We start from the raw sequence: 54,599 nt of genomic DNA, 5'->3' as shown, positions 1-54,599 counted from the left end.
CCTCAGAGCAAACTTAGCCACTTTGCAAGAATAGGTTTTTTGGAGCTCTTGGACAAATTCCTTGAAGGACAGTTTGTTCCTATTGTTGGTAAGTCGTATCTTAATTGCAACATACCTCGAGTGGTGTGAGCTTAAAAGCATATGAGTCGCTTGCTCATCCTCCATTGGTATACCAATTGATCAGCTCTAAGTGGTTGAATAACCTAGTCATCTTGAGCACATGAGCTTGAAGTGGCATCCCGGACCCAAGTCTTGCACTATAGACTCTAGCCCATACTTCTTTTGTCTCTTTGGTGAGACACCCATCTTGTGGTGGCTTGATCTTCATGTTAGAGAGTGACCTAGTTACCTTCTCCACAAGGTCGTCATAGTTGCCCCTGACACTCTTTGTGACCCTCAGATTGACCACATCTTCTAGACCCTTCAGGAGTACATCCGGAAGGCAGTTGGAGATTTTCTTCTTCCATTGTTCCGGAATGGAGTTTTCCATGAGTCGCGAGACTCTCTTGCAATCATAACTCCACTCCTCATGAGCTTCATCGCTCATAACCCCTTTTGAGTAAAAACTCAGGATGGGTGTATCCAAGATATGCTCTAGGTAGCAATTACGGAGGGTCATACGGAGTTCTTCCTCCCATTCCGTGAAGTTTACCAAATTCAAGCTAAATGGTAACTTCTCGGGAAGTTCTAGGCACATTAGATTGTTGTCGATAGTTGGAGAAATGATTCTACAATTTGAAAGAATTTGAAATGAAAAACAATTAATAATACTTAAATAAGATGAAATCATGCATTTTAATTAAACCTTATTTAAATGTCTTATTCGCACGTAAAATTGTCCCATTTTGGTGAGAATAAGTTGGTTCCAGGATCCAAAGAAACAAAGAGTAGTTAAGCATGCTTTGGCTTGTCTTAACACTCAATCTCGTAAGGTAAGCAAAACTTTGCTAATGGCTCCAAGCCACTCTTGGTTGGATAAATCGTCGCATCTAATGCTCTCTCAACAACTTATCCACTTTGCCACGACATGTTAGGACTCCATCACTCATATCGTTGAGTATAACCAAAACCAACTTGCATACCTGGTATGCCTTATGTATCCTAGGGAGTAATAGTGATGCCTCGCTTTGGCGTAGCCTATCACTACTCTCAATAGGTCAATAAGTGTTGTTTTGGAATGGCAATTTCACTCAGGGGCTGTTTGGTTGGGGTTAATCATCAAAGGGAATGGGAATCAACTGCCCTCATTCCCTTTCTTGTTGTTTGTTAGACCATTTTTCCCATTCCCTTTACCCTCTTCGTTCCCCCAAATCCCTCTAAATTCATTCCCCACCCTCCCTATGTATTTCCATTCCCATTCCCTACCCACCTTCACACCACCACATCACCACCTTTACACCTACCAACACCACCGGTAAACCAGCCCATCTCCATACCAGACCACCGCTACCCCTCCCTCGACCACCGTCGCCCCTCCCCTGACCCTCGCCGCCCTCCCCTCCCCCACAAAACATCCCACAGCAAATGAAAAACCCTAGAATCCCCTCCTTATCCCCACAAAACGGCCGCCCAGCCTTCCCACCACCCTCGAAACCCTAGGAGCTAGGGTTTCGAGGGTTGTGGGAGGGCTAGGTGACGGTTTTAGGGGAGAGGGAGATCGGGGCTAGGGTTTTGCGGGGCTAGGGGTGGTTTTTTCGGGGGAGGGGAGGTCGAGGCAGGCAACCCTAGCGGTGGCAAGGAGCGGGGAAGGCGCGGCGAAGGGCGGGGAGTTGTGGAGGAGGTGCGGCGAGTGGTGGAGTGGCTGGAAATGGTGGGAAGTGAAGCAATGTGGTTGTGGTGTGGTGGTTGGGCTGGTGGCCTTCCATTCATTCCATTTCTTTATTATTTAAAACAAACACCACCCCAAAATTGAGGGATTTTCATTCCATTCCTTGTCTTTCCCTTTGTTCATTCCATTCCGAATCCCCCGTGCAAACCAAACGACCCCTCTATATTTTAGGGACCTAGGGTTTCTATGTTGGTTGATTTAAGTGAACTTAATTAATCATCACAACATTCGAAATCCTAAACATGCATCTAACATATAATTCATATATAAATACTCATAAATATATATATATATAAAACATTAGTAAAGATGCATTTGGCAACTAGCATGACCCCTTGAGTCTTCAAGTCTTCAAGAGACGACTTTTGCAACTTCATGGATTCGTCTTCCAAGAACCTTTGTCTTCAAGACATGACCATTATTATGAAAGTACGAGTATCTACTATTAGGACTAATCTAAATATTAAGGTACAAAAATACTCAACGGTTCGCAGACCGTATTTAGATTTACAAAAATACATCAAGGATCACAGTACGTATTTTTTATCCTAATAGGACTCCACTAGTTGCCATTTCATAATACATGTGAGAGAATATAGATTCCATTCATCCATTCACTATTTGTGAATGGCCCATGCATTTTACAACGATAAAACAAGTAACAATGCATAAAACGCGTAAACTAGTAACTAATTTAGGTCGTTAATCCAATTAGCATGCTTAATTAAAACTAGTCAAAGTTGTTTAATTGATTACGTAATTTAGCGCAATTAATAATTAAAGCTCCCACTAAATTCCGCATCCATCTTTGTTAACCCTTATGAGGTTTTGATGATGATGTTAAGAATTGAGTAAACTTCCTTTTAATAAGGATTTTCTAGTGTTGTGATGTTTGCAGGTTCAGTAGGCGTTGAGGGCTGAAGTAGGAACTGGGACAAAGGAACTTTAGAAGATCCATGATAACAAGTAAAAGACAGAAGAAGAGTTCCAGCAATGGAACTTCCCGAAGTTTCTCAACAAGAACTTCAAAACGGGTTGTAACGACCTGGTTCCGGTGTAATGCTGGGGCAAGCCTCAATAACCAAGGATCAGTGCAAAGATCAAGATATCAACTGAAAAAGATGGACTTCATAACTTGTAGTTGTATAAAAGATAAGTTTGTTTTATAGGTTGATGTAAACCCATTAATGGTTGTTGCGCATGGAACTTATTAGAAATCAGATAAAGCTTGGCAAACAAACTAATTTGTAAAAGATAATTATAAGTTTTATGAAAAAGTATTTATTTGATTTTATCCTTTAAAATCTGGTTTAACTCGGTTTTATCTTTTTCATAAAATTCTATCTTTTAACAAAAACAAATTTGATAAAATTTGGTTTTCATAAAAAACGAAATTAAATCTGTTTAGTTTCAGTTTTAAAAAAGATAAGTTTAGATTTCTATTTAACTTATCTTGTTTGTGAAAAACCTAGTTTATGAGCTAAGAAACTTCTATAAATATAGAAGTAATTCAGCTTATTAAAATGAGAGTTTTAAGCGTGAAAACCACTTAGTGCTTAAGAGTAAGTTTGCCAAAGGTTTAAGCTTTATCATTTTGATTTCGGGTTTCATGTGTAGCTTTCCATTTATGTGTTAGAGTGTGTCTTTGCGTTGTAATTGGTTTTGGGGTGAGATTGTGAATTCTCTTAAATTCACGTTTGAGTGTATGAGTTTGAATTCTCTAAAATTCGAGTGGTAGTCAGTCACCCCGAGTGTGTCTTGGGTTGCACAGTGGGAAAAAGGAACCTGAGTGTGTCTTAGGTCGAGAAAGGAACCTGAGTGTGTCTTGGGTCGAAAAAGGTGCCTGAGTTTGTCTTAGGTCTGATAGGATAGGTTCTTATCAATTAGCAAGTGTCTTAGGAGGAACTTGCGAAGCAAAGGTCTGTGTAATAGGTTGTACTAGGAGAGTTAACTATTATAGTGGAATTTGTTTATAAGTCCCAATAGGGCCGAGGTTTTACTTCCAGTTAGGCACTGGATGGTTTCCTCGTAAAACTTATTGTGTGCTTTAAGTTTCTTTATGTTTTTATTGTTTATTACCGCATAAGTTCCGCGATTCGAACCTACTACCATTCACCCCCCCTCTCGTAGTAGTTCATCTAAAATAACAATTGGTATCAGAGCAGGTTCTCACGAAATTACAAGCAACCTTGTAGAGTAAAGTTCCTGAAGAGATGAATGCTCACGAGAAACTTGAAGAAGGGTATTCTACCCAAAGACCACCGATGTTCAATGGCAAGTTTTATTCATACTGGAAGAATAGAATGGAGATATTCATCAAAGCTGAAAATTACCAAGTATGGAGAGTCATTGAAAGTGGTGCTTTCGAGGTAACAAAAACCAATGCAAACAAAGAGGTAATCCCTAAACCACTAGCTGAATTTGATAAAGAAGATTACGAAAAATATGAGTTAAATGCTCAAGTAGTGAAAATCTTGCATTGTGGACTAGGACCTCATGAGCACAATAGAATCATAGGTTGTAAGTCCGCAAAACAGATTTGGGATTTACTGCAAGTAACACATGAAGGAACGAATGAAGTTAAACGTTCCAAAATTGACTTACTAATGTCAAAATATGAAAGATTTGAAATGCTACACAAAGAATCCATTCAGGATATGTTCACTAGATTTACTAACATTGTCAATGAGTTAGAATCTTTAGGCAGGTCCATACCCATTGATAAACAGGTAAGGAAAGTCCTTAGTAGTCTTCCTCAAGATGAGAGGTGGAGATCCAAGGTCACTTCTCTGCAGGAATCCAAGGACTTCACCAAGTTCAACCTTGAATAGCTCAATGGTTCCCTGCTCATTCATGAACTCCATCTTGGAGCAAACTCTGAAAGTTCTAAGAACAAGAGCCTTGCTCTAAAGGCTTATGAATCAAGAGACTCTAAAAATGACGATATGGAAACTGCCATGCTTGTACGGAGGTTCAGGAGAATGTTAGGAAAAAGAGGAGAAAAGAACAGACGAGGACAGCCAAGTTCCAAAGAGTTCAAATGCTACAGATGCGGTTCCAAAGAACATCTTCTCAGAGACTGCCCTAATCCTAAGGAGGACGAGAAAGCCAACTACAAAGGCAAGGAACAGAACAAGTATTACAAATCATCATTCTCCAAGGAAGATGTAAGAAAAGCCATGATGGCTGCATGGGGAAACTCTGATTCAGAAGATGAAGGAGAAGGAGAGTCCGTAGAAGAAACAACCAACTTGTGTTTAATGGCTAAAGCTGATGATGAAGCTCGTTTGAAGGAAGTTGAATCTGAGGTATGGTATGACTATCGACAACTCAAACATTTAAATAAAGAAAATCTTATGGATATTATTCTGGAACTTCAAGAGGATTGTAAAGAACTAAATAGGTCGAAGTTCCAAACTGATCAAGCTTTAAAAATCCACAAAGAACATAGTGAATGGGTTGATAATATGAAATCTGATGTTCAAACTAGATTCTTTGATTTATATGATAAAAATGTCCTTCTAAAAGAACAAGTTGAAAAACTAAAGCATGACAATATACTGTTAAATGTAGAGCTGGCCCTGTTTCGGGGGTTTTTGTCCCTTGGGAGAGTTACAACACTGAGACTGGATTCAACAAAGGACGCCTACACCTGCAAAGCAAACGGACCGCCGGATGGTCGGTGGTCTGCCTTTGAAGATTAAGTTAGTAAGCGTTCGGTAATAAAACGTGCGGAAGTAAAGTTTATCTGCTCGGATTCCAAGCTCAGGTAAAGTGCTGTGTGTTCCTCGAAAACGACAGCTCTGTGGTAAATGACGTGTTTTCTCATATTGCGTGTATATTCTCTCTTTTGTCATAAATGGAAGAATGTCCCTATTTATAGGGTCCTTTTGGAAAGTGTGCCCCTCCTAGGATCTGGTGACCTAGGAATTAGGTCACGCCGCTTTTTAAGGGCCCCTTGGGATTTGGGCCTTGAAAGCCGCCAATCCCAGGGGGAAATATCTGCTCGACACGTGTCACCATCTAGATGGTCCAACTAAGTGCCCCTTCCAGTGACACGTGTCATGCTCTAATTAGGCCACTTGGCAGGGTATAAAATACCCAAATCATTTGCCCCTCACAGGGGTCACGTGTATTACACGTGGCACCTGTGGCAGGTGTCAGTATCCGAGTGGTCGGATTCAAAAAGTTACTGTTGGAGGGAAAACTTTTAGGGTTTTACCCCCCTATAAATAGTAAGGTTTGACCCCCCTTTAGGTTCACACCTTTGCGAATCTTTGGAGAATCTTGGACTTTTTGACTTAAAGAATCTCAAAATTCCCTAAGTGTTTTAACTTTTCAAGCATCCGACACTCGGCCAACTGTCTGACCGTTCTTCAGCCAACCAAGCGTCTTTCACCCTTCTTCTAAAGGTAACGCCTATTTTTTCTTCATTTTCTCTCTTTTTTTTTGAAAAAATGGTTTCCCAATCGCATGCGGCACGGCATAGGATAGTGATCAGCCGGTCATCGGGGACGGCTGAATCTAGAACTAGCAGTGTCGAATGCTTAGCCAAAGACCCTGCTTTGCGAACTTCTCCGAATCCGACCGTTTCCGTGTCTGTGCAGGACACTATGGCCAGAACCAAAAGAACAACAAGACAATATAGCTCCGATGGAACTTTCTACCATTCGGATGGGTCGACTGTATATTCAGACGGCTCAATAAGAGTACCTCGAAGTGAGGTGTCGGAGCATCCTAACAGCCCTTCTTATCTTCCTCCAACCCCCCCTATTACCATTCGCCCACATCTAGTGGGACTCCCAGTGATGGAATCCTGGAGGAGGCGGATGAACAATATCAACCCGGGCCTTCTGGACAGGCGTCGGAAGAGAGTCCGGGGGAGGACCCCGCTGGCACCAGTCGGCGGTCCCCTAGTTCTGATGACGAGTCGGCCTCGTCATCTTCTTCAGAGAACGCCTCCATAACTTCGGAGGAGGCAAGAACGAAAATAGATTCTGCCAGGGAGTCCCTGGCAGTGGATAAGGGGGAAATCTGGGCCGAGCCGAGCGCTTCCAGGCGCTTGGAGAGAGCCCCCTACTATCATCATGTTCTGCACAGCAGGCGGAACTCCATGGAATCCGGCCTTGCCAATTTTAGGCGCAAGGTCGTTCTGGGCTATGGCTATACTTTGTCGGTCCCTAACAAGGACGACAACATTACCTGGCCGAGCCTGGCCAGCTATGAGGACAGAGCATTCGGCTGCTATGAAGCGGCCTTCCAAGCTGGCCTCCACTTCCCTCTCCATCCGGCCATGGAGAGGATCTTGGATGGATACCAACTGGGTATCTGGCAACTTGTACCCAACTCCTGGATTAATATTCTAGGGTACGTTGCCGCCTGTGAGATGCTGCAGGTGGAGGCGAGCTTTGAAGCGTTCGCCCACATGCACTATCTGAGCAGGGCGCCTGCTAGGGGCGGTGAGGGCTGGTACACCTTGACCACTTGCAAGGGGTACATGATGGCTGTTGGCAAAGAGAACAAGTGGAAAGACTGGAGGACTAAGTTTTACATAGTCAAGTCTGCCGACAGCCGCCTGAACCAAAAGTATAACAGGTGGAATAAGAATCCACCTCTCCTAGCAGGCAGGAGTGCATTGCCGCCTCTTCCTAGGCGGGCAAAGGAGGAGATCATGGACAAAGGGTTGTTTACCGTGTCCGTGAGGATGAATGATGAGGGGGACAAGGAGGTCACCCCTCAATGCTATCTCCCTATGTACAAATGGTTTGAGGAGGGAACGTTCTTAGCCGCCTGTGGGCTAAGCTTTGAAATGCCGAGAGGTAGTCGGCCGTCTGTTTAATATGCAATTTCATTTTGCTTTCCAATACTTGTTTGATGGTGCTAACACTTGTTCATTTTTGCAGAAAAGGCAATGGAGAAGCTCTCGGCCTCAAGGAAACCGGCTGTATCTGCTGCTCGACACAGATCAAATGTCCTAAACAGGGCAGAGGCAACCACCCACATCAAGGTGGATGAGCAGAAAACTGGCGGCACCCCCAAGGTGAGAACTTGTTATACTTGCCATTTCTGACTAATGCTAAATTTGACCGAATGATTTCTGACTTGTTTTTATCTTGTGTTGATGTAGGGTGCCCCTACCAAATCTCCCTCAAAACCATCCGACCCTAAAATCCAAAAGACAAGGGCGGGTGATGTGAGCGCTGATGAGTGTCATTTATGGCACTCATAGGGTAGTCTTTTAGGGTTATTTCTTTCCCCTTTTCATGCTTTCTTCTTTTATTTTTGGTCCTTTTTCCTTTAGTTTCTCTTTTTCCTCTTTTATTTATGATTCTCGTGTTTTTATCGTGTTTTCCTTTATTTGGCTCTTTTTCCCTTTTATTTCCTTTCTTTGTTTACTTGTGTAGGTATTGTGAGAATCACTTTGGCAAAGGATTCAATTTGGGACCTTAATGATCAAGCAAGGAAGAAGCATTTGGCTAGAGAGGGCTTAGAGAGGCCTTGGAGAGGCCTCGGAGAGGTTTCCAAGGCAAATCCAGCAGGCCGCGGGCGCGGGTCATCTTGCCGCAGGCGCGGGCCTATGTTACTCTAAATTGCCAAAACTTGGCAGGAACTTGCCGCGGTTGCCCCGCGGGCGCGGGTAAAATGAAGAGGCCGCTCCATTCAGAGAGACCGCGGCCCCCTGATCAGGCTTTGGGAGCAGGGGATTAGCCGCGGGCGCGGGTTTCACTGCCGCGGGCGAGGGTCTCTGTTGCCGCGGGCGCGGGGTCTGCCCTGATAGCCCGCGGAGGGTTCCGTACCCATTTCTCCGCGGGCGCGGGTCTATCGAGAGAGGGCGCGGGAGCTGCCGATTTCTTCTTTACTTATAAATAGAATTGTATTTCCTTTTTTGAAACCAACTTTTTGATAATTTTCATTAGCTTAGTTTTAGAGAGAGAATCTAGAGAGAAGTTAGAGAGAAGTTCTTGGTTTTGGATTTGTAACTCAACATTTGATCAATCAAGTTTGGATTTCTTCATTTTCAATCATCAATATTAGTGAGAATCTCTTCCTTCTTTCATCTTTTACTTACTTGCTATTTGATTTTTGTTTGTTGCTTGTTCTTCTTTGGATTGGAATTAGATATTGTTGATTATTTTGATTTCCCTTAGATTTTGATATAGAAATGAAGATTAAAGCAATATCTAGTTGTTTGTTCTTAAATTTCACCATGATTAGTGAGTAGATTAGTTGCTAGGGAAAGGGGGAAGCATGTTTGATTAATCAAATTGCTAGTTGATGCTCTTTGATTGATTGATTTGTTGCAATTAAATTGGTTGACATAGTTTTGCATGTGATTGATTAGACTAGGAGTGATCAACCTATAAGATTAATCTAGATTGCATTGCAACTCTTAATGACATGAACAATTGCATTGAAAGTTGCTCTAATTGATTGGGTTTGCTTGTGATTCTTCTTGATTTGCCTTTCATAGTGACACCTAGATTGGCCTATAGGAGATAGCATTTGAACTCTCTTGATTGCTACTATTGTTTGTCCATTGCAATACTTGAATTAATTGATTGAGCTTTAAACTAGCATTATCATTGAACTTGCATGTGGAACCCATATCCCTAGTGTTTAGACCTTTGTTTTACTTGATTAGACTTGCTTTATTTTACCATAGTGCCAACCATAATATCAACTCCATCTTCGAGGTAGCTTGACTTAGACTCTGGTTTTCATCATTGCATTCCCTAGGGATCAACCCTTAACTTGCCCTATATTCATATAAGGTTGGTTAGGTGTTTACAAATTTTGTTTGACTTGGGGGAAGGGTACATAACGACATACATTTTCCTGTTGTCAAAATGGCGCCGTTGTCGGGGAGTGCTATTGGTGCTTAGCTTTTGTTGTTGAGTCTACTTCATTTTAATTGAAAAAAAAATACAAAAAGATTTTGTTTCTTTAGGCTACACTTGTAGCCGTGCTACTAATATTTTCTTTGAAGTTTTGCATGCATATAGCTCGTGATCGATCCATTGTGCCTTTTGACCCGGAAATTGAGAGGACTCTCTCAAGAAGAAGAATAGCTAATCGATTCTCCTTGGGGTATAGTTCTTCAAGTGAAGAAGAGATTGAAGAAGATCAAGGCATGGGAGAAAATCCGAGAGTGGCCTTGAAGGAGCTAGGAATACCCGGTGCTTATAGGTTTGAGAGTGGCATAGCTTCGCCTACAACACCGGCAAATGATTTCGAGATTCGGCCGGCCATGATCACCTTAATTGAGAGGAGGCAATATAGTGGGGCTAAGAATGAGAGCCCGTTGAACCATCTTAAAGAATTTGAAAAATATTGCAACACCATCAAAGTCAACGGAGTTTCTCAAGAGTTCATACGCCTCAAGTTGTTCCCCTTCTCTCTCATAGGAAGATCCTTAGAGTGGCTAGATAAAGAGGTGAAGCCCAATTCCTTGAGAACATGGGATGATGTTACAAAGGCCTTCTTGTCCCGTTTTTACCCTCAAAAGAAGATGACGGAGGCAAGAGCCTTGATTCAAGGGTTCAAGCAAAGGCCAAATGAAATCCTTTACGAAGCATGGGAGAGATACAAAGAGTATCAAAGGGAGTGCCCTCACCACAGAATCCCAACATACCAAGTGGTCCAAATCTTCTATGGCGGTTTAAGTCCCCAAGGCAAGTCATGCCTTGATGGGGGGGCCGAGGGTCCTATCATGAACAAGACCGAAGAAGAAGTGGTGGACATCATTGAGGACGTGGTGACGTACTATAGAGATTGGCAAGATGGGGAGAGGGACTCTTCAAGCAAGCAATCTTCATTGTACTCGGTAGACCATCTAAATGCGATCAACAACCTTTCCTCCCAAATGACAAACTTGGGAAAGGAGATGTCCGCAATCAAAGCCAAGTTGGAGAGCACTTCTACTTCATCCCAAGCTTCGAATCTTCCCTCCCAATTTAAGGGGAGAGGTACTCCTTCTAACTCTCAACCCCCTCCCTCTTCACATAATATGCCTATGGGTTGTTTGTTTTGTGATGCATGTGGATCGTATGATCATGACTCTAGTAATTGTCCTAATGAATGTGTTGATGAGTTTGATAACAATGAGAGTGAGCATGTGAATTATGTGTCAAATAATAATGCTCAAAGGTTTGATAATCAAAGAGGTCAATGGAATAGGAATTACCAAAACCAAGGCAATTTTGACAACTATAATCAAGGTGGTGGTTATAGAAACCAAGGGAACCAAGGTTTTCATGGTAGCTATAATAATCAAGGTTATAGTGGCCAAAATCAAAGCCAAAATTATGGAAATCAAAACCAAGGTTATGGAACTCACAACCAAGGTAGTGGTAACCATAATCAAGGTGGTGGTAACCATAATCAAGGTTATGGACAAAATCAAAATAGGGGTACTTAGAACAATCAAGGGAAGGGCAATTTTCAAAATAATGCTCAAAGAGGTCCCCCACCCGGATTTGTTCCAAGGACTCAAGGAGAAAATTCCTATTCCCAACCTTCTTCACCTAGGACCAATTTGGAAGAAATAATTGAGAATCAAACCAAGTTGTTGAACACATACATGGCCGTTAGTGATAAGAAGTTCAATGAAATGATGACCCACAATAAAATTCTTGAAAATCAAATTTCTCAACTTGCTAATGCTTTGAAAGATCATGCAATCCCTTCTTCTTTACCTTCCCAAGGTCTTGATCCCAAGAAACACGTGAATGCTATTGTTACTAGGAGTGGTAAGGTTCTTGAGGAGAGATTGCCTAGGAAGGGTGAGGATAAGAAGATTCCTAAGGAAGCCTTGGTTGAGAATGAGGGGGATAGGGCATCATTGGATGAGGTTGTGGTTGAGACACCTAGAGAGGTGAGAGTAGAGAAAGAAATTGTGAAACCCAAGCTCCCTTACCCACAAAAATTCATGAGACACAAATTGGATGAACAATTTGGGAGATTCATTGATATGCTAAAACAACTTCATCTTTCTCTACCTTTTACCGATGTGATCAACCAAATGCCAAATTATGCCAAATTCCTCAAGGACATTTTGAGTGGGAAAAGGACTTGTGAGGTTGTGGAAACTATCAATTTGACCGAAAATTGTAGTGCTATCATCATGAACAAAATGCCACCCAAATTGAAAGACCCCGGAAACTTCTCCATCCCTTGTGCTATTAACAAGATGCAAATTGATAATGCCTTATGTGACTTGGGAGCTAGTGTTAGCATAATGACATATTCGGTTTATCAAAGGCTTGAACTAGGGGAACTCTTACCTTCTAACACTACCTTGCAATTAGCCGATAGGTCAATCAAGTTTCCAAAAGGTAAGGTAGAAGATGTTCCATTGAGGGTTGGGAAGTTTGTGTTCCCGGTGGATTTTATTGTGCTTGAAATGGATGAAGATGCTACCATTCCAATCATTTTAGGTAGACCCTTTCTTGCTACCTCGGGTGCTATGATTGATGTGAGGAGTGCAAAGATTTCCCTTAAGGTAGGAGATGAGGTCATTGAATTTGATTTGAATGAAAGCATGAAATATCCATCTTCTTCTCTAGAAAATTGCATGATGATTGATTCACTTGATCATGTTGTGTCTTCCATGCATGAGCACTTGCTCACCTCTAACGATGCTCTTGAGAATGTTTTGTTGAACAAGGACAAAGTAGGTACACCATGCAAGGAAGTGGCATTCTATGAAGAATTGCTTAATGGAAGCATGGAAGAAGTGGATGAGCAAATGTGCTTGAAAATCTCAAGCCAAGAGGCTTTGCAAGCGGCCACATCAAAGGAAGGTAATGGTGTGCCTATGGTAGAGCTCAAACCTCTACCATCACACCTTAGTATGAGTTCTTGGGCCCTCATTCCACTTATCCCGTGATAGTTAGTGCATCCTTGAGCGTGAGCCAAGCTCAAGCGTTATGTGGTGTTTTCAGAAAGCACCTTGCTTTGGGGTACACAATTGATGATCTTAAAGGTATAAGCCCCGCCTTGTGCCAACACCATATAACACTTGAGGAAGGCGCCCTTCCTTCTATCGAACGACAAAGAAAACTACATCCCCAAATGGGAGAGGTAGTTAAGAAGGAGATCACCAAGATATTGAATGCGGGAATCATATTCCCCATCTCTAGCTCAAGGTGGGTCTCCCCCGTGCATTTCGTTCCAAAGAAGGGGGGCATGACCGTGGTTGAGAATGAGAAGGGTGAGCTCATTCCAACTAGGACGGTCACGGGTTGGCGGATGTGTATAGACTATAGACGTCTAAACACATCCACCAAGAAGGATCACTTCCCTCTTCCATTTATTGATCAAATGCTTGAAAGACTAACAAGGCACAAGTTCTATTGTTTCCTCGATGGATATTCGGGATTCTTCCAAATCCCCATTCACCCCGATGATCAAGAGAAAACTACCTTCACATGTCCTTATGGGACCTTTGCCTATCAAAGAATGCCCTTTGGGTTATGCAATGCACCCGCTACATTCCAAAGGTGCATGATGAGTATCTTTGGGGATATGTTGGAGGAGGAAAAGGAGGTCTTCATGGATGACTTTTCGGTGGGGGGTGTCTCATTTGAGGAGTGCCTTGCGAATCTTGAGAAGTGTTTGGAAAGATGTGTTAAGGTCAATCTTGTTTTGAATTGGGAGAAATGCCACTTCATGGTGGAAGAAGGTATAGTGCTTGGGCACAAGATTTCAAATAGAGGCATTGAGGTGGATAAGGCGAAAATAGAAGTTATTGAGAAACTTCCACCTCCGGTGAATGTCAAGGGTGTGAGATCGTTCCTTGGTCATGCGGGTTTCTATAGAAGATTCATCAAGGATTTTTCACTTATTGCTAAACCCCTAAATGACCTTCTTCAAAAGGATGTTGAGTTCATTTTTGATGACAAATGCTTGAAGGCATTTGATAAATTGAAGAAGGCCCTTATCTCCACTCCTATTGTTCAAGCCCCAAGGTGGGATCTTCCTTTTGAATTGATGTGTGATGCAAGTGATTAGGCTATTGGAGGTTTTTTGGGACAACGTGTAGAAAAGAAGCTTCATGTGATCTATTATATTTCCAAGACACTCAATGGGGCTCAAAAGAACTACACAACAACGGAAAAAGAATTTTTAGCAATTGTGCACTCTTTTGAGAAATTCCGTTGTTACTTGTTGGGTTCCAAGACCATAGTCTTCACGGATCACGCGGCCCTCAAATATCTCTTTGCCAAGAAAGAGTCCAAGCCTAGGTTGATTCGATGGGTGCTTGAATTGCAAACTTTTGAGATTGAGATTAGGGATAAGAAGGGTGCGGAGAATGTTGTGGCGGACCATCTTTCTCGCCTTGAGGGTGATCACATTCATGATGATGGTTCACCAATTGAGGATAGAATGCTTGATGACTTCTTATATGCCATAGAGGTTAAGGAACTCCCGTGGTATGCCGACTTGGTGAATTTCTTGCATGTGGGGAGTTTCCACCCTCTTTCTCAAAGAACCAAAAGAAGAAAATCAAAAGGGAGGCAAGACATTACTTGTGGGATGATCCCATCCTATACAAACGAGGGGTTGATGGCTTACTTAGGCGTTGTGTCCCAAATGAAGAGGTGCCTAGTGTTTTAAGGATGTGCCACTCGGACCCTAGTGGTGGGCATATGGGTGTTTCCAAGACCGCTACCAAGGTTCTTCAATGTGGTTTGTGGTGGCCGCATCTCTTCAAGGACTCATGGGGCTTTGTGAAGTCATGTGACCGATGTCAAAGGGTTGGGAATATCTCCAAGAGGAATGAGATGCCTCAACAGCCCATTCTTGAGTTAGAGGTGTTCGATGTTTGGGGGATTGACTTCATGGGACCGTTCCCATCTTCATATGGTAATCAATTTATACTTTTGGCTGTGGACTATGTTTCTAAATGGGTTGAGGCCATTGCCTCCCCTACTAATGACCACAAAGTAGTGTTGAAGTTGTTCAACAAAATCATCTTCCCCAGGTTTGGCGTGCCTAAGGCTGTGATAAGCGATAACGGATCTCATTTTGTTCACAATGCTTTCCAAAAGATGTTGAGGAAACATGGAGTGCATCAACGGTTCGGCCTTCCATATTATCCTCAATCGAGTGGCCAAGTCGAGGTCTCCAATCGTCAAATAAAGCTCATTCTTGAGAAGACGGTTGCAAGGAATAGAAAGGATTGGTCGAACAAGTTAGATGATGCTCTTTGGGCTTATAGAACGACTTTTAAGACGCCTATTGGTACCACTCCATATCGCCTTGTCTATGGCAAATCGTGCCATCTCCCGGTAGAGCTTGAACATCGTGCCTTATGGGCTATCAAGAAGATAAATTTTGACTTAGCTAGTGCGGGGGAGAAGAGGTGGTTGGATCTTCATGAGCTAGAGGAACTTCGACTTGATGCTTACGATTGTGCTATCACCTACAAGGCTCGCTCCAAAGAGGTTCATGACAAGTTGATTGAGAAAAAGGAGTTCTGTGTAGGTGACAAAGTCCTCCTCTACAATTCAAGGATGAAGTTGTTTCCCGGAAAGCTCATGTCAAGATGGAGTGGACCATTCTTGGTGAAAGATGTTTTTGATAATGGTGTCGTGGAGGTTTCTCCTTTGAACTCCTCATCTTCATTCAAAGTTAATGGTCATCGGCTCAAGAAGTAATACGAGGGAGTGTTTGTTGGACTTGTTCACAAAATGATTCTTTTCAAGCCACCTTGAGATGGTGGTGCACGTCGAGCTAACGACGTTAACCAAAAGCGCTTACGGGAGGCAACCCGGATTCTCATCTCATTTCTTTTTCCTTTCTTTTCTTTTATTTTTCCTTGTTTGGTTTTTGATTTTATTTTTGAGTTAGTTTTGTGTTTGTCTTGTAGGTCGGGCATTATCATCGCTTGTTAGAAATCAAAAAGGGGTTTGAAGAAAAGTTAAGAGTGCTGGAGAGGGCTCCCCGAGGGCAAGGAGAGACCTCGGGGGCAATTTCTCCTCTTGAAGCACATTTGGAACCCCCCTTTCCAGGGACTTCCCGCGGTTGCCTGCTATCTCTCCGCGGGCGCGGGAGGTTCTGGAGAGGGCGCCCCCTGTTAGAGAGGGCGCGGGCCTCAATTCGACCAAATTTAAAGCCCCATTCCAGGAAGTCCCCGCGGTTGCCCCGCGGTCTCTCCGCGGGCGCGGAAGGTTTTGGAGCGGGCGCGGCCTAAATTCAAGCAAATTTGGAACCCCCTTTCCAGGGACTTCCTGCGGTTGCCCCGCGGTCTCTCCGCGGGCGCGGGAGGTTTTGGAGAGGGCGCGGCAAATCAGGAGAGACCGCGGCCCCCATCAGGTACTAAAATTATGAAATTCCAGGAAGTCCCCGCGGTTGCCCCGCGGTCACGCCGCGGGCGCGGGAGATTTGCCGCGGGCGCGGCATTTTCGGGAGAGGGTGCAGCGAACTGGGTTTTAACCCGGGGCACGCCCCTCTTCTCCCTCTCTCCTCTCTTATTTTCTCCTCTTCTCCTTATTTTTCCCCTTTCTCTCTCTACCTCCTCTCAAATCCTAACCCCTAAACATCAATTTCCCAAAAATTTCTTCACCTTTTGCCTAAATTTTTCACAATTTCTTCCATAATCCTCCATTTTCAACACTCCTCCTATTCTTTCTCGTGCTCCTTCGGGAAAATTCGGGTCTTTGAAGTGCTTTGAGTTTCATTTGAGTCTCCAATCTTGGTATACTTCTAACCTTTGTAATATTTTTGTCAATTTCAATTGATTTCTTTACATTGGTTTGTTTACCTTGAATTTGAGCATGATTTTTGTGTTTTATGGTTGATTTATGGAAAATTGGTATATTGGGTGATTGTTACTTTTCCTTGTTGATTCATGATTATATTGTTGAATGATTGTTGATATTGTTGTTTGTTGTTAGATTTTGGTTGTTGTGTTGATTGGAACAGGTACCTTGTAGTTTGTGGTGGTTTGGTTGGATTTGTAAGGAGGTTTGTGAGTAATTTTTGGAGGAAGTTGATTTGTTTGAGGGAGTTTGTTGTGTTCTTGTGACTTGTGTGACTTTTGTTAAAATGGATTTGATAAGAAGAGTCAAAAGTAGCAAAAAGCGCTCAAACCAATCTCCCGGCCAATCTTCTCAAGGCCAATCCTCAAACCCTCAACCCCAACCGCATTCCTCAACTCAAGATGATGCTCCTCTTCCTCCTTTACCTCCTCTCAAATTTTGGAACCGGTCTAAACAAACCCCCATCTATAACAAAATGAAAGACCGGAAGTTTAGACCCTCCCGGCATTACTTTCGTGAGGATATGGCAAAGTTAGGAATTGAAAATGACCTTGACATCCTCCTAGATAACCTTAGCTTGGGTGAGTTTCTAAAATCGGCCCCTAGAACCTATTTGGAGCCTTCCATTGAATTTTTCTCCACATTTGAGTTCAATAAGGTGGGGGAAACCGATTTTATTATTTCCTTCCAACTCTTCAATGTCAAACACACCATGAACCTAGCCGAGTTCAATTTAGCCCTTGGTTTCAACCCCAATGGTGATATCTTCGAGCCCCTTATCTCCCTTGTCCAATCTGAGTATAATGAGGTTTCTTGGTGGAGAACCATAGCCAACAAAAGGGAGTTTGATTCGAAAAAGTCTCTTGCTAGTGAGATTATCCATCCGGCCCTTAGGATCCTTCATAGAATTCTTGGGTATTCGGTTTTTAATAAGCAAGATTTGGGGAAGTTGTCTAGGGAGGAGATTATGGTGTTATGGATGGCTACCAAGCCGGAGTTAGGGTCAAGGATTAATTTTGGCTATATCTTCATGAATTGTTGCAAGGATATAATGCATTGGGTCAAAACGGGGGAAATTCATTGTGGGGGCATGGTGACATGTCTTGTGTCGTATTTTAAGCAAGAGGGGTTCTTGAAGTCTTGCACTCCGGTTGGGAGGAGTGAAGACGTGTGGATTAGTTTGAAGCAAGTTAACACTTTACGTTTCATAACTAGCACTAGGAGAACCGGCACCTACTCTTGGCTAGTGAGAAATACCCACCATTGCCTTATCCCTAACCCGGCCGCCACCTCCATCCTTCGTGAGGCTAGGAACATTTGGATGGTCCCTAGGGACAATGGGAGGATTGAGGATGAGATGGAGGAGGGTGATGAGATTGATGGGGATGATGAGAATGATGAGGAAGAGGAGGAAGGAGGAGGAGATGAATATGATGAAGAGCAGCAACATCCGCCACTACAACAATAACATGAGCATTTTCATGATGATGCTCAAGGAAGAAGAAGAGAAAGAAGACGACAACAACAACAACAACAACAACAAGGTTTCCAAGGGGATGCTTATCTCCGAGAGATGGAGGCCATGAGAGACCAAATGGAGCGCATGCAATTGAGCATGCAAGGTATGTACTCGGACCACCAAACTTTGTCTTATCAAACTAGCGCATTGTATGACGCTAGTGTGCGTAGGGGGGAGGTCACACCTCCGGTCAACTACCCTTATGTGCCGCCCCAACAAGGGCCGGTACCTTTATGGGGTGGTGACAACCTCCCTACGTACCCATATTGGCCCGGGGTGGAGGACCCCGATGTTCCAAGGCGCGATTTCCCACCTTATGATTATAGGGTCTCGGGGGGGGGGGGGGGGGAGTGATTATCGGGGTGATCCCGCATATTACTATGTTCACCCCCATCACCCCGAGCCCCTTGTTCAGCCTTAGCCTTATGACCAATTAACCCGATCCCAACTTGACCTATTCCAGGGTCACTATGGTTTTCCTCCCGGTTACACCGAAGGTTGGGATACGGGTGATGATGGTGCCGGCCCTAGTGGCCAATAGTCCCTTTATGCATGTTTGTTCCCCTTTTTGTTCTCCCCTTTCCCTATTTTGCATGATTATCGGCATCGCGGTCGATGCCTTCTTTTTGTGAGGGGGGAGGGTCAAAAAGGATGTTTTATGTTGGTTTGGGGAAGCACCTGGAGCTCGGTGGGAAGTCTTTGATAAGGCTTTTGGTGGATTTTTGCTAATGGTCTCGTTGGTCTGTTGCTTGTTGTTTTGGTTCATTTCTTGATGTTTTTGGGAGTTTCTTGAGAAGAAAAAAAAAACAAATAAATAGAAATTTTGATGATGATGGTTTCTCTAGGTCTTTGTATATAATTTGTATCTAAGTGTTTTATTGGTTGCTTTTGTTTGGAAGTTACTAACATTTCATTTTGTATATATAGCCTTTTTCTTTAACTCACCTTGCTCGTAGCCTATGCTTTGGATTGCGGAACCTTTTGGAGATGCACATTCCTACTCCTTGGGTACTTTAATTTAGAGCAGGTGCTTGGTGAGGCCTTTCTTATTTTACCTTTTTATTTTCATTTCTTCATTTTCTTGGTTGCTTAGATTAAGATTAGATTTAGGAGAAGTTGAACGGTTCGAGGATGTATGATTTTAACACCTAGTGCGTTTGGGGTCTTTGGCGATGTGGCCATTAGACCGCTTGTATGTCGATTGGGATAAAAGTGTTATGATTGCATCTTTGCTCTTTTCCTCTGTCCTTGTCTAAGTTTTCCATTCTTTTCTTTTCTTTTGTTTCCTTTTCTTTTAATCTTGTTTGTGTGCATAATTTTTTTTGAGGCTTTATTTTCACTCTTTCTCTTTTTGAAAATTGGACTTGTATGCACTGGACTTTTGCTTTTGAATAATGGTCTTCTTAGGTAATAATGGTATGCACAATTTGAGATTATGTTTGGTTGATTCTAGGATAAAGCATGCTAAGATAGTTGTCTAGAACTAGGGGGATCATGAAACCGGATTCTACTCGTTTGTGGCATGTTGGTAGTTGCTCCCTATCTTTGATTTGACACCCTTAGTGAGTCTTTGCTACAACCATGTGAGATTTATATTTGTTCAAGCTTTCATCATACTATTGCATGAGCGGCATGGATCCTTGATTTTCGCAAACCTAATCTAGAATCTTAGCGTATGATTCCTAAGACCTTGACCGAACTACCTAGGGAGGACAAAGGCAAATTTTTCGGGGAGGTATTTTTCTCTTTCTAGGATAGTCCCTTTTTGGTTTGGGATACATTTGCCTACTTGTTACCCCTTTGAACCCTTTTCCCTCTTTTCAAGCCGCATAATTAGATATCTTGAGCCTTTTGTTTCGTTCTCCTTCTTTTTGGTTTTTGTGAAGCAAGGGTCAATGTTTGGTGATTGTGGTCTATGAAGTTGGGGTTTGGTTCGAATTGGTACACATAATTGAGTTGTTTATATTTGGTAAATAATGGCAAATGCTTATGTAAAACCCGTCCTTAGTAAAAAATAAAAAAAAGGGCAAGGACTAATGCTTTTAAGGAGTTCAAGGAAATTCAAACAATTTTATTAATGAGAAAATTCAAAAAAAATAAAAAAATAAAAAAAAAAAATAAAAAAAAAATTGAAGTGTCTTTCTCCTCTCTATGCATTGAGGACAATGTTTCTTTTAGCTTGGGGGGAAAGCGCTTGCGCTTTTTGTTCTAATGTTTGTAGATTGTTGCTTTGAATAAGCTTGGGGGTGTTAATACGTTTTTGTTTGGTGATTACTTAAGTTTGGTGTTGAGATTTGGCCGGTCTTTGCTTCACAATTTAGGATAACCACCAAATTTTAAATTTTAAGCCTACCTTAACCCTTCTTGCCTTACGTTACAACCTTGGGGAAGACATTTGGACCTAGGAGTTGAGTCTTTCATCGGTGGAGGGAATCATAGGTTGTAGGCTAAGGAAAGGGGATGCGAAATCAAGATGTCGAGTAGCCAAAAAATTTGATCCTTTTCCGGTTCCTTCGCGGAATCTATGAGATGCTCACTAAGGGGAGACATGAGATTAGTAGGGGAACGCGGTAAGACCGTTTGGGATGAAAGTGGAATGTGATAACTAGTTCCTATGCTTAGCATGTTTATGTTTCAATCAACCTTAGGTATCTTATAACGTGCATACCATAATTCTCTTTAGAAAGGTTGTTATTCATTTGAATTATAGTCTCTTTGTAAAGTCCATTTCGTAAAGATTTTGTTTCCTTTTTCCTCTTTATTTTCCTTCTCTGGTTTGCCTCTTGGGGGTTTGGTGGAGAGTTATGGGTAAACTCTTAGGATACCCTTACGAGAGCATCACTCGTCCTCTAGAGCGATCTAGGGGTTTAAATGGCTTGTTGTAGCTAAAAACAACCGTGATTCATACGACAGTGAGTCTTAGTGTAAATTCTCGCCCCTCTTTTTCTTTTTGCTTCGAATAAGCCCTCCTTATTCCTTTTTAGCCTTTATTTTGCTCGGGACGAGCAAAAGTCTAGCTTGGGGGAATTTGATGAGTGTCATTTATGGCACTCATAGGGTAGTCTTTTAGGGTTATTTCTTTCCCCTTTTCATGCTTTCTTCTTTTATTTTTGGTCCTTTTTCCTTTAGTTTCTCTTTTTCCTCTTTTCTTTATGATTCTCGTGTTTTTATCGTGTTTTCCTTTATTTGGCTCTTTTTCCCTTTTATTTCCTTTCTTTGTTTACTTGTGTAGGTATTGTGAGAATCACTTTGGCAAAGGATTCAATTTGGGACCTTAATGATCAAGCAAGGAAGAAGCATTTGGCTAAAGAGGGCTTAGAGAGGCCTTGGAGAGGCCTCGGAGAGGTTTCCAAGGCAAATCCAGCAGGCCGCGGGCGCGGGTCATCTTGCCGCGGGCGCGGGCCTATGTTACTCAAAATTGCCAAAACTTGGCAGGAACTTGCCGCGGTTGCCCCGCGGGCTCTCCGCGGGCGCGGGTAAAATGGAGAGGTCGCTCCATTCAGAGAGACCGCGGCCCCCTGATCAGGCTTTGGGAGTAGGGGATTAGCCGCGGGCGCGGGTTTCACTGCCGCGGGCGAGGGTCTCTGTTGCCGCGGGCGCGGGGTCTGCCCAGATAGCCCGCGGAGGGTTCCGTACCCATTTCTCCGCGGGCGCGGGTCTATCGAGAAAGGGCGCGGGAGCTGCCGATTTCTTCTTTACTTATAAATAGAATTGTATTTCCTTTTTTGGAACCAACTTTTTGATAATTTTCATTAGCTTAGTTTTAGAGAGAGAATCTAGAGAGAAGTTAGAGAGAAGTTCTTGGTTTTGGATTTGTAACTCAACATTTGATCAATCAAGTTTGTATTTCTTCATTTTCAATCATCAATATTAGTGAGAATCTTTTCCTTCTTTCATCTTTTACTTACTTGCTATTTGATTTTTGCTTGTTGCTTGTTCTTCTTTGGATTGGAATTAGATATTGTTGATTATTTTGATTTCCCTTAGATTTTGATATAGAAATGAAGATTAAAGCAATATCTAGTTGTTTGTTCTTAAATTTCACCATGATTAGTGAGTAGATTAGTTGCTAGGGAAAGGGGGAAGCATTTTTTATTAATGAAATTGCTAGTTGATGCTCTTTGATTGATTGATTTGTTGCAATTAAATTGGTTGACATAGTTTTGCATGTGATTGATTAGACTAGGAGTGATCAACCTATAAGATTAATCTAGATTGCATTGCAACTCTTAATGACATGAACAGTTGAATTGAAAGTTGCTCTAATTGATTGGGTTTGCTTGTGATTCTTCTTGATTTGCCTTTCATAGTGACACCTAGATTGGCCTATGGGAGATAGCATTTGAACTCTCTTGATTGCTACTATTGTTTTTCCATTGCAATACTTGAATTAATTGATTGAGCTTTAAACTAGCATTATCATTGAACTTGCATGTGGAACCCATATCCCTAGTGTTTAGACCTTTGTTTTACTTGATTAGACTTGCTTTATTTTACCATAGTGCCAACCATAATATCAACTCCATCTTCGAGGTAGCTTGACTTAGACTCTGGTTTTCATCATTGCATTCCCTTGGGATCGACCCTTAACTTGCCCTATATTCATATAAGGTTGGTTAGGTGTTTACAAATTTTGTTTGACTTGGGGAAAGGGTACATAACGACATACATTTTCCTGTTGTCAAGCGCATCCGGCAAGGGCGACCGGAAGCATATTGCTCAGAAGCCCAAGAGAGGCCTAGACGCCTCTTTTCTCGAAACTGATAGGGGGATCAGCAAACCGGATGTCCAGAGGACATCGAAGGGTGGCTTCAAGAAACCCACCACTGCTGTCGGCTCAGTAGGAGAGAGGAGGAGTCTGGGGAAAGAGGAGGAACCACAGGACGACGGTAAAAACCATTCGCCTTTTTTTGTTCTTCCATTTAGATGTATTTGCGTTATTTTTCTAACTCTCTTTCCTTCTTAGTCCCTGTGCAGAGGCCGACTGTAATCCAGATGGCCAAGTCCATGTTGAGGGCGGTTGATCCCGACGACAAAGCGTCTGTCAGAGGGGTCGACACTCTGGACTTGGATGGCATCTTGGGGAACCTCTGCGAGGTATGAGTCTTAACTTAAGCAATTCTTCTCTTTTTTTTTTTTTTTTTTTTTTTTTTTTTTTTTTTTTGCTCAAGTCTTTATCCGCCTGGTTTTAACCATTCGGCTCTTTTTGCAGGCCATGCTGCGCGTCCAAGGGCTCAGGCAACCCCTCAAGGACAAGTCCAAAGAGGTAACATCAGCTAAAGCTCGGGCCGAGTCCGCCTTGGATCGAGCTCAATTTGATATTGCTCAAAATGAGCTTCTGACGTTTGATATGATGTATTCGCAGGCGGAAGCCAATATCCAGGTGAAGAAGGATCTGGACTCGGCTCGCCTGCACATCACTTCCCTTCAGAAAGAAATCACAAGTCTTAAGGAGAAGCTCGAGCCTCTTCAGGATGCCAAGGAAGAGGCCGAGAGAGCCAAGCAGAGGGTGGGCCGCCTGGAGCAGCGCCTCACTAACCAGGAGCATCAGCTGAAGACCAAGTTTGAGTCCGTAGCTGAACAAGAGAGAGAAGCTCTTGTTAAGCAAATGATGAGCGACTATGATGCCATCATGCGGGACACTTGGGCGGCTGTGCAGCCAGACTCGGACTATCAGACTTGAAAATCCAAGTTTGATGAAGCCAACAAAGCATTCGACGCTCGCCTTCTTGATGAGGCTGAGAATGAAGCTAGGGCTGCTGCTGAGGCCGAGGAAAGCTCTAGGTCCGACTCTTCTAGGGAGTCGTCCTCTGGTGGAGAGGAGGAAGATCAGGTGGAGGAACAAGAGAAAAATGATGAAGAGCAGCAGAAGGGCAACAGGCCGGCTGCCAATGAAGAGACTCTCCCCTGATCACTTAAGCTTTTTATTTTTTCTGCGGCCGAATGGCCATGTAGTTGCTTTTCCGGCCTGCGTGCCGAGTATTGATGTTTCTTTACCGACCGAGGGGTCGGGTACTTTGACAATTTCTCTGGCTTTGCCAGAAAACAATCTTAACCAGTTGTCTGATGGCGATTGGTCTTTTTAATTTTAAATCATTCGGCCATTTGGTTGAAGTTATTCATATTGTTGTCCTTTGCATTTTTGAATTTTTCATTGCATGTTTTTGGCCAAGTATTATAACCTGTATACCATGCGAATGTTCTTTCCCCTGGACGGATGTCGAGTGGTTTCGGTTTATTGGATTGATTGACTTAGAAATTATTGATACTTAGAAGAGTATTCATGGTTTCTAAGTCAATCAATCACTATGGTGATTGCCCCAAACCACTCGGCAGACGTCTATCCAGAATTGGCAACTTAAAGTTTTCATTCGGCCATTGGCTCAAACAAAACTCAAATTTCCAACTTAGCAAATTTTGCTAGGGGAAAACTTCCGCCTGTTTTTCCCCGTGAGCTAAAAAGAGGCGCATCCGGCCATAGGCCTCTTTGAGATAAGATAAGTTTATAACTTAGCAAATGGTCTTTAAAAAGAATTGTCCGCCTGTCTTGCCCCAAAAGCAAAGAACAGGCGTCATCCGGTCAAAAGCCTCATTAGGTGCTTAAGTAGTTAACTTGTATATTAACAAGAATGTTCCGCCTGCTTTGCCCCTGGGCAAAAACAGGAGCATCTAGCTTAATGCCTATTTAGCCTCTACTTATGAAACAGTGACCATTTTCGAGCTGCGCTAGAACAGTTAGAAAATTCAGGCCTTTTAGATTTCACTTTCGATTAAAACAAATGACTGCGAATGCTGCCTTAGCATTCGGTAGGGCCGCTTGTTATATTTGTAGAGCAATGTGCCACCCAAATGGGAGATGCTTCTCCTCGACGAATTCGCCCGAATGGACGTCGCCGGTTATCTGACTCATGTTGGAGCAGACGGTCATACTCATGTTGGAGCAGACTGTGACCATTTGGTCTCTTTGGTTTATTAATATCCGGCCATGGGCCTCATCATTATTTTATCTGGCCTTAGGCCTCTTAAATGGTTGAGTAAATATTTGTTAAGTGTCGATATTAACTTAATGAATTTCGTAGGAGCGACTGTTCTAAAGCAATCGGCTCCTTCAGAAGGATTGGGGCGTCTGCTGTTGGGACAGACGCTTTCCAAACGCATTGGCCGTCTGTACTTTGTACAGGCGACACTAAGAAACTTAAATAAAAAGACAAGTTAGGAAATGAAGGCATATTCTCATTAACAAAACTTGAGATAACAAAATTGAAGTCTTTACATTCGTACTTAGAAGTAGTACTTTTTCAAGTTGTCTACATTCCAAGTTCTAGGCAGCTACCTGCCGTCTGGGTCTTCCAGGCGGTAGGTGCCGTCTCTTACTTCCTCATAGATTCGGTAGGGGCCTTCCCAATTTGGGGTTAGCTTTCCCTGTTCATTCGCCCTACCGACTGCCTCCATTTTCCGTAGCACAAAGTCCCCCACTTTGAGAGGACGCTTATGTACTCTCTTGTTGTAAGCTCGAGTCATTCTCAGACGGTATATCTCATGATGCAAGGCAGCATTGCCCCTGCGCTCCGGAAGTGAGTCCAATGCTAGGCGCATGGCCTCCCAGTTCGCCTCTTCATCATACATCATGATTCGAAGAGTCGGCTCATAGTGCTCAATGGGCAGAACAGCTTCTGCTCCATACACCATGAGAAACGGGGTTTCTCCAGTTGCCCCTTTAGCAGTCGTTCTGATGGACCAGAGGACGTGTGGTAATTCATCCGCCCAGAGACCACCAGCCCGTTCAATTTTCTTTTTAATCCCGTCTGAGATTAACTTGTTGAAGGCTTCGACCTGGCCGTTTGCTTGAGGCCGGCCGACTGATGCAAAGAAGCTTGAGACCCCTTGCTCTCCTAACCAAGTCTTGAGTTGAGGCGTCTCAAATTGAGGACCATTGTCAAAAACCATAGACATGGGCACCCCAAAGCGAGTGATAATGTTCCTCCAAATGAAGGAAATGACATCTTTTGTCTTGATGTTTTTGACTGCCTCCGCCTTTACCCACTTGGTAAAGTAATCCACAGCCACCAGTATATAACGCTTGCCGCCTGGTGCAGCTGTATATGGCCCCAGAATGTCCATGCCCCATTTGGCAAAAGGTATTGGGTTATGGATGGCCGTCAGGTATGTGGCCGGACGATGGATGAGCTTGCCAAATTTTTGGCACTTGTCACATTTTTTTACCATTTCCATTGCATCCGTGATACGACTGTCGCGTGTCTACCAAATATAAACCTAACTAAAACCTCCTAAAATGTAGTAGGGTAAGCTAGGGTCGATCCCACAGAGAATTGGATTATCAAATTATTACTTGTGTAAGTTAGAAACCCCTGTTTTGAAGAAACAATGATATGATCTAATAAATAAACTACTAACTAGATAACAAATAAAGCACGGAGAAGTAAACTAATAAAAATTAAAATACGATAAAATCAAAAATAATGAAATAGGGAATCGGGAGATGTATTATAGCATTGGAGTATCAATTATTGCTCATCGAATTATACGAATTACATTTATATCTTAATGTTAACCAAGGAACACAAACAAGCATTCAAAACTTCCCTTAATTGCATATATACCAAACGAGCTCTCGGAATATTGTCTAACTAACTAATAATCTAGAACAAGCTCTCTAGACTCGATTAATTAGCCGCATTAATAACAAGGAAGTAGTTAACTTAAGCCACGAGTCTCACAAGCTCGGACTTGTGCAACTCAAAGGGTTGATAATCTTAGGTGTGAGACAAGTTTTAGTCACCAATCACACACCTAATCACTACTAATGGTATTAGCTAGAACAATTACGGATCACAAGCTAAAATTCTAGTCGTCAAACTAACAAATTATACTAAAGATGGCCGGTCTCAAACATAATCAACTAGTTCGTTATTCAAGCGGATTATCAAACCAATTAAGAATATAAACATAATACCCAAGGACTACAACATATCAATTCTCACAATCCAATAATCCAATGCATAATTGATCTCCCTACCCCTCTAATAATTTAGCCTAACATAACAAATATTGAGGTTATCATACTAGAACATATAGAATTCATAGTCAAACTAGTTAACAAAGCAAAATAGAAATAGATACTAGAAATTATATTAAGCAATCAAAGTATAATTCCTAGGAGTAACTGACGCATTCAAGAACAAATTAAGGAAGCACTAACTTTATTATTTCCATTTTCTAAATAAAACTTCTACTGCTAATCCAAAGTAAAAACAAGTAGCTGACAATTGAATGTAAACAAAATATATAAAATACCAAAAGCTTCCAGTAGATGATCGGAGTAACCATGCACAGAACCAAGCCACCTCTGTTCACTCGTCTACCACCTCTGTTCACTGTTGGATGTCGCAACTCTCCGCCGAAATTCAGATTATATTCCCTCAATTTTGCTCCCCAAAATTACGGATCTGATAACACTCAAAAACTTCCCTAACCGAAAGATAAGGAACTAGCCTTTGATTCAACTCCGTTGCTCCGAGTATTTCGCTCCAATAATTATCCAATTTCATCTTTATCATCTTGTTTGACGATTTGTTCTCCGTGAAAGTCGGTGAAAAACTCTATGCTTTAGAGCAAGGAGAAATGTTCTTGAGCTGCCTCTTTTCTTCACTCAGCTAAGTAGGAAGATATTTTCATTCAAGGCCCAAATGTAAAAGCCTACACAATAAAACAATATTGGGCTTGAAATATTTGAGAGTCAACTGGCTTGTAAATTTTGCTTCTCTTAATCAAAGTGGCGTAGAATGCAATTTGATGCCGATATTTTCTTTCCTGCAAACAAATAAATAAAATAGTAGTAACTCATGTATAGGATAGAAAATTACTTATTATACTCTTAAATTATCAAATGCCAATATAAAATCAAGAGTTTAATATATAAAAATAATATACTTTTACGGTCCTATCAATCCGACTCCAGAGTTGGCCAGAAGTAAAGCCGCCTGGCCTTGGCAGTGAGGGATCTGCCGCCTATATGGGAGGCGCAGAATCCCGAATGCAACTCTTCGAGGACTTCCTTACCCTTCTCAGGGGTTACACACTTCAACAGGGGTTTCAGAAAACCAGCCCTGAAGAGTTCTCCTTGTTGCAACTCGAAGTTAGCCACTCGTTTTTTCAGAACAACCGCCTCCTGTGGTGAGTTAGGGAGCGTGCCGTCTGCAAGATAGGCCCGGATGCTGTCCATCCAGGTTGAGCTTTGGTCAAGAATTCCAATGGGGTCTTCCTCAGATATACTTCTTCTTTCCATGACCTCCCAGAAAACTGACCGAGGCGTTTCACAGGAGGCGGATGATGCCAGCTTGGATAGAGCATCCGCCTGATTGTTTGAAGACCTGGGCACTTGACTTAGATTGAACTCTTCAAGTGTCCTAACTTCATTCTTGACCGCCTGCAAGTATTTAATCATGGCCGGATGAGTTGCCTCGTACCTCCCATTGACTTGGAGTACGACCAGTTGTGAATCCAAGCAGGCGTCAATTTTCTTTGCCCCTGCTGCCTTACAGTACCGAATGCCAGAAAGCAGGGCTTCATACTCGGCCTCATTGTTAAAGACCTGGAACTTGAACCGTAGTGCATACTCGTATTTGTCTCCTTCAGGAGACTGACAGATAACTCCTGCACCACTGCCGTTCGCAGTGGAGCTCCCATCCACATACACTTTCCAAACCTGACTAGTATCATCCGGAGCAACCGGCCTTGTCATTTCCACAATAAAGTCGGCGAATGTTTGCCCCTTTATTGCTTTCCTTGGTTCGTAAGTTATTTCCAATCCTTGCATTTCAATCGCCTATTTGAGCATTCGTCCAGAAGACTCCAAGGTTGTGAGTGGCCGTTTGATCGGTTGGTCAGTGTAGACTTCTACCGCATGCGCCAAGAAGTAGGGTTTAAGCTTCTTGATGGCCATGTAAAGGGCAAGGCCGAATTTCTCAACCATGGGGTACCGAAGCTCCGCATTTCTCAGAACATGGCTAATGAAATACACCGGGAGCTGGATGCCGTCTCTTTCAGCTAAGAGAACGGTACTGAGGGCATGATCAGAGACGGCTAAGTACATGAAGAGCTTCTCTTTGGGCAAAGGGCTGACAAGCCTCGGCAAAGAATGCAGATGAGTTTTCAGCTTTTGAAAGGCCGCCTCTGCATCATCCCCCCATTCAAAGTTTGTCTTCTTTTTGATTGCCTGGAAAAAATAGAGGCACTTGTCGCCTGACCGACTGAGGAATCTCCCCAAGGCCGCCAGACAACCTGTTAGTTTTTGCACTTCCTTTACAGTACGGGGCGACTGCATGTCGATTACCGCCTGTATTTTCTCAGGGTTGGCCTCTATTCCCCTTTGGTCAATCAAAAATCCGAGAAATATCCCAGACTCAACACCAAAGACACATTTTTTTGGGTTTAGCATGACCTTGTGCCGCCTGAGTGTGGCGAATGTTTCTCGGAGATGAGCAAGATGATCCGCCTGTTGTTTGGATTTGACTATCATGTCATTAATGTACGCCTCTACATTCCTTCCGATTTGATTAATGAAGACCGTGTTAATCATTCGTTGGAAAGTAGCAGGCGCATTCTTCAAACCAAACGACATCACCGTATAACAGAACAACCCCTGATTAGTGACGAATGCCGTCTTTTCTTGATCTTTTTTCCACAGGGAGATCTGATGGAAACCTGAATAGGCGTCCATAAAACTCATCAAGGCATGTCCGGCTGTTGAGTCAACCAGACTGTCGATCTTAGGCAATGGATAACTATCCTTTGGACATGACTTGTTGAGATCTGTGTAGTCAACACACACCCGCCAAGTTCCATTCGGCTTTTTTACTAACACAACGTTAGCTACCCACTCAGGGAAATTGCACGGCAGAATGAACTTGGCATCTAACAGCTTTTTTACTTCGGCAGCTGCCGCCTGACTTCTTTCTTCGCCGTGGTTTCTTTTCTTTTGCCGGATGGGCTTCTTTTTAGGATCCACGGCGAGTTTATGGACAGCGAGATCCGGGCTGATGCCTGGCATCTCCTCCACTTCAAAGGCAAAGATGTCTTTGAATTCTCTGAGTAGCTGGTGAAGGCTTTCACCCAGCTTTGCAAATGCAACCGTCCCCACCTTAACAGTCCGTTCTGGACGGCTGTCGTCCAGAGGGATATCAATGTGTTCACCAGTAGGCTGGGGACGGAGGTCATCCGACCGTTCCCCGGTCAGTGATTGCTATTGTTTTTCTTTTTTGACCACCACCAGCTGATCAGTCTTTCTTTTCTTTCCGGCTGGTGGGGTCGACTGTTCTTCCTCGACATCAGCGAGGTCGATTGTTTGCTTTCCCCGACCGGATGCTACGGCCGCGGGCTTGACGTCCGAGAGGTAACACTCTCGAGCCGTCTTTTGGTCCCCATTAAGGGAGTCGACTGTTCCATCATCCTTCTCATATTTGAGTAGCATGAGAGCAGGGATGATGACGGCCTTACACTCGTTAAGAGTGGGACGGCCAAAGATCAGGTTGTAAGCTGTGAGCTCTTCAACCACTAGGAAACGGATGGTCATGTGCCGACCGTCTCCCCTGCTTCCTAGGCGGACAGGTAGGTCAATTCGTCCGACAGGGTGCACAAGTCCTCCCCCAAACCCAACAAGGGTGTGGGAGACCTCCATCATGCTATCCGGTTTGTACTTGAGATTGGATAAGCATTTGAGGCTGATGAGGTCAGAGGAGCTTCCTGTGTCAATCAGAATTCGACCAACCAACTGGTTGGCGACCTTGCACTCAATGACAACAGGGTCATCATGCGGCCGACGGACTTTGCCTCTGTCCTGCTCGGTGATGACAACTTTAGGGAAGGTGGATGTGCCTGCCGCATCCCCTTCCTCAACAGAGTTGACCATCTTTCTCAGATGGTCCTTGGTGCCCCGAATGGTCGGGCCACCACCGGCAAATCCGCCTGCTATGGTGTATACCGGATCTTCATCAGTTTTGGCACTCACAGCAGGCTGGGGAGTCTTTTTCTTGGACTGCCCTGGATTTTCCTTTGAAGTCACTTTGGACTTCACATAGGACTTCAGCTGTCCTTTGTCGGCCAGACGGTCGAGCTCCCGCTTGAGACTAAAGCAGTCGTTCGTGTCATTGCCAACATCCTCATGGAAATGGCAATGCTTGTTTTTGTTCCGATTTTCAGCGGAACCTTTCATAGGAGTCGGCTTTTCAAGAGTCAGCCGATCCTTAATTTCCAAGAGGATGGAGCAGCAGTCCTTGTGGAATTCGTACCTTGGAACGTACGGTTTCCACTCCTTTTTCTTCTTCTGGGCCGGTTGATCAGAGTTATCAATGGCCCAGACTTGCTTTTTCTTTTTGCTCTCTTCTGGCTTAGGAGCCGGCCGACTCTCTTTCTGCCGGTCGGACTTCTTATGGTCCGACTGCTTATTGGAGGAGCAGAGTTCGGTCGCCTGTATATAGGCTTCCGCCTCTCGCAAGGCTCCTTTCAGAGTAAAGATTTGTTTGCGAACGAGTTCGTACTTAAAAGTAGACCCGTCCTTCAGACCCTTGAAGAAGTCTGTGAAAGCGACCTCATCAAACAGCCCATGAATCTGGATTCGGACCAGATTGAACTGCCTGACGTAGGAACGCAAGCCTTCTCTATCTCCCTGCTGTATATTGCCCAAGTCAAGACTTGTCTTTTTGGCAGGGATGTTCATAGAGAAGTTTGAAGCAAACAAGAACGCAAGCGTCTTGAAGCTATTTATGCAACCAGCCGGCAGATTGCCAAACCACTACTGGGCTATGCCCTTCAGGGTGGCTGGAAAACAACGACACCATGCGGCATCATCCAACCCCTGTAAATACATGAGGTGGGTGTATGCTAGCAGGTGGTCTTCTGGGTTGAAGGTCCCGTCAGAGGCTCCAACCAGAACGTTTTTAACTTTAGCCGGCTGTACGGCTTTAATTATTTCCCTGGAGAAAGCAGAGGGTTGATCTCCAAGGTGTTGCAGCCTAAGCTGCCAGTTCATCGGCTGATAGCCGTATGCCGCCTGTCCTCCAAAGAGGGCAGGTTGCATGTAAGGTAAAACTGGCGCCTGGTACAATGGTTGTGCCATGTACTGGGCCGACTGAATCATATGAGGACCAGACTGAACCCGTTGGCTGCTTGCTGGAGTCTCATGTACACACTGGAAACAGCTCACAGATGTATTCAGAAAGCTATCATGATAAGTCGACGCTGAAGCCGACTCTGATAGATGGGTTCTCTTCTCCTCAATGTATTGCCGAGAGAACGTTTTCTTGCTACCATCTGGCTGTATGTGCCGGATGGCTTTTCTTGTGCCCATTTCTGGGAAACGGAGCCGAGTAAGGTCAAACTGGGGCCGGGCCTTCTCCTTAGGGGCAGGATGAGGAGTTGGCTGACGGTCCCTGACCGACTTCTGTTTGCTAGCTTGGGCTGGCTTCTTGGCCGACTGCTCCTTTCTAGGAGCAGGCGACTTCTTTGAGGCGAGTTGTTTGATTTCACCCCTGAGGCTGCTCAGGAGTGTCATTAATTCATCTCGAGTGACGGGAGTCGATCCTGCCGCCTGGGAAGGATCAACTGGCCGTCCCGAGGGCTTCTTTGGCTGACCAGCAGTTTTGCTTGGGTCTGCCTGGTCATGGTGGCGCTCCCGCCTCTTCTTACTGCGGATGCGTTTAGAGAGGAGGGATCCATTTGGATCCACATAGGTTTCGACATCAGCGTCGTCACCTGAGTCATAATCCGTTTGGACCTCTACGTCTTCTGGAGGCCGATTGGCCTCTGGGTTCGGTACAGGTGCTTGTGAAACCATTTCAGAGGTACTCTCCTCACAGACGGAGCCAAATGTTTCGGGGGTTTTTGTCCCTTGGGAGAGTTACAACACTGAGACTGGATTCAACAAAGGACGCCTGCACCTGCAAAGCAAACGGACCGCCGGATGGTCGGTGGTCCGCCTCCGAAGATTAAGTTAGTAAGCGTTCGGTAATAAAACGTGCGGAAGTAAAGTTTATCTGCTCGGATTCCAAGCTCAGGTAAAGTGCTGTGTGTTCCTTGAAAACGACAGCTCTGTGGTAATTGACGTGTTGTCTCGTATTGCGTGTATATTCTCTCTCTTGTCATAAATGGAAGAATGTCCCTATTTATAGGGTCCTTTTGGAAAGTGTGCCCCTCCTAGGATCTGGTGACCTAGGAATTAGGTCACGCCGCTTTTTAAGGGCCCCTTGGGATTTGGGCCTTGAAAGCCGCCAATCCCAGGGGGCAATATCTGCTCGACACGTGTCACCATCTGGATGGTCCAACTAAGTGACCCTTCCAGTGACACATGTCATGCTCTGATTAGGCCACTTGGCAGGGTATAAAATACCCAAATCAGGCCCAGCTAAAATTTTGAATTGACTTTCTTGACACTGAAGTTCCTATTGCAAACCAACTTCCAAATTTTGAGAAATTAAAATCAGATTTGGAAGAAATTAAAATAAAAAATCAAACCTTGGAGGAGGACTTGCTAGAGCCAGGAAAGGCAAAGAAGTGATTAATAATAGAATTCCATCTTGGATAGCTAATGCTCCAAACAAGAATAGAGAAGGACTAGGATATAGAAAGAAATCTAGGAGAAATAGGAAGTATGTAGATCTACCTAGTCAAAAATTATGTCACTACTGTGGTGGTATAGGACATCTTCGAGCTACATGTCCTAAGAGAATTAAAGATACTCTTAATAATACTGAGCATGTTGAACAGGTCTGGATGAAGAAATCTGACTCTTCTTCCAAAATAATGGAACCCAAGGAAACCTGGGTTCCAAAAACTAACGCTTAGTTTTCATGCAGGTTCAAGTGAGGGGGAACAACACTTGGTACCTTGACAATGGTTGTTCTAAGCACATGACTGGAGACAAATCTAAATTTCTCTCACTGGATGCCTACTATGGAGGAACTGTGACCTTTGGTGATAATAAGAAAGGTGAAATCATTTCTATAGGTAAAGTAGGAAGGTCAAGTTCCCATGCTATTGAAAATGTTTTTTTAGTCGAGGGTCTTAAACACAACTTGTTAAGTATTTCTCAATTTTGTGATAAAGGTAACTCAGTTAGCTTTACTTCTTATCTCTGTAGAATCATTAACAATGACACTAACAATATTATTCTTGAAGGAACCAGAAAAGGGAACACATATATTGTGGATCTCAATGAAGTTCCAGGTAGTAGTTTGACTTGCCTTAGTGTCATTGAGAATGATCCCTTATTATGGCACAAATGATTTGGCCATGCTAGTTTCTCTTTGCTTGATAAACTTAGGTCGAAAGAACTTGTGGAAGGACTCCCGTCCATCAAGTTCCTAAAGGATAAAGTCTGCAGTGCAGGTGTTAAAGGTAAGCAGACACGAATATCTTTCAAATCTAAGAATATGGTAAGCACCACAAAACCATTGGAACTTATCCATATGGATTTGTGTGGTCCCATGAGGATACAAAGCAGAAGTGGCAAAAGGTATGTGGTGGTTATTGTAGATGATTTTTCCAGATATACCTTGGTTTTCTTTCTTGTAAGCAAGGATGATACATTTGATTAGTTTGTTGCTTTTGTGAAGAAAGAACAGAGAAGAACAGGTCATCAGCTAGTCCACCTGAGGTCAGACCATGGAATTGAGTTCGAAAACTCAAAATTTGATGAATTCTGTGATGAACATGGAATGGACCACAACTTCTCAGCCCCCAGGACTCCACAACAAAATGGAGTTGTTGAACGGAAAAATAGAAGCTTGGAAGACATGGCAAGAACAATGCTGATTTCCAGTGGACTACCTAGGAACTTCTGGGCAGAAGCTGTGAACACAGCTTGTTACATATTGAATAGAGTCTCTATTCGAGCAACTACCAACAAAACACCTTATGAGCTAATAAAAGGAAGAAAGCCAAATATCTCTTACTTTAGATCTTTTGGTTGCAGGTGCTTTGTACACAATAATGGGAAGAGAAACTTGGGAAAATTTGATGAAAGGAGTGATGAGGCTGTATTCTTAGGATATGCCTCAAATAGTAAAACTTATAGAGTTTACAACAAAAGAACAATGTGTGTTGAAGAGTCTGTACATATAATTTTTGATGGAACGTACTATGTGATTGATGTATAGGATGATGATGATGATTTTGAAATAGGGTTAGTAAGAAGACATGACCTTGATGAGGAATCAACTGCATCCATGAAGCAGCAAGACAATAATTCTACAGCTGAAAATCAAACAGCAACTGAAACAGAAGTTCCTCAAGAGGAACATCTAGAGCCTGATAACCAAGAATCTGATAATCCAGAGCCACTGAATCAAGAGACAGAAGAAAATGTTGCTGAACCAGAAAGATTGTATCCAATCAAAGACTTTACCCCTAAACGTTGGAAACATCAAAAGTCTCACCCAGTGGATATGTTTATGAGTGACATAACAAAAGGAACTCAGACTCGGTCCCAACTAAGGAACTTCTGTGCATTTTACTCATTCCTATCTACCATGGAGCCAAAGAACTATAATGAAGCCTTACAAGATGTAGACTGGATTATAGCAATGCAAGCTGAATTAAGTGAATTTGAAAGAAACAAAGTCTGGCACCTAGTTCCTAGACCGGAACACCAGAAAGTTATTGGATTGAAGTGGGTGTACAGAAACAAGCTTGATGAACATGGAATCATTGTGAGAAATAAGGCTAGGTTGGTTGTCAAGGGGTACAATCAACAAGAAGGCATAGACTTTGATGAGACATTTGCACTAGTTGCCAGGTTAGAAGCTATACACATTCTTATTGCTTTTGCAACTTTTATGGACATTAAGTTGTTCCAGATGGACGTCAAATGTGCCTTTTTAAATGGCTTATTAAAAGAAGACGTCTATGTGGAACAACCCCCTGGATTTGAAGATCCAGAATTCTCAAATCATGTCTATAAACTTGATAAAGCTCTTTATGGGCTGAAACAAGCACCTAGAGCATGGTATGAGAGGTTGTCCAAGTTCCTATTAGATAACGATTTTAAAAGAGGAAAAATAGACAAAACATTGTTTTTGAAATCTAAAGGAACTGACATTTTAGTTGTACAAATATATGTAGATGATATTATTTTTGGTGCAACTAACGAATCTTTGGTGAAGTATTTTGCTGACCTTATGAGTAGTGAGTTCGAAATGAGCATGATGGGTGAGCTAAACTTCTTTCTTGGATTGCAAATTAAGCAAACTGAGAAAGGAATACTGATTCACCAGCAAAAGTATGTGAAGGAACTCATAAAAAAATATAAGATGGAAAGTTCCAAAACTATAAGAACACCTATGGAAACTAACATCAGACTGGATGAAGACTCAGCTGGAACTTGTATAGATCAGAAGATGTATAGAGGTATGATAGGTTCCTTATTATATTTAAATGCTAGTAGACCTGACATATCGTTCAGTGTAGGGTTATGTGCGAGGTTCCAAGCCAATCCAAAGGAATCTCATCTTAAGGCAGTCAAGACGATACTTAAGTACCTCAAAGGAACTAATGACTTATGTCTCTACTATCCAAGAAATGAATCAATTGATTTAGTTGGATACACAGATGCTGACTATGCAGGTGATCTAGTGAATAGAAAGAGCACATCAGGTATGACTCAATTTCTTGGACCATGCTTAGTTTCTTGGGGTTCCAAGAAACAGAATACAGTTGCTTTGTCCACAACAGAAGCTGAATATGTAGCTGCTGCAGCTTGTTGCTCACAAATGCTGGGATAAAACAACAAATATGTGATTTTGATTTGAAATTTGAATGCGTTCCAATTTATTGCGACAATACTAGTGCTATCTGTATTTCTAAAGATCCAGTGCAACATTCTAAGGTTAAGCATATCCACATTAGACATCACTTCTTAAATGATAATGTGGAAAAAGGCTATATTAAGTTGGAATTTTGTCCTATTTATAATCAAATTGCTGATATTCTAACTAAGCCTTTGAGGAGAGAACGCTTTGAGAACATGAGACTGGAACTTGGGATGATCAAGCTGAATTGATTGCAACTGAAGTTCCCAAATATGGTATTGTCAATTACAAGATCAATTAGGAGAATAAAACATCTATCACAAACTTGGTGTGATAAACATAACGGGAATGTCACCTGTTGGTAAACTCTTGGAGGTTAGTGCAATTAACACTCATTTAAACTGTACATATTATTTAAGGCAATGTAGACATGTATATGACTTGTTCCATGAATTTTGATTTTAAAATTCTGTTTTCAAGAAAAATTATCTTCTGGAAAATTCTTTATTAAATAAATTGTGAAAAGATAAGTCTTGAATTAAAATTCCATCCAGATTAATCTTCAAAACAAGATAAAATTCATTGTTCCTAAAACTAACCCTTATACTTCAAAGCACCGTATCACATATTTACTCTCCTATAAATACTCACCCAACCAACTCTACTAACTCACAATCACATCAAATTAAACCTCTTTAACTCTCTCAACCACAAATTTTTTTTACAGCTAAACCACAATCAACCATGGCCGACGAAAACCCTAAGAACCAAGAAGCTCAATCACCCACCAAATCTGCTAGCTCACAACCAATTAACCTGGAACCTCCCATTGAATTACTTCACACCTCATCAGAACCTAAAAATACCAAGCCAAAAGCCGTTGAAGAAACCGCTACATCTTCTACCACAAGCCTCCCAAATTTCCTCGGTCGAATTGCTGAGTGGAAGAAAAGAAAAGCTGAAAAAACGGAGAAATTGCAAGACGAGCAAATTCGTGAAGTAGAGGACGAACCTGAAGAGGCAAAGGATGATTCTGAGGGGGAAGAAGATGAGAAAGCCTTGAAGAATCAGGCTGACAGGTATGTTGTAGGCTATAGAATAGATGATGCATGGTGTAGAATGGTGAATTTTGAATTTCTAGATCTACTTAAGTTTCAGGGTTGGGATTACTTGTTTACTGTGAAAGCAAAAAATTATTTATATCCTCTGGCTATGGATCAATTTGTTAAGGAATGTGAATTTGAAGATGGTGTGTGTTATAGCAAAGTGAATGGGGTTGATGTTGAATTTGATGCTGCTAGACTAGGAACTCTGCTTCAAGTTCCATGTGAGGGGTTTGATACTTATATGAAAGGGGCTGTAACTGTGAAGGTGGCAGGGCATACTAAAACTGAAATAATTAATTATTTGGGTGGTAGGAAAGGTACAAGTGTCATGAATCACAATGATCTCTCTCCTTTGCACAAATTGTTATTCAACTTGGTTAAAAAGTCCTTGGTTCCAAGGACACAAAAGAAAAATGAATTGTGCTACTTAGATATGGCCTTAATCTTTTGCATGTCCAAAAGAATTAAAATTAATTTCCCAACAATCATGCTCCAACACTTAGAGCACTGCAAAGAAAAGGAATTAAAAATAGGATATGCTGCAATTCTTGCTTCTGTGTTTGAAGATTATTTGGGTGTGAAATTGAAGGAATTTTATGGGCATATGAGGGAGAAAGGAGAAAATGTGTTAAATGAAACCACTCTGAGGGGATTAAGCCTTGCTGTTGTGAGGGGGAAGTGCGTGAAGTATGAAGCGTAGAAGAAGAAAGGAAAGGAAGAGGAGTCACAGTTGAGAGGTCCTGTTAGGAAGAGCAGAAGGCTCTCAGTTGGAACTCAGGCCATGACAAGTGCAAATGATCCTTTGGAGTTAAGTGTAGGAGATGGAGGAGCTGATGAGATAATCACTGATTTGTCTAATAGACTTATGCAGGTTGAAGGACAGCTCATTGACATGGCAGGGAAGATGAAGGTAATGGAGAGAAGCAATGCATCTCAAGCTAAGGAGTTCCAGAAAGCCTTTTCAAGCCTGGAAGCAGAATCAAAGAAAGCTCAAGAAGACAACAAGGCAGATCTTGAGCAAATCCTAAAAGCGCTTGATGTCTGATCACCCTTGCAGCCTATCCCAGCCATCCCTTAACTTAATCCATTTTCTGTTGGTTTTAGAACAATGATCTGTTTTCCTTGGATGTTTTTGAACTTTATTTGTTTTTGAATATTTTGGAACTTGGTCTGTAATATTTTAAGTACTCTGGATGGTTGGCTTTTGTTTAATGCTATGGAACTTTGTCTATATATGCATGCATTGTTGAGAATAAACAGGAAAAATTGTGTTAAGCACTAGCTTAAGAGAGCTAGCCAGCGCTGCTTCCAGCTTCCCACATTCGATGAATTGCCTGTGGGGCTGTGAATAGATGAATAAAACTTTGAAAAGTCAGGTTTTTGATAATGCCAAAAGGGGGAAAAGAAGGAGCAAACTTGGAAGCTGAAGTTGTTCTAGTTCCAGTTGAGTAAGTAACAAAGGTTGTTCTCTTCTGTAATTTTTTTTCTTGCTTTCTGTTTGTTTTTCATTCTTTTCATTCTGTTATTTATTTCTGTTTAGTTTCTTTAATTAACCTATGAAAAAAAGAAAAAATTGAAAATTGAAAAATGAACCTTCTGTTTCTTTACTTGTTATCCTCAGGAGTTTGCTCAGTTTGTCATCATAAAAAAAGAGATCTTTGTTGACCCTTATGGGGTTTTGATGATGATGTTAAGAATTGAGCAAACTTCCTTTTAATAAGGATTTTCTAGTGTTGTGATGTTTGCAGGTTCAGTAGGCGTTGAGGGCTGAAGTAGGAACCGGGACAAAGGAACTTTAGAAGATCCATGAGAACAAGTAAAAGACAGAAGAAGAGTTCTAGCAATGGAACTTCCCGAAGTTTCTCAACAGGAACTTCAAAACGGGTTGTAACGACCTTGTTCCGGTGTAATGCTGGGGCAAGCCTCAATAACCAAGGATCAGTGCAAAGATCAAGATATCAACTGAAAAAGATGGACTTCATAACTTGTAGTTGTATAAAAGATAAGTTTGTTTTATAGGTTGATGTAAACCCATTAATGGTTGTTGCGCATGGAACTTATTAGAAATCAGATAAAGCTTGGCAAACAAACTAATTTGTAAAAGATAGTTATAAGTTTTATGAAAAATTATTTATTTGATTTTATCCTTTAAAATCTGGTTTAACTCGGTTTTATCTTTTTCATAAAATTCTATCTTTTAACAAAAACGAATTTGATAAAATTTGGTTTTCATAAAAAACGAAATTAAATCTGTTTAGTTTCAGTTTTAAAAAAGATAAGTTTAGATTTCTATTTAACTTATCTTGTTTGCGAAAAACCTAGTTTATGAGTTGAGAAACTTCTATAAATATAGAAGTAATTCAGCTTAGCAAAATGAGAGTTTTAAGCGTGAAAACCACTTAGTGCTTAAGAGTAAGTTTTCCAAAGGTTTAAGCTTTATCATTTTGATTTCGGGTTTCATGTGTAGCTTTCCATTTATGTGTTAGAGTGTGTCTTTGCGTTGTAATTGGTTTTGGGGTGAGATTGTGAATTCTCTTAAATTCACGTTTGAGTGTATGAGTTTGAATTCTCTAAAATTCGAGTGGTAGTCAGTCACCCCGAGTGTGTCTTGGGTTGCACAGTGGGAAAAAGGAACCTGAGTGTGTCTTAGGTCGAGAAAGGAACCTGAGTGTGTCTTGGGTCGAAAAAGGTGCCTGAGTTTGGCTTCGGTCTGATAGGATAGGTTCTTATCAATTAGCAAGTGTCTTAGGAGGAACTTGCGAAGCAAAGGTCTGTGTAATAGGTTGTACTAGGAGAGTTGCCTATTATAGTGGAATTTGTTTATAAGTCCCAATAGGGTCGAGGTTTTACTTCCAGTTAGGCACTGGATGGTTTCCTTGTAAAACTTGTTGTGTGCTTTAAGTTTCTTTATGTTTTTATTGTTTATTTCCGCATAAGTTCCGCGATTGGAACCTACTACCATTCACCCCCCCTCTCGTAGTAGTTCATCTAAACTAACAATCTTAATTAATTAAATTAATTAAGCCGGTAAACCCAAATATTTGCAAAAAATAAATTTTGCAAATGCCGCTCAAAAATTGATGCCTAGCCTCCAACATTTATTAAAATAATTAAAACCAAATTAAATTAATAAAATAATTGAAACGGAAAAATTAACATAGCCTTGAAACGAGGCGTAAGAATTAAGTGAGGGGTTATGTACACAATCGTGACTCATGTTAAGCGTCACATACATAGCCTAGAATACCGCATACGTGTCGACTCTTCTACGGAGCGTGCTCGCGACACAAGCCACGAAGGCCACGCAAGCATGTTGTTGTGCGCATCGTGCCAAAAGCACGTAGCACTCCCCCCGCTTTCACTTTCTATAAATAGAAAGTTACCCCCCCCTTTTTCTCACCTTACATTCACATTTGACTTTTTAGAGAGAGAAAAAGAGAGATTCTAGAGAGAGATTCTCTGCTTCCGTCTGCATCACGACAAGTTCAAGCTTCCGTGTGCTAGCAGTTCAACACCCGGTTTACCGGCTGTAGCGGTTTTTAGATTTTTCAGATTAAAAGCGAGGTAACCGCCTGTACCATTTTAGCTTTCCTCCCTTTCAATTTGTATACCATTTTTCCTCCGCCTGTATACATAGCTTTTTAGAGAATATAAATGAGTTCTCAATCCACTTACTCGGCACTGCCTAGGACACTCAGCCGATCCCCCGGAACGGTTGAGTCTAGAATAGGGGGTGCCTTTTCTGGACTGTCGGAACCAATATGCTCATCTCCGAATTCCTCCCTCTCTGTGTCTGTGCAGGACACAATGGCCAGAACGAAACAAACGGCCAAACGGTCTAAGAGCCGGCGCACTATGAGAGTGCCAGCCGATGAGGTTTTCCCAGACGGGGAACAGAGGGATTGGGAGGAGAGCGGATCTGACGAAGAGGCTCCCTCTACTTCTGGGAGCTCCGGGGTACGAGAGGTAGGCGGCGAGGGTACCGCCTCCTCTAATGAAGCCGGTAACGCTGAGGTCGGCGGAGAGTCAAGGGCCGAGTCTTCCGGCTCTGACCAAGACAATTTTGCGGCTGACTATCAGCAGCCGCCTAAGGTCGCCGACAACCCCAACCCTAGAAGGACCCGAATGCTGCCGGGTAACATCGCCCTCTTCAATAGCGGATTTAGGGCCTTCAAGGAAAAGCACCCCTTTGGAAGGGGTTGGGAGATTATCGTTCCTCCGGCTGACGCCGTAATGGCCTAGGGCGATGATATTGACCATGCAGACGACTACTTCATCTGCTACGAGGCGGTTATCGAAGCCGGCCTCCGGTTCCCCCTCCACCCCGGAATTAGGAAAATTCTTAAGGGGTACGATGTAGGGGTTTGGCAGCTCACCCCCAACTCGTGGGTGAATATTCTTAGTTACATCGTCGCCTGCGAGTTTCAAAATATAAACCCCAGTTTTTCCGCCTTCGCTCATATGCACTACTTGAGCAAGGCCCCAGACGGCCATGGGGTATGGTATACTCTGACTACCTTGCCCCAATACTTGATGACTTTGGACAAAGTGTCCAAATGGTCCGGGTGGAAGGACAAGTTTTATTTGGTTTCTTCCCCCACCTTAAGACACAACCGGACACTACACCGGTACAATACTGAGCCAGCTCTTCTTGGACGTAAATGCCCTCTCCCGGCGCTATATACTAAGGCCCGGGAGCAAATAATGGAGCCGGGATTTTTTAAAACAACAACTGAGCCCATGGGGGCTTTGACTCACATCATAGTACCCAAAAACTGGATTCCCCATCCGGACTTCTTCAAGGACGAGTGCTTCTTGTCCGCCTGCGGGCTGAGTACCATGTTTCCCAGGGGTAGAATACTTCTCATCCGGAATGATTGTTATTTTACTTTAATTGCAAACTTGCCATAATTTCTTCTAACCATGAATTCTTGTTCTTGCAGACGAAGCCTTGAGAATGGTCGATCAGGCGAAGACTCCGGCCAAGTCTGCGGCGCTGCTGCGCAAAGAGGCTGCGCTTGCCAAGAAGGCAGCCGTTGAAGCCAAAGACTCCAAAAAAGGCGGAGTAAGACCGCCTGACTTGATGTGTTTGCATTTTTTTTTTTTTACAATTTGTCGGTTGGGTATACTTACCCTTTGTTTATTTCTCACGAGTCCGTCAAGAAGGTTCCACGATCTTTCTCCAAGCTGCTCAAAAGGCAAGGAGACGATCTGGAGGAAACTCCGGCTGCGAAAGCCGCCAGGAAGGACCCTCCTCAACCCCAGAAACAATTATCTGCCCAATCCGGTCGTCCAACGACTAGGGGCAAATCGCCTGCTGTGCTGAGAAAACTGAGCGAAAGCTCAGAACGCTCGCAGCAGAAAGCGCCGGATGTCTCTACGGCATCGAAGGGTGGCGAGCCACCTAATGTTGCAGGCGGTGCGGCAACGCCTTGGGAGGAGCAGAAGCCGGAGACCCATCCGGAAGCCCAAGGTAAGGGACAGATTGAAATACCTTGGCCACTTGATTTTATGAGAGTCAAGACCAAGGTTGATCCCTCTAAAGGGTCGGTCAGCAGCCGACAACGGATGAATGCCGACTACGCTACCTCTATCTCACAGAGTATTACTTTTGATGCATATCTGACTTCTGCAGAGCCGGATCTTGCGGGTTTTGCAAAACGGATGGTGAGGACCCTCACCCGGTCTGAGAAGAACTCCATACCTGATCTGCAGGTCGTGGACCTCGACCGGATAATGGGTACACTGGCTGAGGTAATAAACCCCTCAACCTTGATATCTTTTATCTTTAATTCTGCTAAGTAACTCATAAACCGATTGTTATTGTCTCAGGTGATGCTGAGAGTGGACGGCCTCCGGGGCCCCTTCAGGCGGAAACAGGAAGAGGTAAATGACGCCAAATGGAGGGCCCTTGAAAACCTCAACTCTGCTGAATATTCTGATTATATGTGTAATTTAAAGATTAAAGCAGTAGAGTTGAAACAGGAGGAGCTGATCCGGAGTTTGACGGCTGCAAACGACGAAGCTAACAGCCGGGCTAATGACCTTGATAAGCAGCTGAAGGATGCCAAATCAGATCTCAAGGCATTAGAAGATGCTGATAAGGAAAACGCCCAGCTCCGAGAAGACGTTACCCGCCTGGGGGATGAGCTTGTCAATCTGCGAAACAAGCAGTCGAACGAGCTTGCCCAAGAGCAAAAATGGCTAACAGAGGAGAATGAGCGGGACAACTTGGCCCGGCTGAAGATCACCTGGAGCCTCCTTTACCCAGAAATAGACTTTGAGGTCTATAAGCTGAGGTATGATTACGCCACTGAGGTGTATGATGCCAAGCTGCTGGGTGATGCTCCCCCGCCTCGCTTCAAGGATTGGGCTGCTGAGCAGGGATATGATGTCTCTGATACCGAGGAGCCGGCGGATGAGCATAACGAGGGCCAAACCAGCCAAACTCAGTTGGAGCAGCAGCAACCACCTCGACCTTAGGCGAACCTCCACACTTTCTGCGGCAGTATGCCATTGTTGTTTCTTTACCGGCTTGTATGCCGTGTTTTGTTGTATTTTTACCAACCATGGGGTTGGGTTAACAATTTATTTTTGTTTCTTCACCGGATGTAGCTCCGGTTAACGCAACTTATGGCCTTTGAGCCATTTTTATTATTTAATGAAGTATTCCGACTCAGTCGCTTGTTTATACCTGTTTGTGTTTGAGTTTTTCAATTTGAATTTTGCGTATGTTTGCAATTCTTTAATATTTTGCCTAACTTAAAAAAGCATGCGGCAGTTTGCAATCCGGGTGCTCTTGCCCCTGGGCGGCTGTGTGGTTGGTTTTATTCCAAATTGATTGATTGGCTTGAAAACACTTGATACTAGGAGAAGTATGGAGTTTTTTTAAGCCAATCAATCACAATGGTGATTGCCCCAAACCAAGTGCACAGCCGGCCATTAGAGCGGGTGCGTTGAGCTTCTTACCCAGGCGGTTATATTCCGTCTGGGGTTAGCCCGTAGCCATTACACATAATCTCTTGCCCCAATAGGGGTAGTGAGTGCAACTTTGGAATAAATAACCTAAGCGAGAACTTCAGCCGATGACCGACTGATGCCTCAGGGCATCCGGTATTCGGTAACTTAATCGTTCTTTAGATTATTCTGGTCAGACGGCTATGAGTTGACCAATTTGGTCGTTCAATTTTCACCATCTGCGTTAGTACATAGAACCGACGAATAGTCCGTTCTCTGCAACGATTTCACCGGGAGGGGTATCGCCGGACGCCTTTGTCCATGTTGGGACAGGCGGTTTGGTAAAATGAGCAACCATCCGGCTATGTTGGCCTTTGGTCTTGTTCGAGACCGGTTGTATAGCCACTAAGCGTTTTTGTGCCCAGTTTTTACGCGAACTTGGTTGAACAAATAATCCGTCTGAGTATTACCCAGACGGAGAAGCAATTGATAATTTATACCAAGTATCGAACGTAATTAAATAAACAAAGAGTCCGTCTGAGCTTTACCCAGGCGGACTAGCAATTATTAGATTACACTAAGTATCAAACTTAGTTATTCAAACAAAGAGTCCGTCTGAGTTTTACCCAGGCGGACAAGCAGTTATAATATTCAACTAAACTAAGTATCAAACTTAGTAGGTTAAGCACAGGGTCCGTCTGGGTATTGCCCAGGCGGACGAACAATAAAAAGGGCAAAATAAATCTGCAAACAAAGCCTGAATTTTCATTAATTGACTTACTGTTTACAAAAATTATACATTCTCAGAAGTAGTACTTTTTTAGATTGTCTACATTCCAAGTTCTAGGCAGGCGGCGACCGTCTGGGGTTTCCAGACGGTAGGTGCCGTTCCTGACTTCTTCATAAATCCGGTAGGGGCTTTCCCAATTAGGGGTTAGCTTCCCAGCCTCATTGGCCTTACCGGTTGCCTCCATTTTTCGTAACACAAAGTCATCCACTTTAAGAGGGCGCTTGTGCACTTTCTTGTTATAAGCTCTGGTCATTCTCAGACGGTATATCTCATGGCGCAGGGCGGCGTTGCCCCAGCGTTCCGGGAGGGAGTCCAATGCCAGCCGCATGGCCTCTCAATTTGCCTCTTCATCATAGAGCATAACTCTGAGAGTCGGCTCGTAGTGCTCAATGGGCAAGACGGCTTCAGCACCGTATACCATAAGAAATGGGGTTTCTCTGGTTGCCCCTTTAGCAGTAGTCCGGATGGCCCATAGGACATGAATTAATTCTTCAGCCCATAAACCACCGTCTCTCTCGATTTTCTTTTTTATGCCGTCTGAGATGAGTTTGTTAAAGGCTTCCACTTGGCCGTTTGCTTGGGGTCGACCGACTGATGCAAAACAATGTGAGATACCCTGATCTCCCAACCAAATCTTGAGCTGGGGGTCTCAAACTGAGGACCATTATCAAACACCATAGACATAGGTACCCCAAACCGGGTGATGATATTCTTCCAGATGAAAGAGATGACATCCTTTGTCTTGATGTTCTTAACCGGCTCAGCTTCTACCCATTTAGTGAAATAATCCACAGCCACCAAAATGTAGCGCTTTCCGCCTGGAGCAGGCGTATAAGGACCCAAGATATCCATGCCCCATTTAGCGAATGGGACTGGGCTGTGGATTGCCGTCAGATCAGTAGCCGGGCGGGGGATAAGTGGGCCAAACCGTTGGCATTTGTCACATCTTTTGACTAACTCTTTAGCGTCTGCCTCAAGAGTAGGCCAGAAGTAATGCCGCCTGGCTCTGACTGCTAGGGACCTGCCGCCTATATGAGAGGCACATTACCCAGCATGCAATTCTTCGAGAACTTCTTTCCCCTTTTCCGGGGTAACACACTTCAATAGAGGTTTGAGGAAACCCGCCTTGAAGAGCTCTCCGTTTCTCAACTCAAAGTTTGCTGCTCGCTTTTTAATGACGGCTGCCTCCTGTGGTGAATCAGGAAGTTTGTCGTCTGCTAAATATGCCCGGATGCCATCCATCCAGGTAGAGCTTCGGTCTAAGATTCCAATGGGCTCTTCATGTATGCTTCTCTTTTCAAGAACTTCCCAAAAGACCGACCGAGGAGTATCACAACAGGCGGATGAAGCCAATTTGGACAATGCATCCGCCTGGTTGTTATCTGACCTAGGCACTTGATTTAGATGGAATTCCTCAAGTGCCCCAGCCTCTTCTTTGACTCCCTGAAGATATTTGATCATAACCAGATGAGTTGCTGATGAGTGTCATTTATGGCACTCATAGGGTAGTCTTTTAGGGTTATTTCTTTCCCCTTTTCATGCTTTCTTCTCTTATTTTTGGTCCTTTTTCCTTTAGTTTCTCTTTTTCCTCTTTTCTTTATGATTCTCGTATTTTTATCGTGTTTTCCTTTATTTGGCTCTTTTTCCCTTTTATTTCCTTTCTTTGTTTACTTGTGTAGGTATTGTGAGAATCACTTTGGCAAAGGATTCAATTTGGGACCTTAATGATCAAGCAAGGAAGAAGCATTTGGCTAGAGAGGGCTTAGAGAGGCCTTGGAGAGGCCTCGGAGAGGTTTCCAAGGCAAATCCAGCAGGCCGCGGGCGCGGGTCATCTTACCGCGGGCGCGGGCCTATGTTACTCAAAATTGCCAAAACTTGGCAGGAACTTGCCGCGGTTGCCCCGCAGGCTCTCCGCGGGCGCGGGTAAAATGGAGAGGCCGCTCCATTCAGAGAGACCGCGGCCCCCTGATCAGGCTTTGGGAGCAGGGGATTAGCCGCGGGCGCGGGTTTCACTGCCGTGGGCGCGGGTCTCTGTTGCCGCGGGCGCGGGGTCTGCCCAGATAGCCCGTGGAGGGTTCCGTACCCATTTCTCCGTGGGCGCAGGTCTATCGAGAGAGGGCGCGGGAGCTGCCGATTTCTTCTTTGCTTATAAATAGAATTGTATTTCCTTTTTGAAAGCAACTTTTTGATAATTTTCATTAGCTTAGTTTTAGAGAGAGAATCTAGAGAGAAGTTAGAGAGAAGTTCTTGGATTTGGGTTTGTAACTCAACATTTGATCCATCAAGTTTGGATTTCTTCATTTTCAATCATCAATATTAGTGAGAATCTCTTCCTTCTTTCATCTTTTACTTACTTGCTATTTGATTTTTGCTTGTTGCTTGTTCTTCTTTGGATTCGAATTTGATATTGTTGATTATTCTTGATTTCTCTTAGATTTTGATATAGAAATGAAGATTAAAGCACTTTCTAGTTATTTGTTCTTGAATTTCACCATGATTAGTGAGTAGATTAGTTGCTAGGGAAAGGGGGAAGCATGTTTGATTAATGAAATTGCTAGTTTATGCTCTTTGATTGATTGATTTCTTGCAATTAAATTGGTTGACATAGTTTTGCATGTGATTGATTAGACTAGGAGTGATCAACCTATAGGATTAATCTAGATTGCATTGCAACTCTTAATGACATGAACAATTGAATTGAAAGTTGCTCTAATTGATTGGTTTTGCTTGTGATTCTTCTTGATTTGCCTTTCATAGTGACACCTAGATTGGCCTATAGGAGATAGCATTTGAACTCTCCTGATTGCTACTATTGTTTGTCCATTGCAATACTTGAATTAATTGATTGAGCTCTAAACTAGCATTATAATTGAACTCGCATGTGGAACCCATATCCCTAGTGTTTAGACCTTTGTTTTACTTGATTAGACTTGCTTTATTTTACCATAGTGCCAACCATAATATCAACTCCATCTTCGAGGTAGCTTGACTTAGACTCTAGGTTTCATCATTGCATTCCCTAGGGATCGACCCTTAACTTGCCCTATATTCATATAAGGTTGGTTAGGTGTTTACAAATTTTGTTTAACTTGGGGGAAGGGTAGATAACGACCTAGTTTTTCCGTTGTCAGTTGCCTTATATGTTCCCTCATACTGGCTGACGACCAATTGAGAATCAGAATAGGCGTCAATTTTAGTTGCCACTGCTGCCTTACACATGCATATTCCGGCTAGCAGGGCTTCATACTCCGCCTTGTTGTTTGAGGCTTGAAACTTAAACCGCAGTGCATATTCAAATTTGTCCCCCTCAGGGGACTCATATATAATTCCTGCACCGCAGCCGTTCTTTGTTGAGCTTCCGTCTACATACACTTTCCAAACCTGGTCAATGTTATCCGGTTGCACCGGTCGAGTTATTTCAACAATGAAGTCGGAAAACGCCTGACCTTTCACTGCCTTTCTAGGTTCAAAAGTGATTTCAAGACTTTGCATTTCAATAGCCCATTTCAACATTCTGCCGGATGACTCCAAAGTAGACATTGGCCGCTTGAGGGGCTGGTCGGTGCAGATTACCATCGGATGAGCCAGAAAATAAGGTTTCAATTTCTTGAAAGCCATATACAGGGCAAGGCCAAATTTTTCTACCATGGGATACCGGAGCTCAGCATTTTTTAGAACATGGCTAATGAAATACACTGGAAGCTGAACGCCGTCTCTCTCAACAAGGAGAACGACACTGAGGGCATGATCTGAGACGGCTAGGTACATGTATAACACCTCTCTAGGCAGTGGGCTAACAAGCCTTGGCAAAGAGTGCAAGTGTTCTTTCAGCCGTTGAAAGGCCGCCTCAGCATCATCCCCCCATTCAAATCTGGTCTTCTTCCTGATTGCTTGGAAGAAGTAAATGCATTTGTCATCTGACCGGCTGAGGAATCTCCCCAAGGCGGCCAGGAAACCGGTTAGTCTCTATGCTTCCTTGACAGTGCGGGGTGACTTCATGTCAATCACCGCCTGTATCTTCTCAGGGTTAGCCTCTATCCACCTTTGATCAATCAGGAATCCGAGAAACTTCCCAGACTCAACACCAAAGACGCATTTCTTAGGATTTAACATAACCTTATGCCGCCTAAGTGTGGTAAAGGTTTCTCGGAGATCAGCAAGCTGATCTGCCTGCTGCTTGGATTTGACTATCATGTCATCAATGTACGCCTCTACATTCCTCCCAATTTGATTAATAAAGACCGTATTAATCATCCGTTGGAACGTAGCCGGCGCATTTTTCAAGCCAAACGGCATCACAGTGTAACAGAATAGCCCCTGACCAGTGACGAAGACCGTCTTTTCTTGATCTTTCTTCCACAGGGGTATCTGATGGAAGCCGGAGTAGGCATCCACAAAGCTCATCAAGGCATGCCCGGCTGTCGAATCGACCAGACTGTCGATCTTAGGAAGCGGATAACTGTCCTTGGGACATGCCTTGTTGAGATCTGTGTAATCAACACACATACGCCAGGTACCATTCGGCTTCTTTACAAGCACAACATTCGCCACCCAGTCGGGGAAATTACATGGCCGAATGAACCCAGCATCCAACAGCTTTTTAACTTCGGCAGCTGCCGCCTGACTTCTTTCCTTGTCGTGATTTCTTTTCTTCTGTCGGATGGGCTTCTTTTTAGGGTCCACGGCGAGTTTGTGGACAGCAAGATCCGGGCAGACGCCTGGCATCTCTTACACTTCAAAGGCAAAAATGTCTTTGAATTCTTTCAGCAGAAGGTGCAAGTCTGCACCCAACTTAGAAAAATCAACCGTCCTAACCTTCACGGTACGCTTTGGGCAGCTGTCGTCCAGAGGTATATCAATATGTTCACCAGCCGGTTGGGGACGGAGTTCATCTGACCGTTCACCGGTCAGTGATTGCTATTGTTTCTTTTTCTTCACCTCCACCAGCATAGGTGCCTTTCTTTTCTTCCCGGCTGCTGGTGGGGCTGGTATTGGATCGGCATCCTTGACATTGTCAAGGTCTATTGGTTCCTGGTTGTCTGGGGCCACGGTATCTTTGACGGCTGAGAGATAGCTCTCCCGGGTCGTCTTCTGATCCCCATTCAAGGAACCAACAAAGCCGTCATCCCTCTCATACTTGATGAGCATGAGGGAAGGGATGATTATCGCCTTGGATTCGTTGAGGGTTGGCCGACCCAAAATAATGTTGTAGGCGGTCAGCTCCTCAACTACCAAAAACTTAACGACCAAGTGTCGCCCTTTTCCTTTCTCACCCAGCCGGATTGGTAGATCACCCCTTCCGACTGGGTAAACCATTCCACCCCCAAAGCCAACTAAGGGGTGGGTAACCGGATGCAAGCTGCTGTCATTATATTTCAGCTTCTGCAGGCACCGGAGGCTGATGATATATGATGAGCTGCCGGTATCAATAAGGATCCGTCCAACCAGCTGGTTGGCAACCTTACATTCAATGACGACCGGATCATCATGCGGACGGCAAACACTGCTCCTGTCCTTCTCAGTGATCAGAACGTCTGGGAAGGAGGAGCTTGCCGACGCCTGCCCATCATCATCTTTGTCCATCTTTTGAAGATGGATCTTGGTGCCCCGGATGGTAGGGCCACCACATGAGAACCCGCCTGCTATTGTGTAGACCGGCTCCTTGTCGGTATCCGAACTACTAGCAGGCTGGGGGTAGTCTTAGAGGACTGACCCTTATTCTTCTTCTTTGTCCCGGCTGGGGACTTAGAAATGTAGGACTTCAGCATTCCTTTGTCAGCCAGACGGTCCAACGCCCGTTGAAGGCTGAAGCAGTCGTTGGTGTCATGGCCAACTTCCTCATGGTATTGACAGAATTTACTTTTGTTCCTTGATTGAATGGAACTTTTCATTGGATTTGGCTTCTCTAGGGACAGCCGATCCTTAATTTCCATGAGGATGGAGTAGCAATCCTTGTTAAACTCGTACTTGGGGACGTACGGTTTAAATTCTTTCTTCTTCTTCTTCTGGGACGGCTGGTCAGAATCACTAACCGCCCAGATTTCTTTTCTCTTCTTGCTCTCTTCTTTCTTTTTGGCCGGCTGGGCAGGCCGGCTGTCTTTCTGCTTGTCGGACTTCTTGGAGTCCGATTGGTTACCAGGCGAGCAGAGGTCAGTAGCATGAATGTAGCTTTCCGCCTCCCTCAGAGCCGCCTATAAGGTGAAAGCCCCTTTTCTTACTAGGTCGAACTTAAAAGTCTACCCGTCTCTCAAACCTTTGAAAAAGTCTGTAAAAGCTACCTCATCAGACAATCCTTGAATCAGAATTCTAATCAGATTGAACCGCCTGACATAGGAGCGCAGCCCTTCTCTCTCCTCCTGCTTAATGGTGCTCAAGTCCAAGCTTGTTTTCTTAGCAGGGATGTTCATTGAGAAGTTGGAAGAAAATAGGAAAGCAAGCTTCCTAAAACTATCGATGGACCCGGCTGACAGATTACCAAACCACTGTTGGGCAATGCCCTTCAATGTAGCCGGGAAGCAACGACACCAAGTGGCATCATCCAACCCCTGTAGGTACATGAGGTTGGTGTAAGCTATGATGTGGTCTTCCGGATTGGTGGTACCATCATAGGTACTAACTAATACATTCTTAACCTTGGCCGGCTGGGCCGCCTCGGTTATCTCCCGGGTGAACGCAGAAGGTTGTTCACCCAGGCGGAGCAGACGAAGCTGCCAGTCCAGTGGCTTGACATTGTGGTATGCCGCCTGACCTCTGAAGAGAGCCGGCTGCATATAGTAAGGTGGGTACTGACCATAGACCTGATAAGGTACAAATGGTGCAGCCCCAATCATCTGGGGGCCAGAGTGGACGGTATTATCGCCCGTCTGACTCTCATGCAAGGAAGGTGCATTCCCCGCAGAAGTATTGTTAAAGCTGTCTGGAAAATTTGACATAGAAGCCGATTCAGACAACTGTTGATTTCTCTTCCGGTTGATAATCTCCCGGGCATTAAGAGTTGATTTTTAACTTCCCACCGGCTGCTGAGTCCGGCGGGTGTTGTTGGTATTCCTCTTAGGAAGAAGAATTTTCGACCAATCAATGGTCCCGGCTGCCTTCTCCTTTGGATGAGGAGTGGGCTGCCGTTCTCTGACTGACTTCCCCTTTTCCAGAGGAGTCTTCTTGGTCGACTGACCTTTACTTGGGCCAGCTCGGCTCTGGGTGATCAGCTCTTTAATTTCACCCTTGAAACTTGTCATGAATCTCATGAGCTCGTCTCGGGTAACAGGTGCTGATCCAGCGGCCGTATGAGTTTCCCCTTCCGGCTGCCCAAGGGGTCGACTTGTACCCGCCTGGGAGGCACCCCACTCCAGAATCTCCCTAGGCCGGATGCTCTTGATTCTGAGTGAGCCATCATCGGCTGTAAAGGTTTCGACCTAAGGATCCTCATCCTCCTGGTCTGTAAAGACTTCTGGGTCATCGCCTAGACGGTTAGGGGGTGGTACAGACTCTTGAACCATCTTCGAGGTACTCTCCTATAGACACCCATTTGTGTCTCCCCAAAACCAAACCCAGTGATGAGTACCTTTCGCGTCAAATCATAATCGAATGAAGTGAAAGTGTGGAAAGTCTACTGTTGCGGAAAGTTTTAATTTTCTTTTCTCTTCTCTCTGTTTTTTGAAAACTTATTTTGGGAAAACAGCCAATCCAGTTTGGTTGGTCCATGATATGGGTCCAATAGTAGTATAGTTTGATGGGGCTTCACAAGAGCTTTCCAACGATATATTATAAGCCCAAATCCGATGAATATTGAAGAAGTTATGGCTAATTTACTAAACTGGGCCTGGTTTGAGCCTTATATGCGGCCCAATGATCTAGAGGAGGGCCTAATATGATTTATCATTCCTAAGGCAATTAGGAATGGTTTTAGTCTTCTAGATTCTTCTAGAAGGTTCTTTTCATTCCTAATTCAATTAGCATTGATAAATTGACTTTTGTTGACTTTTCAGAGTTTTAATCAAAATCAAATAGCATTTTCGAGGAAATTATATGATTTTATACTCCAGTACAGCAAATTTATCTTATTTTCGAAAACGCGTTAAAACCAGGCTTGGCGCCTGACCCCAGGCATTGGCGCCTGGAACCAGGCCTGGCGCCTGGCGCTAGTGTTGGTGCCTAGCGCCAATTAGCCAGGGTTTGCGCCAACTCTGTTTTTCGTGCGTCAGACTCTGTTTTGTTTATTTTATCCTTTTGGCTGATTTTCTCTATAAATAACGTATTAAAAACTCCGTTTTCATTCACCAATTCTCACCAACTCTCATCAAGATTTTCTTGATTATTCTCTCTTTCTCTCTTTTTCTAAACTAGCCTTTTCTCAAATACAAAATTCCGCATTCGCTAGACTTAGAAACACCTAGCCATATTCGAAGTTGCCTTCGTCCTGGACGTGAAAGGTTTTAATTTCTGAGGGTTTGGTCCCAAATCTCTCTTTCAATTATTTAATTTAATTGTTTGTTTATTATTTTCCTTCAAGTTACTAACGTGTGTATTTTGTTATTAGAAAGAGGTACGAGGCATCAAAGTAAGTGCTTTAATGGTTTTTTATGATGTAGAAATCATGTTTATATTGTTATTATGATATTCCTAGTATCATGTCTAGGGTAATTTTAATATCAAATATGCTTATTATGATTGTTACAATGCTTCCTATTTCCTTCCTAATATTTATGATTGTTAGTATCATGCCAGGGTTAAAGATATGATTTTTAATGCTTAGTTACATGCTAGGGTTTGTTATTAATCTTGTTAGTATCATGCCTAGGATCTTGCTATTATTA

The 54,599-nt window shown here is 43.3% G+C and overlaps 2 protein-coding genes and 1 pseudogene across 2 annotated transcripts; 2 read left to right on the top strand and 1 right to left on the bottom strand.

Moving 5' to 3' along the window:
* Window positions 1–4,041: 4,041 nt before the first annotated feature.
* Window positions 4,042–36,906, top strand: LOC145627856 (uncharacterized). The gene is made up of 7 exons (XM_081680200.1): window positions 4,042–4,383; window positions 4,660–5,420; window positions 34,266–34,351; window positions 34,555–34,640; window positions 34,741–35,106; window positions 35,284–35,921; window positions 36,588–36,906. The coding sequence occupies exons 1-7, from the start codon at window positions 4,042–4,044 to the stop codon at window positions 36,904–36,906; spliced, it is 2,598 nt and encodes an 865-aa protein (XP_081536326.1).
* LOC145629804 (small nucleolar RNA R71) lies at window positions 10,352–10,450 on the bottom strand (annotated as a pseudogene).
* A 554-nt stretch (window positions 36,907–37,460) lies between the features above and the next one.
* Window positions 37,461–39,096, top strand: LOC145626936 (uncharacterized). Its single transcript, XM_081679377.1, has 2 exons — window positions 37,461–38,012; window positions 38,901–39,096. Exons 1-2 carry the CDS (start codon window positions 37,678–37,680, stop codon window positions 39,082–39,084), a joined length of 519 nt encoding a protein of 172 aa, XP_081535503.1. The 5' UTR covers window positions 37,461–37,677; the 3' UTR covers window positions 39,085–39,096.
* Window positions 39,097–54,599: the final 15,503 nt, after the last annotated feature.

The sequence above is a fragment of the Chenopodium album genome, chromosome 4, assembly GCF_948465745.1.
Source record: "Chenopodium album chromosome 4, dcCheAlbu1.1, whole genome shotgun sequence".
NCBI lineage: Eukaryota > Viridiplantae > Streptophyta > Magnoliopsida > Caryophyllales > Amaranthaceae > Chenopodium > Chenopodium album.
This window is presented reverse-complemented; position numbering and strand designations above follow the sequence as displayed.

Coding starts and splice junctions, on each gene's coding strand:
- LOC145627856 (XM_081680200.1), top strand. CDS start 4,042: ATGAATGCTCACGAGAAACTTGAAGAAGGGTATTCTACCCAAAGACCA. Junction 4,384..4,659: donor AGATTTGGGATTTACTGCAA/GTAACACATGAA, acceptor AACCTTGAATAG/CTCAATGGTTCCCTGCTCAT. Junction 5,421..34,265: donor GAGCTGGCCCTGTTTCGGGG/GTTTTTGTCCCT, acceptor TTATCTCTGTAG/AATCATTAACAATGACACTA.
- LOC145626936 (XM_081679377.1), top strand. CDS start 37,678: ATGGCCGACGAAAACCCTAAGAACCAAGAAGCTCAATCACCCACCAAA. Junction 38,013..38,900: donor TTGAAGAATCAGGCTGACAG/GTATGTTGTAGG, acceptor TTTGTCTAATAG/ACTTATGCAGGTTGAAGGAC.